Source organism: Taudactylus pleione, unplaced genomic scaffold (genome assembly GCF_031769625.1).
Source record: "Taudactylus pleione unplaced genomic scaffold, aTauple2 ptg000377l, whole genome shotgun sequence".
Classification (NCBI taxonomy): domain Eukaryota; kingdom Metazoa; phylum Chordata; class Amphibia; order Anura; family Myobatrachidae; genus Taudactylus; species Taudactylus pleione.
In genome coordinates this window covers 718927-791015 of record NW_028284778.1, presented here as the reverse complement: position 1 = coordinate 791015, position 72089 = coordinate 718927, and the positions used below count along the sequence as shown (strand labels likewise).

The following is a 72089-nucleotide window of genomic DNA, read 5'->3' as shown; positions in this document are numbered from 1 at the left end:
TGCAATTGTAAAGCGCAACAGAATATGCTGTGCTATATAAGAAACTGTTAATAATAATAATAATGTGTAAGTGCTCTGAGTGTAAAAAGTGGTTTATTAATAACTGGGGGGTCTATTTACTAAGCAGTGTTAGGAGACAGAGGGCCTGATTCAGACCCGGTCGCAAGTGCTGTGATAGAGCCGAAATCTCTCTGGGGCTTGCGGCAATGAGACCGTACCACAAGGGTCTCGTCGCAAGCCCGATGGTCCAGCGCGACCATCTTCCTGGCCGCTTGCTATAGCTGTGGGTGGTCACCCACAGCTATGCGAGCGGCCAGGAAACCGCTCTAAAAAACAAAAAGGCCGTCCCTGATTCAGACCGAGCGCTCTGGCAGAGCGTCCGGCTCTGTATCAGGGCCTGAGTGAAAAGTGATAAGAAAGTGATAAGATGCCAGCCAATCAGCTCCCAACTGTCATTTTTCAAACACAGCCTGTGAGATGACAGTTGGGAGCTGATTGGCTGGCACCTTATCACATTTCACTGTGTGTCCTAAAACTGCTTAGTAAATAGACCCCTTAGATCTTAAAAGTCAGATTGTTTACAAAGGACGGCAGCCCTATGAATGCTATGACTGTGGGGAATGTTTCACAAGTAACTCTGCTCTCTCTACGTCAGAGAATTCACCAAGGGAAAACGATCTACTCGTGCCCCGAGTTCAGGAGGTACTTCAGTTACATTGCCCACCTGACTCTTCACCAGAGAACTCACACCGGAGAAAAGCCTCTTTCTTGCACCCACTGCGGGAAAGGTTTTGCCAGTAACTGTGACCGAGTGCCAGGCACGAGAAAATCCACCGAGGATCCAAACCCTTCTCCCGCTCGCAATGCAGCAAATGTTTCACTTTCAGTTCAGATTTTCCTGCTCGGTGTGGGGGAAGTGGTTTAACTGTAAATCCTATCTCGCTGTACACCTTGGGTCTCACACTGGGGAGCGGCCATTTTCTTGCTCTGGCAGCGGGAAATCTTTTACCCAGAAATCAGCCCTCATAGCGCATTATAGGACTCCTACAAGGGAATGATGATAATATCCTCATAGAGTCAAGTTATCTTTGATCATAGATATCACAGAATATTTGGTAGCAAGAGCTGAATTAATTAAACAGTGAAAAGAGAAGAGAAGTGTGACATTGGAGAAGTTACCCATGGCAACCAATCAGTTTCTACCTATCATTTTGTAGAATGTACTTGATAAATGCTACCTCAAAACTGATTGGTTGCTATAAACTTCTCCACTGGCCCACTCCTCCACTCTTTTCACTGCTTAATACATCTCCCTTGAAGTGTCGAAGGAAAAAGGACTTGGTTGAAAATTGATTACATTTGCATTATCTCCCAGTTAAAATATTTTAATAAGGTGCCCCTCCGCCTAGCTGGAGTCCTAGGGACCGCCCTATAAAGATGTCTTTTCTGGGGTCTTTTGCTGTACAATAACAGTGGATCAAAGAATTGAACTTTACGTGATGGTGGAGACGCTGGGCCTGAGTCGCACGCTTTGTCGAATACGGATGTAGTTGCGCGTTTTTTAATTACTGCGCCTGCGTACAAATTTTTTTTGTACAGAGTCGCAATTGCGATATCAAACGAGTGCATGGAGAAACGTATTGGAAATATGCTGGGCAGTGACTGGGAGGTGGCTATTCGGGATGCAGTTTATAGACCGGCGGACTAAATGCCGCCTGTCTATATCCCGACAAGAGGAGCCCGACAGGGGACTTCAGATAGGCATCTGTCAAAGTCAAATAATTGGTTATGATTGTCGTACAATTGATATCTGACGAGTTAGTCGTCTATAGTCTGATGGCGAATAAAATGGACGCATGCTCTGTGTATTTGTGTCTGTAACAAGTTAATTAAAATGTGCACAGAGACTAGTATGCTCAAGGAAGTGGTCTAAATGTAAAATTAAGGATCATTGTCAGAAACCTGAAAATCATTAACATATATCCATATGTTAATGATTTTCAGGTTTCTGACACCTTTTGTTCAAGACTGTTAGGTTCATAGGAACTAACAGTTACACTCTAATTAAAGGCTTTCATGAGCTAGCAGACTTTAAGGCAAACAGTTGTGGGTCTTCCCCTGTTTAGAAATAAACTTCTATTTACACCTTAGAATTGGTTCAGGCAATGCATAAATGTTAAAATATGTCAGAAATGGATAATATATATATTATATTAATCCATCACAAATACACTGAACTACATAACACACACACATAGACTTACATGCATACACATATGCATATTAAATAAAACATAAGTATACAAGACGCACAGCGCACAGTTGCAATGTTTATCAAAGCAGAAAACACATAGACGCACCACGCATACTAGCGAAACTATACAATATTCTTACACATACAATAACTTATAAAAAGGTTCCTTCACATTAAACGTGATATTAGAGGTTTTATTAGCGAATAATTATGTTGTGAAATGTATGTATATGGTATAGAAGCTAGTAGACATGTCATGTTTGGTACCATTCTGAACCCCTGTTTATTTGCAGATCTTCGGTTCTATCGGCAAGGAGATCGCAGCAGGCGTTTGCAAGATATGAATTATAGGTTAGAATGTATCTTTGTATGTAGTGTTTTTTTATTAGTTCTTCGGAGGGAAACCTACACAAAGAAGCAGTTGAAAAGCTGATCCATAGCTCTGATGACACCATATGAACTAACCAATGAACAGAATGACAAAGCGCAAGAACCAATGGAATCATGCCAGCTCGTCTCTATTGTTGTATATGTGATCTGTGTGGTATATAGGCTATTGCTCTGTGAACTGCAAGGGAGTCATTATTTCTTATGTAGCTGGCAGCGCTAAATAGCGACATTTTGGGTATAGCAATTTAAGAGTATTCATACATCCAAATACCGACGCCTATCTGAATCCCAACGGCGGAACGCCGAAGGACGACAGCCCGAATGAGGAAGTACGGGGCGCCTTTAGCGTTTGCTGCGTGGGGGGGGGGGGGGGGGGGTGTCGTAGGTTTAGGGAGTGTAGCGGGGTTAGAGTTTGGTTTTGAGGGGGAAGGTTAGGGCTAGGCACCCCCGGGGTTAGGTTAGGGATAGGCACCTCCCCCCCCCGGGAGGCTTAGGGTGTGGGACGGGGGGGGGTTAGGGTACTTACCAGCCGGCGCTGGGATCTCCTGCTGTTGGCCTTCTCATGACTGGATTTGAACTAGTTGCTGCCGGTATTACATACTGATTCCGGCTATTCAGGTGCACTGAGATGGTCCATGTTATGGGCGATTAACTGCTCACATTGGAAGCCCTACTCAGATGGTTAATCTGCACCTATCATGGGGTTGCAGGTTTTGATGGTGCGACCGATGATGGCGTCTAAAGATGGACCAATGGGTATTGCAGTGCCCGAAGATGCTCAGAGTGGGCGTCTCAGACCTTGTACATTCATATGCACGGTTATGCACCTGGGGAAGGGCTGATACTAGCATTAAAACAGAGCCTGAGTCAGAGTTGTACGCTAATGCCATTGCAGCTGCAATCCCATATGCAGCTGCTATGCACACCCACCAGCAGCTATGAAAATCCAAGTATCTGCGTACAAAGATGCAGCATCGCTCACAGATAATTTGATGTTAGCAATCCTGAGTGACTCTATGGTTGCGCAAAGTGGCCAGGGGAAATGAGACACCGGAGCCATATTTCTTGCGTACGGGATGGCTGTCACAGGATCATGGCCTGAAACGGTCGGGGCATGCCTGCATTTTTAGCCAGCAGTGTACAACTCAGAATCAACCACGGTAGGTGAGCTGGAGGACCCCCCTGTAAAGGGAACGAGGGAGTCTCAGGAAGAACGACTGCATGTTACTAGGGGGAGGGCACCTTAGTAAAGAGGCTCACCAGGTGGTAGTGCAGCTCCTTTGCTTTATAAGCTTATTTTTGTAATATGTTCCTCTGCAGACAAACTCAGTTGCATATAAAAATGTTGGGACCCCTGTTCAGATTGTATGATTCACAGAATCTCTAATTGAAAAGAATATAACCACTGCAGGGCACATGGGATCAGTGCCTTAATTAGGGTAGTGTGACCTGTGCCATGGCACAGGGCACCACAGGGTGGGGGTACTGTTTGGACCTGTCAATTTTCCTGTTTATTATCATTCTCACTTGTAACGTCCTTTTCTTTTATCCCCAGCATCTCCAGGCCTCCCCTATCTCTTTCCTGGCTCTTCCCCATGAGGCAAAGGCCCTTTTGCAGGTGCACTATCTTATGTCCCTATTTCAAAAATGGGGGGCGCCAATGCTCTCTTTGGCACAGGGCACCAAAAAATCTAGTTACGGCTCTGTATGGGAGAACATGTTTCTCCACATTTAATTTGTTTGCAGTTGGGAAATGGGGGACCAGTTTGTGTGGAATGGGCAGAAGCTTGGGCACCCTTGTAGCTGATTGGGGGGAGTGTAAGTGAGCGAGATATGGGCAGAAGCTTGGGCACCCTTGCAGCTGATTAGGGGGGAGACAGTGAGCGAGGTGTGGGCAGAAGTTTGGGCACCCTTGAAGCTGTTGGGGGGGGGGGGGGAGTGAGCGTGGAATGGGCAGAAGCTTGGGCACCCTTGTAGCAGATTGGGGGGAGTGGCAGTGAGCGAGATATGGTCAGAAGCTTTGGCACCCTTGCAGCTAATTGGGGAGGAGGCAGTAAGCGAGGCATGGGCAGAAGCTTGGGCACCCTTGCAGCTTATAGGGGGGGAGGCAATGAGCGAGATATGGGCAGAAGCTTGGGAACCCTTACAGCTGATTGGGGGGAGAGGCAGTGAGCGAGATATGGGCAGAAGCTTGGGCACCCATGCAGCTCATGGGGGGGCAGTGAGCGAGGTATGGGCAGAAGCTTGGGCACCCTTGTAGCTGATTGGGGGAGTGGCAGTGAGCGAGATATGGGCAGAAGCTTGGGCACCCTTGCAGCTTATAGGGGGGGTAGTGAGCGAGGTATGGGTAGAAGCTTGGGCACCCTTGCAGCTTATAGGGGGGGAGGCAGTGAGCGAGGTATGGACAGAAGCTTGGGCACCCTTGCAGCCGATTGGGGGGAGAGGCAGTGAGCGAGGTATGGGTAGAAGCTCGGGCACCCTTGCAGCTTATAGGGGGTGAGGCAATGAACGAGATATGGGCAGAAGCTTGGGAACCCTTACAGCTGATTGGGGGGAGAGGCAGTGAGCGAGATATGGGCAGAAGCTTGGGCACCCTTGCAGCTCATGGGGGGGCAGTGAGCGAGGTATGGGCAGAAGCTTGGGCACCCTTGTAGCTGATTGGGGGGAGTGGCAGTGAGCGAGATATGGGCAGAAGCTTGGGCACCCTTGCAGCTTATAGGGGGGGGCAGTGAGCGAGGTATGGGTAGAAGCTTGGGCACCCTTGCAGCTTATAGGGGGGGAGGCAGTGAGCGAGGTATGGACAGAAGCTTGGGCACCCTTGCAGCCAATTGGGGGGAGAGGCAGTGAGCGAGGTATGGGTAGAAGCTCGGGCACCCTTGCAGCTTATAGGGAGGGGAGGCAGTGAGCGAGGTATGGGCAGAAGCTTGGGCACCCTTGCAGCTGTTGGGGGGGGGAGGGTGAGTATGGAATGGGCAGAAGCTTGGGCACCCTTGCAGCTTATAGGGGGAGGGAGGCAGTGAGCGAGGTATGGGCAGAAGCTTGGGCACCCTTGCAGCTGTTGGGGGGGGTGAGCATGGAATGGGCAGAAGTTTGGGCACTCTTACAGCTGATTGTGTGATACTTGTCTTTAAAAGCCTCATAACTTTATGGGCCATAAAATGAAGCCAGAATTAGACTATTTCACAGATGAATAAATAATCTAACCCTTCTACCTTCTCCGGATATCTTGTTTACTCGTAATATCCATTGGCTACTATAGGCATCTGGTTGCAGACTTGAAAATATACATAACTGACTGGTACAAAGCATGTGAAGGCTACAAAAATATATATAGCTGCTTCCTCCTCAATTCCACTGTCAGAAACATCATTCAGGGGTCTATGTACTAAGCTTTGGAGGGAGATAAAGTACCAACCAATGAGCTCCTAACTGTAATTTTTCAAACATCCTGTAATGTGATTGGTTGGTACTTTATCTCCATCCACTTTGTCTCCAAGGCTTAGTATATAGAACCCTAAGGAACAAAAGTTACAAGGGAATTGTTGCTAATGGCAGACCCATATTAATCCATGACAATGCAGAACCCACATAACTGCGACAGACGACCTGCACGCAGTGCAGATGTTTTATACAGTGGAGCTATTTATTTGCCACTGCGCATGCACAGTGATGGATTAGCGATGGCGCAGTGGGTGAAAGGTAGCCAGCGTTTGAGAAAGGTAACGGGGGGGAGGCGTTAGAAAAACACAGGCGTGTCCAGACCATTTTCTTGGCGTGCACTAGTGACACTCATTAGCATATTTTTGCAAATCCGCTGCATACGGAATTGCAGATGCGAAGGGATTACCGTCCATCTCTAAATCATAAAACGCAAAGATTTAAAGCAGGTATATTACCTATATTGTGCAATCACATTTTTTTTTCCCCGTTAAAAATAAATGTTTATGTAAACTTCTGCTTTAAAACGACCAAACCATTTTGTAGACATTAAAGCCCTGATTCAGAGCCGGATCAGAGCGGCTTTTTTTTTTTTTTTTTTTTTGGAGCCGGCCGCTCGCTAAACTGTGGGTGACCACCCACAGCTTTTGCGACCGGCCAGGTGATGGTCATGATGGTCGCAACCTTCAGGCTTGCGACGAGACCCTTGTGGTAGGGTCTCGTCCATCGCAAGCCCCAGTGGACTTCCTGCTCTAATAGAGCAGGAAGTCCACCTACTGACATCACTAGTGATGTCAGTAGGGCCTCCCACAAACGGAAGGCATTACCTCGGGAACGCCTCCGTTTGTCCAGCCAACCCCCTGCCCGCCTCCAAAATGGTGCGAGCTGTCAATCACAATCGACAGCCGCCCCGTTTTGGTGCGAGACCCGTAGCGACGGAGCGGCCGTCGCTGGCCGGGTCTCGCGCATGTGCACACCAGAGGCGAGCGGGTCTGAGTCAGCCCCTAAATGCAACCGCTACATCTGCGTGGTAAGGAATTAAACATTTGCTGCCCCCAGTGTTATTAAATACGTTTTCTGACTGTGCCATGTAAGAAAATACTGCAGAACTTCAGACTTAGAAGTACATAGAAAGTTACATCTACTGGGAATAAAACTTATCTGCACAATAACTTCGTATGAATGGAAATGTCAACATGTAGACTGGTTGGAGTATTTAAAAAAGTTTTATCTCTGATCACAGGATGCATCCTTCACTGTTTTGGTAAATCTTATAATTAATTGTGCAAACACGGGTGTAGAGTTTCAAAACCACCCCCCCCCCCCCCACAAAAAAAGTCACCTTTATTAATTATATTGAAATAAAAAGAAATATAAAAGTAATTACAGTAGGTTTTCCTTATTGTTTATACATATTGGCCCTCATTCAGAGCCGTTCGCTATTTGCGGTCGTTCGTTTAAAAACAAGGGGTGGCTATTCAAATGATCCGTACGCACATTGCAGTCTGTTCACACCTCTAAGTCTGAACGAACGAGCAAAACATACGCTCGTTTATTTGTTAAAAACGCCCCCTGGCCGCTCGCACCATACGTCATGTCCGCTATTTATTAGATTAATCGAGTACATCGACCAGCGTATGAACTGCTCGCTATTCTTGTGGTTGGTGTTTGCTACCACAAATTTGCGAGCAGTTCTGGCTCTAAAATAACCCAGTGACGTGGTCATTGACGCTGCTGTTTTAAATATACACACCCATAAAACGCCCGTTTTGACCTTTAAGCACGCCTGCGTTCGGATCTCCACTCCCCATTTTCAAGCACCTTCCCCTGTTACCACCCACATACGCCTCATTCTGTCACTCAAAATAGCAGGCACTCGCTATATAGCGTACAAACGATTTTCGCCCGCACTGACTGGTTCGCGCATGCGTACTAAAAAGCGTACGCATGCGCAGATGTGCAAACATCGCTCGGAACGAGCGTACTGCCGCTAACGAGCGGCTCTGAATGAGGGCCATTGTCCCCAACTTGTGGTAGGTCAACAATAGGGATTGGGTACAGGATGCCGACGACGGCATTCTGACAAGGTTAGGATATCGACACCTGTTGGTAGGCATCCTAACCCTCCTCCTGTTCCTACTCTAACCTGCCCCCGCCACCTAGTGCCTAAAACTAATCTCCCCCTCCCTGCACCCTAAACTTAACCCTTCCCCCTTAGTGCCTAAACCTCTCCCGTGCAGGGGTCTTCAACCTTTTACACAGTGTGGGCCACATTAAAAAATTAAACGAAGCCCGAGGGCCACTAAGCTATACGCCACACAGTAGCACAATCTTGATTCACCCAATTCACATTACACCACATAGTCGTCCCTTATTCATGTATGACACACAGCAGTGCCCCTTTTACACAATGCCCACATTTGTGCCCCTTATACACAATACCCACAGTAGTAGTGTCCCTTACACATAATGCCCACAGTAGTAGTGCCCCTAATGCAATGCCCAGTGTAGTGGTGCCCCTTATGCAATGCCCCTTATGTAGTTCCCTCAGTAGTGGTAGTGCCCCATGTGCAGTGCCCCCAGTAGTGGTAGTGCAGTGCCCCTTATGCAGTGCCCACAGTGGTAACGCCTCTTATGTAGTGCCACCAGTAGTGGTAGTACCCCTTATTCAGTGACCCCAGTAGTGCTGACCTTATGTAGAGCCCACAGTGGTAATGCCCCTTATGTAGTGTCCACAGTAGTGGTAGTGCCCCTTATGTATAGCCCCCTAAGCAATGTCCCCATTAGTGGTGCCCCCTAGTAGTAGTGCCCCTAATAGTAATGCCCCATAGTAATAGTGCACCTAATAGTAATGCCCCCTAGTATTAGTGCCCCTAATAGTAATGCCCCCAATAGTAATAGTGCCCCTAATAGAAATGCCCCCTAGTATTAGTGCCCCTAATAGTAATGCCCCCAATAGTAATACCCTTAGTAATAGTGCCCCTAATAGTAATGTCCCCTAGAAGTAGTGCCCACAATAGAAATGCCCCCTAGTAATAGTGCCTCTAATAGTAATACACCTAGTAATAGTGCCCCTAATAGTAATGCCTTCTACTAGTAGTGCCCCCTAATAGTAATGCCTTCTAGTAGTAGTGCCCCCTAATAGTAATGCACCCTAATAGTAATGCCCCCTAGTAGTAGTGCCCCCTAGTAGTAGTGAAGCCGCTTACAAAAAAAAATACTACTACTTACCTTAAACCTTACTCCCACGTCTGCTGCCTCCGGTCCGCCCGTCAGCTCTTCTGTCATGACGTCTCTCCCGTAGTGCACTGCACACACTGCGGAGGCTGGCGGTGCAGGTAGGGAGCCGGGCGCCCGCTGGTAACAAAATCTCAGCGGGCGCCAGGCAAATGGAGCCTGTTGGCTGGCTGCAGGGAACAGCTCCCCCCGGTCGGTGGGCCACCCGTGGGCCAAGGGTTGAAGACCCCTGGCCTAGTGCCTAAACCTAATGTTAACTTCCCCCTAACACCGCTACTACGTTCGGGATTCCGACGGTCGGGATGCTGGTGCCGGCATTCTGACAGGTGTCGGGATTCCAGTGCCGGCATTCCAAGCGTGGGAGTACCCATGGGCGGGATATTAACCGCATCCCAAAAAAAAGGGTACCACTATTAGAGGCAGATTCAATTAGACGCGGAGATTATCGCAAGGCTCAAGCTCTGTCTGGAGCTGTTCAATCAATGCCACTATCCTGCGTGGTAAGCCCCAGAGAGTGCACTTAAGACAGATTTTTCCTTGCAGCCTCAGGAGCTGTGAAGTAATATCCACGTTCAATGGACCCCCTGGGACTTACCATGCTGGTTAACCCATAGATTCCAGGCACTTGAACAGCTCCGGGCGTTAAACCTGGAACTTGCATTGCCCGGTAAGCCCTGTGGCTAACTGAATCTGCCCTTTAGAGTATGTACGCATGAGCATAGACAAACAATGCTAGGTAAAGAGTAGACAAAATATTGTACTTAATTCACACTAAGGGAGAGCTGTATCAAGAGTTTAGGAGTTACCCATAGCAACCAATCAGCTTCTAGCTATCATTTTATAGAATGTACTTGGTAAATGCTAGCTAGAAACTGATTGGTTGCAACTGGAAAGTTCTCCACTCTTTAGAATCCTCCTCCTCCTCCGCAAAAATTCCCTGGGGTAGATTTACTAAGGGGTCTATTCACTAAGCCTTGGAGAGAGATAAAGTGGAGAGAGGGATAAAGTACCAACCAATCAGCTTCTAACTGTAATTTTTCAAAATGCCTGTAACATGACAGGAGCTGATAGGTTGATACTTTATATCTCTCCACTTTATTGGTCTCCATGGCTTATTGAATAAACCCATAAGGCTTCTAACATAATTTTGGTGTTACCCATAGCAACCAATCAGATTATGTCTATCTTTTTTCAGTATGCAGTAGAGAAATGATAGACATAATCTGATTGGTTGCTATGGATAACACCTCCACCTGTCTGTTTTTAGAAACTTTAGTACATCCGCCCCAAAATATCACACCACAGACTGGGTAGGACAGATATCAGGGGCAGGGGTAGGGCAATTCGCTGAAGCGAGCAGGCGCATACAGAGGCAAATAGATTCAGTGATCTTGTACTCAACATATGGGCGAGCAAACAAAGCCATAGGGCCTGATCCAGAGCCGCACGCTTTACCGATGTTCACGTAGCTGAGCCATTATTTGCAAACGCGCATGCGTGCCCAATTCTGAAAACCCCCACACTGCATGCGTTACACAAGGTGAATGCATAAAGGTGCTGTTGCGATCAAGTCAGACGGTGTCAGAAATGTGCGCATCTCACTCCTTGCGAATTTGGCCGCACGGATGTACACAAGGGGAGGAGTTTGAAGACAATTTGCATAAAGCTGCAGACGAGCAACCGCCAATAGACGCTGCTACGTGCGCTAGGAAGAACAAGAGGGAGGAGGGCCCTGCCTGTAAGAGCTTACATACTAGGAAATTCATATGTTCCTAAGTACAGTAAGAAAACTAATTTTATGGTTAAAACTTCTATTTTTGTTAATAAAAACTAGAAATGTGCAGGCTCGGATTGGTTCAGATTTTCCCGCCAAATTATTATTATTTTTTTTTACACCTGATTTTTCTGCCAAAAATGTCATCTTTTGTGGGCAAACATCATCTTTCATGGACTTTTGTCAATGAAAGATGATGTTTGTCCATGAAAGATGACATTTTGCCTCTTTCTGAGACCCAAAATTTGGTGGGAAAAATCTGAACTTGGAGGGTAAAACCAAACCAATCCAAGCCTGCAGATCTCTAATAAAAACATAACCAGATAATGTTATAATATGGATAACTGAAGTTTAATGATCACAAAGTATTTACATGAGCATACACCTAAAAATACACAAAGTTTACAATCATTCCAAATATATGAGGGATGATTTGGCATAAAGAGGGTAAGTACCCTGTTAATGAAATATACTAGCTTTGATAGATGCTTGTCAAAGTAGGTGCACAACATGTGTGTATTAAGGTGCAGGGATAACCTTCCAAAGTGTGGTGTAGGCATAAATATTGCTGGGTGGGGTTTGAAACAATGTGAAAAATAATAGATTACAATAGCCACGGCTTGGAAAGTATCAACCTTTGGATTGGCTAGTAAGCCGCATCTTAATAGGATAGAAATATAATGTCCTAAACAAGGAACAGACTGGTCTGCTGTATGGTATTACAGCTTCCCCTATATAATTAGAAGGGTGGAAAGTAAGGATGTTGTCATTTGAATGGTTCTGCTGGGATCCAGAAGAAAGGTTGACAATGGAAAGGTCGACACCAGATGATAGACGGGCATAAAAGGTCGTCAGGTTCAAATTGTTGACACATTTTTTTTATGTGTTTTTTTTTCACAACATTTTTAGGGTTAGGCTATTGGAGAGGAAAGTTAGGTTTGGGCACTAGGGCAGTGTTGGCTATCCTTGACACTCCAGCTGTTATGGAACTACATAACCCAGCATGCACTGCTACAGTTTTGCTATTAGGGCATGCTAAAACTGTGGCAGGGCATGCTGGGATATATAGTTCCGCAACAGCTGGAGTGTCAAGGTTAGCCAACACTGCACTAGGGGGAGGGTTAGGATTAGGGTTCAAATACAAAAAAAAAAAAAAATGACCTTTTTTTTTTTTTTCGACCATGTATGTTGACCATTTGAACTTGTCGACCTTTTAACCCTGTTGACCTTTTGCACGGTCGATCTTTTGTGCATGTTGACCAACTGGTGTCGACACATTGACTGTCAATCTTTTATACCACACCCAGTTCTACTGCCCTGCGTGTGCAAGCCAAGTGCAGTGAATGCTGGATGAGACCAAACCTCAGTCTAACAACATAGAAGATAGTACAGACTTTGAGGGAAGTCACACAGACTGTGTCTGGTTGAACCAGAGCAGAGCTCAGTTAGGTGTTGAATCCATAATGAGAGTACCGAAAATGCTAATAAGCTTAGTATGTAAATTCCTTTGGGAAGATTTCTTTGAAGAGACCAGGTGCGGTAATCAGGTTGTTACCCTGATTCTGCACAACGGGGAACCCTAGAGGTAAGTTAATTGCGCGTTTCGCTAAGGCTGGGGCTTGATCACTGGTCAGAGCTGGACAGGGCATGAGGTAAGATGAAGCTGAAAAAAATAGATTGCGATTGGAGAGTGGAAAGGCCATTGAAGGCCTTGGAGAGCAGGAGCGTAAAAGGCCTGAAGTTAGAGTCTGGCTGTAATTACTAGATCCAGGGTTCGATGACTATCTAAGCCCCTATTCCACCAGGTAACGGCTTCTGAACTTGCTGTCGATCTATATAAGGTTGGGCGGGGATCTATGGACACAGGGATTGTGGTGTTGGTAATGTCACTGGGGCATTCGGTACACACACTGTGTACATGCCAGTGTGCATACTGCCATAAAGAAGTGGTAGGCTGAATTCCTATGGTTCCCTCACAAAATGGCTCCCTCTACTGTGTGTATGAGACGGGTGCTGTGGTTGTTTAACCTATGGGATGGTTAGGGGTATGTTTTTAAAGTCTATTTAGCTCAGTGTTTGATGGGCTCAGGCTTCCCCACCCGCCCTCCCGTTTAGATTTAGGTTAATCAATTTTGTTGGCTATTTTTGGATTGGTAAGAATGGCAGCTTACATTTATATTTGTTTGGGGTCCAGCTAGTGGCGTCGAGAAGGAGGGATACTCTTTACCCAGGCCATCGGCTTGTGGAGGGGTCCGGGTGAGTATTTTCACCATTGATGGGATGATCCTCGGTGGTGAGCATTGGCCCCACTATGCGCTTGCACGAGGGCCATCTGTGCATGTACATGGCATAACCATTGATGGCTACTGGTTAATTACTGATGGTGTCATCAATGGTCTAAGAGAACTCAAAAGAGGAGGAAACTCAGTGATCACTTACTAAAAGTATATGCAGGTATTCACGGGCAGGATGGAATTATTAATTGTAATTAATTACCAATAAGTGGTATTTAACTGTTAATTAGGTAATTGGAGCTCCTAGTGGATGGGGCGATATGAAGTAAGTGGAAGGTTTTGTGAGACATAGGAATGTATAATGAACATTTTAGCAGTGTATATGAAATCTGAGGGCAAGTGGGTCACTGTGGGGTAAGTGGGAGAGAGGTATGAGTGGCATGTGGAGTACTTTGGGGTAAGTGGGAGGTCTGAGTGGCATGTGGGGCACTTTGGGGTAAGCGGAAGGTCTGAGTGGCATGTGGGGCACTTTGGGGTAAGCGGGAGGTCTGAGTGGCATGTGGGGCACTTTGGGGTAAGCGGGAGGTCTGAGTGGCATGTGGGGCACTGTGGGGTAAGCGGGAGGTCTGAGTGGCATGTGGGGCACTTTGGGGTAAGTTGGAGGTCTGAGTGGCATGTGGAGCACTGTGGGGTAAGTGGGAGGTCTGAGTGGCATGTGGGGCACTTTGGGGTAAGCGGGAGGTCTGAGTGGCATGTGGGGTAAGTGGGAGGTCTGAGTGGCATGTTGGGTACTGTGGGGTTAATGGGAGGTCTGAGTGCAATGTGGGGCACTATGGGGTAAGTGGGTTACTCAGGGTGGAGTGAGTTTCCACTCTGCCAGGTCAGTAAAGCTGTGTCGGAAGACGCAGACACTGGGCTTGCACGCCTACAACACGGGGCTGATGCATCCCCGTTTTGTAGAATATTCCTAGTTGCCGCCTCCTGCCCGACCCCAAATGTCTGAAGACTCATTCACCTGACGTCTGCAGCCGCACTGCGTCTGACACTGGAGTACCCATTTGGCAAATGCACAGGACAGGTCCTGCGCGAGCTAAACAAACATTGGAGATGTATGTAAGCCATCGGGTTTGCGTACATATCTGAATTAGGCCCTTAATTGTGAAAATTGGGCTCTTATTATTATCAGGATACAGCGATAGAAAATTATTTTCACTGCCTCAATTTAAACTTGTCTGGGGCAGCTTGAGCCCCCAATTCCATTTTTTGTGGAAATAAAATTATAAATAAATAAAAAAGTAAGAAACAAATGTATTAATAATATTCATTTAATAATAAATTATTTTTACCATCCATCATGACATTGCTATAGCCACAGGAGAACGGTGGCACACGTACCAACACAATCCTTCTTAAATAACCTTTCGCTGGAGGTCGCATTCAGTGGCTACCATGAGCTGGGAGACTTCTTAAATTGGGAATTGCCCTATCTACAAACACTAAAAAAACAACATTGTCCTAAATAAATTTTTTTGTTTTATACATTTTCAGTAATTAGAACTTGACAACATACTGGTACAGCCATGCATAAGACTGTTATTACCACTTACAAAGTGTGCAAAGCAAAACCAATTATTATGGACAGAAAGCCAGAGCCTGAGTGTTATGTTATTGACTGTAGTACTAGAGCTAGCAATGCATCATGGGACATGTAGTCTTACAATAGTCTCTTTGGTGTATAACTATAATGTTAAAAAGGCATAACGCTAAAGAGGCTTGACATGCAGAACCCGGAAGTAGGGTGGAACGTATGACCAGGAAGTAGGGTGGAATGCATGCCCCGGAAGTAGGGTGGAACGCAGAACCCGGAGAAGGGTGGAATGCATGACCAGGAAGCAAGTGGGCAGGGAATAACTTGTAGTTAGAATATCATTCCTGAATCCTGAGCAGAGAGTGCTACAATAAATCACTACAGGTAACAAGTGATTATATTATTCATGTCTTCATTGATAGTATCAGCATGCCAGCTATATATAATACACATTATACATATTGTTGTTTTATTCCTCTTAGTGGTATAAAATATACATTATACTGTACTTGTAGTTTTTTTTTTACTCCCCTCAGTCACATATAATACACATTTCATATGTTGAAGTTGTTTTTTTAATAATAACATTTTTTTTTGCAATTATATTTATTGCTTGGTACTGCTTCTGTTTCTATATCTTTAAGAAACCATACAGCGCATTTACTGAACTGAAGTTACGTGAAGATAACACCTGTCTATGACTTAAGGAGTTGTACGTGTATCATCTGACTTGTGGACGATGGACAGAGAGAGGAATCGCACGGTGGACAAGATATTAAGCCTTACCCTTGAAATAATTTTCCTGCTTACTGGAGAGGTGAATAATGCTGACACTTTCATCACTTTATTGCAGTGGTAAAAGGTGTCGGTAGTAAATTAAACTTACAGGTTGATGCAAGACTTAGGGGTAAATTTACTAAAGTGAGAGTTTTTAGAAGTGAGTTTTAGAAGTGATGTTGCACATAGCAGCCAATGAGATTCTAGCTATTATCTTCTAGAAGGTGCTAGTTAAATGTTAAGTAGCATCTGATAGGTTGCTATTGGCAACATCACTTCTAAAAACTATCAGATGCTACTTAACATTTAACTAGCACCTTCTAGAAGATAATAGCTAGAATCTCATTGGCTGCTATGTGCAACATCACTTCTAAAACTCACTTCTAAAAACTCTCACTTTAGTAAATTTACCCCTTTATAGTCATTTCCATGTGGGCATCCGAGGAAGGGGGGATGACTCGATCCGCTCTGAATCACATCATCGTAGCTCAATGTATAGCGCCAGGTGGTGATCATGGTGACACGCCCCGCAGATCGCCCACCTATACCGCGCCACGTCCCATCACTTTTCCCCGCTGCCAGATTGTCGCCAATGATGAGGTGAGGCCATCTGGGAGTGTCACACTATTATATCACTATTATCTCTATTACTAACACAGGGACCTGACTGGGGAGGTGAGGGAGTCTGGGAGTTTCACAGTGACATCACTGCTATCTCTATTGCTAACACAGGGACCTGAGGGGGGAGGTGAGGGAGTCTGGGAGTGTCACAGTAACATCACTATTATCTCTATTACTAACACAGGGACCTGACTGGGGAGGTGGGAGGGTCATAGTGACATTACTCTTATCTCTATTACTAACACAGGGACCTGACTGGGAGGTGAGGGGGTCTGGGAGTGTCACAGTGACATCACTCTTATCTCTATTACTAACACAGGGACCTGACTGGGGAGGTGAGGGAGTCTGGGAGTGTCACAGTGACATCACTAGTATCTCTATTACTAACACAGGTACCTGACTGGGGAGGTGAGGGGGTCTGGGAGTGTCACAGTGACATCACTCTTATCTCTATTACTAACACAGGGACCTGACTGGGGAGGTGAGGGTGGCTGGGAGTGTCACAGTGACATTACTCTTATCTATATTACTAACCAGGGACCTGACATCAGTTATTTATATTAATAAAGAAGAGGATTAACTTGAAGATTGAGTAATAGGAGTTCAACAGTAACATCAATTGTAATGGTGCATACACATGGTCAGATTTTCTAGTCGATGTGAACGATAACGAAAGGAAAAATTGTTATATCGTTCATATCGTTGACATGCATCTACCAACGATGCGCATGACCGCATGTCAGATAACAATATATGAAGTCGTCTGTGTTTGTAGTCCAACTTGGTGATATAGTTGACAAATCGTTCATATCGTTTACATAGAACAATATAAACGATCAACTATATCGTCCAAGTTATCCACTCGTTTAACCACAAGTTGGATTTGAATTCTTCGTCATTTAAATACTGTCAGATATCGTTCATCGTTATTGAAATCGTTCATGATCTTTGGCAAAATCGTTAACATCGTCATCGTTCATGAAAAAATTGTTTAACGATATCGATGATCTAGCATGTCTGACCTTGTGTATGCACCATAAGACATTTGGGAGGTATAAAACTGACTTTTGTTATAAACTAACATATAACAAGTTAGTCATTTATGAAATCTATATTCTGATAGTTAAACACCTTTTTCTGTACATCACCTCAAAAGGTAACAATGTAATATATTAACATAATGACTGTGGTGATGTGTTTCAGCCTAGGATTTTTCTTTTTACAGCTGAGTACACTACAAATAATTATTCTGTCATAGCCTAAAATGAAGTTGATAAACAGTTATTATGATGAATAAATACATTATTTATGGCATCTGAATAACAGTAAATGCTGTTAAAGAGTATATGGGCATGTGTGAGGCAAAGTGGAATTAAAACACAGTAGGCTGTCAAGAAAGGTAGTATACTAGGCACTCAGCGGACATTATGGACTGGCATCAGTTTTCACAGGTGTAGGAGTACAATTATTTTGCCTTATACTGTGTTAGTGACTGTTTTCAGTTTAAGGGCCGTTCTTAATTTTGGGCGAAAAAATAAATAAAAATAGTTGAATGAAAGATAGAAACCAATTTTTCCCAGGAAATTACTGTTCCACGTAAATTGGGGGTACGTTAAAATGGGTGTAAGTATATTTTCGTGTCGTCAAAAATGCAATTTAAAAAAGCCTCCTGCTGCGACTGCTTGCGATGTTTAAAACATTCGATGCATCCATCCCCCGCTACCCCCGAAAAATCAGACCCAATATGTTAAAACAATTTTCAACGATTTTTTTTCCGCCCAAAATGTGCGTGGTCGTTTTTAGCCAAAGTACACAACTTCCAATTTTCTTTTTAGTAATTTATCAGTAGGAGGGTGGGGGTGCGGGTGGCCAAAGGGTTCTGAAAGAAATCCCCCAATTTTTTGCCAAAAATAGGGATTTTGCATATTTTTTCTGTTGGTCTGGGATGGAGAAAAAAACGGTCGTTTTCGCCGCTAATTAAATACAGCCCTTAGTCATAATCTTTCTGATCGCTTCGCAATCAACAGATAGCCGTATGCTTTTTTTTAACTGCTGTTATATCTCTGTTTTACAATAAGGATATTTTTTATTATCCCTCTCTTGGTACACAGGATTACACACTTGTGAAGAAGTCAAGTGATGATGTCCCACATAGCAGACGTCCCTATGAATCACGAGAACTGTGCAGGACCCAGAGCCCCATCATGGTGCCTCCACCTCACTCACTGATGCATGAGAGACACAATGACCAGAAGATCCTGGAACTCACCAACAAGATCATTCAGCTGCTGACTGGAGAGGTGACTGCTGGGAATGGGACATTATACAGTAACACCAGGGGATGTGTCTGGATGATGACTGGAGAGGTGACTGCTGGGAATGGGACATTATACAGTAACACCAGGGGATGTGTCTGGGTGATGACTGGAGAGGTGACTGCTGGGAATGGGACATTATACAGTAACACCAGGGGCTGTGTCTGGGTGATGACTGGAGAGGTGACTGCTGGGAATGGGACATTATACAGTAACACCAGGGGATGTGTCTGGGTGATGACTGGAGAGGTGACTGCTGGGAATGGGACATTATACAGTAACATCAGGGGATGTGTCTGGGTGATGACTGGAGAGGTGACTGCTGGGAATGGGACATTATACAGTAACACCAGGGGATGTGTCTGGGTGATTTCTGGAGAGGTGACTGCTGGGAATGGGACATTATACAGTAACACCAGGGGATGTGTCTGGGTGATGACTGGAGAGGTGAGTGCTGGGAATGGGACATTATACAGTAACACCAGGGGATGTGTCTGGGCGATGACTGTATCATTGTGTGTGCCAGGTTCCTATGAGGTGTGAGGACGTCACTATCTATTTCTCCATGGAGGAGTGGGAGTATATAAAAGAACACAGGGGTCTGTACAAGGACAAGATGATGGAGACTCACCGGCCTTTCTCTCCACAGAGTAAGGATGGTTAATCATTATCATATATAACAAATAGAGAGAGGAGAGATTACTGTTTTAAATGTATGACCAGAATGTATTTGTTTTCAACAGATTTATGTTATGATGCTGCAAATGAATGTTCCTCCCCATTTATTAAGGAGGAATCAGTCTCATGTGATGGAGGAGACCTCACAGACACTGACAATTATACACCCACAGATCATACACAGTATACATCTACTCATACTAAGGAGGAATCAGTCTCATGTGATGGAGGAGACCTCACACACACTGACATGTATACTCCCACATATCATGCACAGTATACATCTACTCATAGTAAGGAGGAATCAGTCTCATGTGATGGAGGAAACCTCACACATACTGACATAAATACACCCACATATCATACACAGTATACATCTACTCATAGTAAGGAGGAATCAGTCTCATGTGATGGAGGAAACCTCACTCATACTGACATAAATACACCCACAGGTTATACACAGTATACATCTACTCATACTAAGGAGGAATCAGTCTCATGTGATGGAGGAGACCTCACACACACTGACATGTATACTCCCACATATCATACACCGTATACATCTACCCATAGTAGGGAGGAATCAGTCTCATGTGATGGAGGAAACCTCACACATACTGACATAAATACACCCACATATCATACACAGTATACATCTACTCATACTAAGGAGGAATCAGTCTCATGTGAAGGAGGAACCCCCACAGATCATACACCGTACACATCTACTCAAAGGAACGAGGAATCAGTTTCATGTGATGGAGGAACCCTCACACACACTGACATTTATTCACCCACAGATCATACACAGTATACATCTACTCATATTAAGAAGGAGCCAATCTCATGTGATGGAGGAAACCTCACACACACTGACATTTATACACCCACATATCATACACAGTATACATCTACTTATATTAAGGAGGAATCAGTCTCATGTGATGGAGGAAACCTCACAGACACTGACATTTATAGACTCTCTGATGGCACAAAGGTCCACTATACGTCTATTTACCAAACAGCACACATCACAGGTCAGACATGTTACTGCTTTGAGTGTCAGAAAAAAATTCCGAAAAATCCGGATCTTCTCCGACATCAGATGGCCCATAAAAGCCCACGGCCATTTGTATGTTCTGAATGCGGGGAATGCTTGTCAACACGTTCACGTCTTGCTGTGCATCGGAGAATCCACAGAGGAATGAAAATATATCCTTGCTCTGAATGTGGGAAATGTTTCGGCTGCAGTGCCCACCTTACCCTACACCAGCGAGTCCACACGGGAGAGAGACCCTTTTCTTGCCCCGTGTGTGGGAAGTGCTTTAACCGCAATGCTCATCTCACGGTGCATCGCCGGATTCACACAGGAGAGAGACCCTATTCTTGCCCTGTGTGTGGGAAATGCTTCAGCTGCAGTGCAAGTCTCATTGTGCATCGACGGATTCACACGGGGGAAAAGCCGTACCCCTGCTCAGAATGTGGGAAGCGTTTTATTACTAACTCTGATCGCGCTAAACATGAGAAGGTCCACACCGGCGCAAAGCCCTTTATATGCTCTGACTGCGGCAAAGGTTTCGCTTGCAGATCCAATCTGGCTAAACACCAGAGAATTCACGCCAGAGTGCAGCCATTTTGTTGCTCGATTTGTGGAGAAAGTTTTGCCCATGACTCGCTGCTGACACTGCATTATATGATGCACATGAAACAATAACTTTATGTGATTAACTTTCATATGTACAAAAAAGGTCTCAATAAACCGAAAAATTGCACACTGTCTGTACTGTGGACGTTATATAATATGGAAGTATAATTTGGAGGGAAGTTACTGCCCCCATTTAACATGTCATGCCCATTTTTATCACCTTCCCCATTCTGGACTGCATACAATACACACAGAGATCAACAGCTTGGTTTTGTACTGACATACACTACAACAGTCAGCTTAGCGCGCATCTGGGTGCACTATAAAGCGAGCTTTAACGTGCAGAGAGCAAAACCTTTAGGGGCTCATGTATCGAGCAGTGAAAAAAGTGGAGAACTGGTCCAGTGGAGAAGTTGACCACAGCAACCAATCGGCTTCTACCTATCATTTTATAGAACGTACTTAGTAAATGCTACCTCAAAGCTGATTTGTTGGTTGCTATGGGCAACTTCCCCACAGGCCCTTGTTCCACTCTTTTTACTGCTGGATACATCAATCCCATAGTTACATAGGCAAGTTGAAAACGAACACTCTGGGGTATATTTACTAAAGTGCGGGTTTTTAGAAGTGGACATGTTGCCCATAGCAACCAATGAGATTCTAGATATTATCTTTTATAAGTGTTAGATAAATGTTAAGTAGAATCTGATTGGTTGCTATGGGCAACATCTCCACTTCTATAAACCAGCACATTAGTAAATATACCCCTCTATCTTGGCCCCGCATGATGATATAACCCTGGTATCCATGCAGCATAGCTTTGATTGTTTTTGCTCATATTCCATAGTAGTGTGAGCCATAATCACACATAGATGCACATTATTTGACATTAACATATAAAATAATGACGTGATAGGTAATAAAATAAACGTATTAGTCTATGACGTAGATTTATATTTAATGCAGATTCTGGTGAGGCGGCATAGGGAATTCCAGTAGGTTGGGCAAAATGGGAGAAGATTTGGAGGTGGACTTTGAGATTGTCAAAGGAAGTATCTCATGACCAGGAAAGGGGAAGACTATGAGGACCTAGTCAGGGGCCTAACCAGACCTAGGGGGACCCCATAGCAAAATTTTCACGGGGCCTCCCTAGGTCCCCCGCCTCCCCAGCACTCCCTCCCTCCCCCTCCGCAAACCCCTCTCCCTCCACGACTTACCTATGGTCGCGTCCTCCTTCAGCTGTGTGCTGCGCAGGGTAGGCACATCTCTCCCGGTTGGCTCCATCCCTCCTCACTGACTGATGCTAGGAGGAGCCGTGGTGAGCCAGTTGGGACATCCATGGATCATAGCCAAGCCTCCTCCCAGTATAAGTCAGTGATGGAGACACGTAGGAGGAGCCGACTGGGAGGGAATTGTGTCTGCCCTGCTCAGCTGGTGTTGAAGGAGAACGCGACCACGGCCGGCCTGGCACCTTAGGTGCAGGGGGAGGGCCAGGCCTCAGAGGTGGCTGGGGTCCCATAGCAGCCACACTCCCTATGGTAGTTACACCAGTAGACCTAATGTAAAGTGCTGAAGCGTATTAGGAACGCTGAGAGAGGGTGATCAGTCTCACTGCAGCCTTTAGGATGGAGGAAGGTCAAGATAAGAGAAGGTTGCAGTAGTCAAAGCGGGAGATGAGAGAACAGATAGTTTTTTTTTTTGTAACATCCGGTGTGATAAAAGGGGCTCATTATGGCCGTGTTTCGAAGGAGTTGATGCCATAACAGTGATACACAGAATGGAAGATGCTAAATCAATCTTTTGGCCCATTGCAGGTATGTGTAAAGGGGCCTATCCATTACACGACTTTGTGAACAATCCGACCAAAACCAGGATGCGCGTGCACACTGGGTCCTTGCCGACCCCGACTACTGAACATGCCCGTCAACCAGACGACGCTCTTTAGGTTCAGCATGTTCAGAGATAGGAGATCGGGCTCTTGCACTGAATGCCGTTCAGTGCGGGCACCGCACCTCGGCGACCTGAAGGTCTGAACGCTAGACGTTCAGTCTTTCAGATCGCCTCGTGGATAGGCCTCTTAAGGGAGGTGTTAAACAATACAAGAAACAAATTCTCCCAGCACAATGCAATGGGCCAGCTAAAGAGACTTGCATCCTACATGATAATAAAAAGCAGAGATCCCAGTTACAGACATTGGTAAACATATGGTAAGCCGCCAGCCACGTCAATGCATCTCAGTGCAAGGGACTATGATGTATGAAGTGAAGCTGGAGGCTTACTTCAGGATGACACCTAGACAGTGGCACGGAGGACTGGTGACAGCGTGATGTTATTGTTGATGGTGTAGTGACAGTGGGGGTGGAAGCAAGGTGGCAATAACAAGTTAAGTTTTATTTTCTGAGTAGATGGAGGACCGCCATGTTTTCAGTGCATTTCTAACTTCACGTACAGTAGGTGAATCTCCATAAAGAAAGTCAATGGTCCATCCAGCTAGGACCATTATACAGTATATTGTCATTCTGTTGATTTGGTTGAAAGCAAAACACATCTTTCTATGTTACAGAGCCCAATGAATTCTCAAAGGCAGGAAAATAAATCCATCCTATTTCTGACGATGAATGTGATGATCAAATACGTTCGAGGAAATACCCACACGGGTTGATTCTGAGTCAGGTGCAAAGCGGACATAAGTATGGACACCAGCGGCAGCCAGACTTACTACCCTTTGCTTATGAGCGCATACGTATGGCTTCATGTGTCGGGTCACACCGGTCACGATTTGCCCCTCTGCAGCTGTCCTCATTAGTGTCACCACTTACACCCCCTCCCCATGCTGTGAGCAAATGATCCATCCAAAACAAGCGTTTCTTCTCCATACACAGACCTCATACTAGCCCAGTCTGACCAGGTGCCCATGACACTCCCATGAGACGGATGGACCGCTGCGCGATGCAGGCGCATTTTTCCTTCTACTCAGAAACAGGCCCATAGGGGTCGAAAATGTGCGTGATATACTGTATGTTCTCCACATTCATTATGTCGACATTAGAATGTATTTATGATCGTAAAGTCGACATGTTCATGACGTCGACATTAACCATGTCGTCACTGATGCATTTTCGAAATGCCAACTCCGTGCTTTTCAGCTATTTCTATCTCTACCCCCAACCCTAACCCTAATGGAAAAATGGAAGTCAACATTTTGCAGGTGCCAGCATTAATGATGTTGCCATTTTAACTGTGTCGACATCATCAGTGTCCACAGGGGCGGATCTATAATGGGTGCAGGGTGTGCGGTGCACACGGGCCCCTGGGTCCAGGGGGGCCTGCACCGCACACCCTACACCCACATTATCTAAAACTTACCTCTCCGATGCCCCAGAATGGGTGTCTCAGCACTGCTCAAAATGCTTTAAAATGGCCGCCTCGGACATTTTTCCAACATTTTGCGCATGCGCAGTGAGGAAATTGCCGGGAAAAGGGTGTCCGTGCCATTTCCCTGGCGATTTGCGCATGTGCAGTAGACTCTAGGCACACTCTAGTGCCCAGAGTCTACTGATGCTGCGGTGGCCGGCCGGCCGCCGGGGAGAGAGGAGCGGGCCCTGGACGGGGAATGCACACGGGCACCCTCCTCTCTTAAGATGCCCCCGAGTGTCCACCTTCTGCTGTCGACATTCTGATCGTGGCCAGGGCCGGTTCTAGACAGTGTGGAGCTCAGGACGAGAGTTCACAGTTGCGCCCAAACCCCCCCTGTAAAAAAAAAACAACTTTTTCTACTTCAGGGTCCATAGGGGGTCCACAGGGTTGACCTTGGGGTATAGCTGGATCTGGATCCACGGGCACCACGCAGTTAAAGCTTTGCTGCTCCCAGGATGCACTTGGGTCCGTCCTCCTCTATACCCCGCCCCCGACCACAGGCACCTCAGTTTTAGTTGGTGCCCGGCCGGAGTCGGGTCACCCTGTCGCAGTGGGGCTGCAGGAGCAGCCCCATAGCTTTATTTTAAAAGAGAATTTTTTTATTTTTTTCTACTTTTTTTACACTTTTAGAGCGGCAGCATCAGACTGTCCTTTAGGACGTCCACGCTGCCGCTCCTTCTCCCCGCTGGCGCCGCAACGCCAGTACAGCTCTGGGGATCGCGGCGGGACCCCAGAGCCTGTACTAGCCGGGCTCTGGGGACTCCCTTGACTGCTGCCGGACATGAAGTCAGAAGCCTCCGGTCTCTGGGGACAGACCGGAGGCGCTAGCAGCGGCGGCGGGCTCCCCCTCTATAGAGGAATACCCCGCGTGTCCGCTAGACCACCAGGGTAACAGGCTGGTAGCGGGACCGGCAACCCGGGGGTTAATTGCTAGCCAGGAGAGGCAGCCTTCCCTGTCTAGCGGCTCCTCCCCTCAGCTCAGCGTGCCTTTCAACTAGCAGTCTGGCGTCGCTGAGCTGCTCTTATCTCTCGGCCACTCCTCCTCTGAGGTCTCCGGCGGCCATCTTCACTGGCAGGCATCGCAGACTCCCAGGCGGTATCAAGTGGACCGGTCCCCCTGTGTACCTCTCCCCTGCTAAAGGACAGTGTACACAGCGCTATAGCCCTCCCAGACACTGAATCTGGGCGGTTGATTGTAGCGGAAGGTGCAGTGAGTACTAACTTTTCTGCATTGTATGTGACTATTGCTAGTGCTGCCTGTCTGTGACTTATTCTCCTTGCTGTCAGCTTATAACTATCCCTTTCCTTCTCCTACGGCCCGGCAGGTGTGTGGGGGAAGGACGTTTTTCTGAGACCCTCACTTATATAAATCACGTATTTGTGGGGTCAGTCACATACTGTTGTGTGCTACACAGTACCATATCTGGGCTGTTGTGTCGCATACTGGTGAGTGCGCGGGTGTTAAAACCGTAATTCCTCTGGTGATACGTATTTCTTGTGTATTTACGGTATCATGTCTGATGAGGAGACTGAGCGCTCTGTGGCTCCTGTGCTATTTTCCTGCAAACTCTGTGCTGCTGGAGTTGATGGGGAGGACTTATCTCAGGATGGTCTGTGCGGGCGGTGCCAGCTGGCACCGGGCCCCTCCAACCCCCCTGTGTCACAGGACCCTCCTTGGGCGATGTTTTCACAGGTGCTGGCATCTATTGCGGACCGGTTATCGGTCCCATCAGCGGTCCCTTCTAGGGCGTTGCCTCAGCCCACCATTTCCCGGGTGTTCCGCAAATATTGCGGTCTCCCCCCGGGGCCCAGACTGTGGGTCCTTACTCGGGACTGCCTGTGTATGTGCAGTCTCCCCCAGTGACGCGTCAGTCTGTAATGCCTTTGCAGAGTTTTGCTCCGACGGCTCCTCCGCCTTGGGTGGATGTTCTCTCCAGCTCCGTACAGAGTGGCGGCTTCATCCTTGGCGTTTCAGTGATGTGCCACCAAGGGCGTCTAAACGTCCGGTTGTGAGTTCACTAGCTGCGCAGTTGTCGGACTCGGAAGTGTCCTCAGATGATGGAGAAAGCCATGAGGACTCTGACTCTGATGCTATGGGGCAGGAGGTGGAAGCTAAGTCCTCCATTAATGTTCCAGCCTTAGTTAGGGTGGTGCGGGCTATCCTACATGTTGAGGATGATGCGCCGGCTCCTAGGTCGAAGTTTCCTAATTTTAAAAAGGCCAAGGTGACTTCAACTGTGTTCCCCCTGTCTGATCAATTAACGGATCATATGGCGGCGGCCTGGCAATTACCCAGTAAGAGGTTCCATCCACAGAAGAGGTTGGCGGCGAACTATCCTTTTCCTGAAGCTCATTGCAGGAAATGGGAGACTCCGCCGGCGGTGGATTTTCACGTCACCCGCTTGATCAAAAGCACGACGCTGCCATTGCCGTCTATCTACTCTTTGAAGGATCCCACGGACAGGAAGGTGGAGACTTGTTTAAAGTCCATTTATTCTCTTTCCGGGGCGGTGGCTCGCCCGTCCATGGCTATCTCCTGGGTGGCTAAAGCCATTGAGGCCTGGGCCAATGCCTTGGAGGATACCTTTCCTGATGAGGCTCCGGATATCCAGAGAGCGTTAGTGGGACAGATGCGGGATGCAGCTTCCTATATCGGGGAAGCGTCTTTGGATGCCAGCCTGCTCACTTCTAGGGTGTCGGCTGCAGCGGTGTATGCTCGGCGCTCCCTGTGGCTGAGGTCCTGGAGGGCTGATGCAGATTCGAAAAAGGGTCTGGAGGCCTTGCCTTTTAATGGTGATTTACTATTTGGTCCGGATTTGGACAAAATAGTGGATACTTTGGCTAAGTCCAAGTCGGCTTTCCTCCCTTCGGCCTCTGCGCCGGCTAAAGTGAGGAGCTCTGCCTTTCGGTCCTTTCGGGTTCAGGGTAAGGCCAAGGGCCAGTCCTTCCCGAGACATTCGGCGACCAAGGCCGCACCCAAGCCCAAGAAGCAGGCATGGAGTGCTCGGCGCCCTTCTTCCAAGCAGGAGGATAAGCCTGCTGCCTGATGGGACGGGCCTCTCTCTGGGGGACCCCAGAGTGGGAGGCCGACTTCTCCAATTCGCCCAGTGTTGGCACAATACCACCACGGATGCCTGGGTTCGAGAAGTAGTCTCTCAGGGGTACGCCCTGTCTTTTCGGTTCAGGCCGCCCCACCAGTTTTTCTGCACGAGTCCTTCTCTGGACAAGACCAAAGCTGGCCAGATTCAGGTAGCTATAGAATCCTTGCTACAAGCAGGGGTCATTGTTCCCGTTCCGCAGTCTCAGCGCGGGACGGGGTACTATTCTACTCTGTTTCTGGTACAGAAACCCAATGGTTCTCATCGCCCTATCCTGAATTTGAAGTCTCTGAACAGATACCTCAGAGTTCCCAAGTTCAGGATGGAAACGTTACGTTCCATCATTCTGGCAATGGAACCCGGGGATTATATGGTCTCCCTCGATATCCAGGACGCCTATCTCCATGTGCCCATAGCACCGGCACATCAGCGGTATCTGAGGTTTGCTATCCTGAACCATCACTACCAATTTCGGGCGTTGCCTTTCGGCCTTTCCACGGCTCCGAGGGTGTTCACCAAGGTGATGGCAGTTATGGCTGCCCACCTTCGGGGTCAGAGTCTACGTCTGTTGCCGTACCTGGACGATCTTCTGCTGCTGGCGAGCTCCCCGGAGGTGCTTCTTCGACATCTCCACCTGACCATTGCTTGTCTTCAAGCACACGGGTGGTTGATAAATTGGAAGAAGTCCTCCCTGATTCCATCACAGCGGATGGTTCATTTGGGAGCCCTGCTGGATTCTCGTCAGCAACGGATTTTCCTGACTCCGGAGAAGGTCTCCTCCCTGCAGCTGCGGATACACAGTTGCCTGAGCAGTTGCCGCCTGTCGGTCCATTCGGCTATGAGAGTTCTGGGGTCCATGGTGTCGACATTCGACATGGTGGAATTTGCCCAGTTCCATTCCCGGCCCCTGCAGGGGCTGATTCTATCGGAATGGAACGGGTTACCTCACCGGATCCGCTCTCAGATGCTGGTGTTGTCCCCGGAGGTTCGGCAGTCTTTGGCTTGGTGGCTTCAGACAGCGCATCTGGTCGAGGGGCGCCCCTTTTGGATCCCGGACTGGGTCCTGCTCACAACGGATGCCAGTCTCCGGGGCTGGGGGGCAGTGACCGGCTCATTATCACTTCAGGGTCGTTGGTCCGCGGAAGAAGCACTTCTCCCCATCAACATCCTGGAACTGCGGGCGGTATACAGGGCCCTGCAGTCGTCCGGCCCCGCTCTTCACGGAAGGGCGGTTCAGGTGCAGTCCGACAACGCCACCACGGTGGCGTACATCAACCACCAAGGGGGAACTCGCAGTCGGGCAGCAATGTCGGAGGTGTCTCGCATTCTTGCTTGGGCGGAGTGTCACATTCCAGTGATCTCGGCAGTCTTCATTCCCGGAGTCCTCAATTGGGAGGCGGACTTCCTCAGCCGTCACGACGTGCATCCCGGGGAATGGTCGCTTCACCCAGAGGTGTTTCAGCTATTCGTGGACAGGTGGGGGCTGCCGAAGCTGGACTTGATGGCCTCCCGTTACAATCACAAGTTGCCCGTTTACGGGTCAAGGACAAGAGACGCAGGCACCTGTCTGGTAGACGCACTGTCGGTGAAATGGACGTTTCACCTGGCGTATCTGTTTCCTCCGATATCCCTGCTTCCTCGGGTTCTGCGGAAATTCAAGCAGGATGGCGGCTCGCTCGTGCTGGTAGCTCCGGCGTGGCCCAGACGTCCTTGGTACTCCGATCTGAGGTGCCTCTCCATCGACTCTCCGTACCTTCTCCCTCAGCGTCGGGACCTGTTGTCTCAAGGGCCCTGCCTTTACCCGGATCTGGGTCGGCTGTCTTTGACGGCGTGTGCTCTTGAGACAGCCGTCTTGAGGTCTAGGGGTTTCTCCAGTTCGGTCATTGGTACCATGCTTAGGGCACGCAAGCCTGCTTCTGCGCGGATTTACCACAGGGTGTGGCGCACTTATTTTCAGTGGTGTGAATCCAGAAACTATGATCCGCAGGTGTTCCGGGTTTCCAGAATCTTGGAGTTTCTTCAATCGGGTTTGGACCTCGGCTTACGCCTGGCCTCTCTGAAGGTTCATGTGTCTGCTTTTTCCGTGTGGTTTCAGCGACGGATTGCTACACTGCCAGGTGTTCTCAGGATCCAGCCTCCCTTCGTGCCTCCGGTGGCTTCTTGGGACTTGGCAGTGGTACTGCGGGTCTTGCAGGGTCCTCCTTTTGAGCCGCTTGAGTCGGTGGAGCTCAAGTGGCTGAAGTTTAAGACCATTTCTCTCCTGGCAATTGCTTCTGCCAGGAGGGTCTCAGAATTGGGGGCGCTTTCCTGTCGCCCTCCTTTTCTGATTTTTCACCAGGACAGGGCGGTGCTCCGCATGCGTCCTGAGTTTTTGCCCAAAGTGGTCTCAAAGTTCCACATTAATCAGGAACTTGTTGTGCCAGCTTTTCAGTCACCTGATCTTTCTGCTGGTGAGGCTTCCTTAGATGTAGTCCGGGCACTTAGAATCTATGTGGACCGGACTGCTTCGGTTAGGAAGTCGGATTCTTTGTTTGTCCTCTTCGGTTTTCACAAGAGGGGTTGGCCTGCCAACAAGCAAACGTTAGCACGTTGGCTTCGTTCTGTTATTTGTGAGGCTTATGCACAGGAGGGTTTACCTGTGCCTGCCTCTGTTAAGGCTCATTCCACTCGTTCTGTGGGTCCCTCTTGGGCTGCTAGACGTGGCGCCTCCGCTGTTCAGCTGTGTAAGGCGGCCACTTGGTCTTCAATTCAGACGTTTTTGAGGTTCTATGCATTTGACACCTTCGCCTCTCAGGATGCATCCTTTGGGCGCCGGGTACTCCTTTCAGCACAGGAGCCCTTAGTTGAACTGCTTTGGGACATCCCCAAAGGTCAACCCTGTGGACCCCCTATGGACCCTGAAGTAGAAAACAAGACATATGGTAAGAACTTACCTTTGTTATCTCTGTTTCTACGAAGTCCATAGGGTCCACAGGGCGCCCGGCCTTGACGCACCTGGCTTCAAATGGGCTGTGTGGCTGGTCACCGGTTTTCCGTCTCCCATTTCTGTGAGTATGGTTTCTTGTGTGTTCCAGTCTTCCTTCTCTCTGTTTAGTCTCCTCCTCCGGCCTTAGCTGCTTACCAACTGAGGTGCCTGTGGTCGGGGGCGGAGTATAGAGGAGGACGGACCCAAGTGCATCCTGGGAGCAGCAAAGCTTTAACTGCGTGGTGCCCGTGGATCCAGATCCAGCTATACCCCAAGGTCAACCCTGTGGACCCTATGGACTTCGTAGAAACAGAGATAACAAAGGTAAGTTCTTACCATATCTCTTGTTTTTTAGATGACGTTCCTGCGGAACACCCCCAATTCATCACACTGTGGGGCGTGCCAAGCACTTATTAAGGTGCTGGGCTTCCCCCAAGCTCTCCCCTCGTAGCGAATAATTGCCATGTGCACTAATGCGCCTTACACAGTAATGGCTTTTATAACACATTATGCCACATGCAGTAATGCCCTGTATAACACATTATGCCACACGCAGTAATGCCCTGTATAACACATTATGCCACACGCAGTAAAGCCCTGAATAACACATTATGCCAAATGCAGTAATGCCCTGTATAACACATTATGCCAAATGCAGTAATGCCCTGTATAACACATTATGCCACATGCAGTAATGCCCTGTATAACACATTATGCCACACGCAGTAATGCCCTGTATAACACATTATGCCACACGCAGTAATGCCCTGTATAACACATTATGCCACATGCAGTAATGCCCTGTATAATACATTATGCCACACGTAGTAAGGCCCTGTATAATACATTGTGCCACACGCAGTAATTCCCTTTATAATACAGTATCCCCAATTCAAATGACGCCACACATTAGTCCCTTATTCATGTTATGACACACAGTGGTGCCCCTTTTACACAATGCCCAAATTAGTGACCCTTATACACAAGGCCCACAGTACTGAGTAGTAGTGCCCCTAATACAATGCCCGGTAGTGGTGCCCCCCATGCAGTGCCCTCATTAGTAGTGCCTGCAGTGGTAATGCCCCCATTGGTAATGCCCACAGTGTTAATGCCCCCATTGGTAAAGTCCACTATAGTAGTGCCCCCATTGGTAATGCCCCCAATAGTAGTGCCCCCTATAGTAGTGCCCACATTAGTAGTGCCCCCAGTAATAATGTCCCCTATAGTAGTGCCCACAGTAGTAGTGCCCCCAGTAATAATGTCCCCTATAGTAGTGCCCAAAGTAGTAATGCCTCCTATAGTAGTGCCCATAGTTGTAATGCCCCCATTAGTAGTGCCTCCAGTAGTAAATGCCTCCATTAGTAGTACCTCCAGCAGTAATGCCCACTATATTAATGCCCCATTAGTAGTGCCCCCAGTAGTAATTCCCCCTATAAAAAGTGCCTCCAGTAGTAATGCCCCCCTATAGTCATGCCCTATAGCCATGCCCCCTACAGTAATCCCCCTACAGCCATGCCCCAGTAGTAATACCCCTTATAGCCATGCCCCCAATAGTAATGCCCCCCTATAGCCATGCCCCCAATAGTAATGCCCCCACTGGTAATGCCCCACTATAGCCATGCCCCCAGTAGTAATGCCCCCCTATAGCCAATCCCCCAGTAGTAATGCCCCCCTATTGCCATGCCCCCAGTAGTAATGCCCCTATAGCCATGCCCCCAGTAGTAATGCCCCCCTATTGCCATGCCCCCAGTAGTAATGCCCCCCTATAGACATGCCCCTAGTAGTAATGCCCCCTTATAGACATGCCCCCAGTAGTAATGCCCCCCTATAGACATGCCCCTAGTAGTAATGCCCCCTTATAGACATGCCCCCAGACATGCCCTATGCCCCCAGACATGCCCTATGCCACCCTGTGGAAAAATAAAAAATACAAACACAATACTTACCTTAGGCCCCGCTCATGCATCTGCTGCCGTCCGGTCCGACCGCGGCTCCACCATGGATGTATGGGAGAGACGTCATGACGTCCCTCCCATAGTGCTCTCTGCGGCACCTGGCGCTCTGGAGTGAGCTTCGGCTGCCCCTGCAGGGAGGGAGCCGGGTGATAAATATCAGCGGGCGCCCGGCAACGCGGAGGGGACCGGCGCTGGTTTTTTTTTTTCTTATGGGGATTTTTTTTTTTTTTTAACTTCTGGGGACTCAGTGGCACCCTCTAGGGGCCGGCACTCCGGGCGACAGCCCTGTTAGCCCGCCCCTAGAACCGCCACTGATCGCGGCCATGCTGACTACATATTGTGGAAAATCACAGTTAAACAACACAAGTGAGCAAACGTCTGATGACACATTGGGACTGATTCTGCAGTGAATGGAATTGCAGAGCCGCAACATTAGAATTCCTTCCTGCTAATATTCTAATGTTGCAGGAGGCGTTTGAAGTGAAGGGACGACTCCTGTCAGCAGTGGCGTCAGAAGGGGGGTGCGGGGGGTGCGGCCCGCATCGGGTGTCACCCTTCAAGGGGGTGACACCAAAAAGAGCAGCATACAGACCCGCGGGCCGCACCTGCTGCTAGCACACCCCCTTCCTCTGCACCACCGAGGTCCTGCACGCTGCCATCGCCGGGGGTCACTTGGTTCTCTCACCGCGGCCGGCGTCCAGAGCCACACACAGGCACAGAGCATCTCTATGTGCCTGTGTGTTGCTCTGGATGCCGGCCGCGGTGACGTCATCACGCGCGCGGCATGAGGAAGAAGGAGGTGCGCGCCCAGAACCCTCCTGGTGGAATCCAGCCTGGACATCCTGAAGATAGGTAAGTAGTATTGCACAGGGGAGGGGGCTCAGCATAAGGGGCATTACTGGGGGTGTTCTGGGGGCACTACTGGGGGTACTGTATAGGGGGCACAGTATAAGGGCATTATAGAGGGCACAGCATATGGGGCACTACTGTCTGGGGGCACTGCATAAGGGGAGCTCCTGGGGGTACTGTATAAGGGCACTACTGGGGTACTGTATAAGGGCACTATAGGGGGCACTGTATAAGGGGTGCTACTGGGGTACTGTATAAGGGCACTATAGGGGGCACTGTATAAGGGGTGCTACTGGGGGTACTGTATAAGGGCACTACTGGGGTACTGTATAAGGGCACTAAAGGGGGCACTGTATAAGGGGTGCTACTGGGGGTACTGTATAAGGGCACTATAGGGGGCACTGTATAAGGGGTGCTACTGGGGGTACTGTATAAGGGCACTATAGGGGCACTGCATAAGGGGAGCTACAGGGGGCACAGCATCAGGGGCTCTAATACAGGAAGCATTGCATAATGGGATTTAATATAGGAGGCATTGCATAATGGGTTCTAATACAGGAAGCATTGCATATTGGGCACAACTACATGGGGCATTGCATAAAGGGGTATTAATAAAGGGGAAACTGCATAATGGGCACTATTACTGGGGGCATTGTGGGGGAAATAAGGGGCACTACTACTGTGGGCATTGTGTATAAGTGTCAATAATGTGGTCATTGTATGAAATGGGCACTACTGTGTGTCAGAAAATAAATAAGGGACAATACTTTATGGTGTAATGTGAATCTCTAGCACTATGTACGGTGTAATGTGGATAAGATTGTGCTACTGTGTGGCGTAATTTGAATTGGGGATAGTATTGTATGACCATGTCCCTTTTTTTCAAGATCACGCCCCTTTTTTGCGCTACACGCCTTAGGCGCACGCTGTCCTTTTATTGATAAATCGCCGGGGGAGGGGGGGGGGGTCGTTCCACCACATCTCTAGGACCACTTTAAGCATTGCTACCCAGAATATCGGGCGTGGCATCGACACGCCTGCCGGGTGCGCCTGGCATTCCGTGAGGAGCACAGTGTGACTGCTGGACTGGTAAGGGGGAACAGTTCGCGAAGCTGCGCACCATGGTCCCGATTTTTTTTTGGTGTGGGGGGGGGGGGGTGTCACCGTGCATTACAGCACCAGGTGACACCAACCCTAGTGACGCCTCTGCCTGTCAGCACCTGCGATCCCAGCACTGTGACTGAGATGGCACCCTGGGATCACCGGTCTCGATGTTCTGCAGTGCCGGCTAGCTGAGTAAGCATCAGCTTAGTGAGGGAGGAAGTCTGTGTCTATGTACACTGACCCTGGCCCTGTCCCTCCTGGAGAACGGGGGCAACTAGCCCCCCGTTTCCGGGAACACGGGCTGTCCTCAACACCGACCATCTTCACCTGCTACATCCAGAAACTAAATTTTTTTCATATCCCACAATGTTTTTTTCTTAGAATTAAAGCATACGTTACCCCCGTGACTTGAGACTCACCCCTTTATTTATACCACCCCTCCCCCCCCACACTACTACACTCCCATCTAATTGTCATTAACGTATTGCCTACCTTTCTATCTTAACTCTAATATTCTGTACCTCTCTACGTCCTAGTTTGGGGAATCGGGACACACATGCGCACGTCACTACAAAGTTGTGCTGTTCGGCACAGAGGGGTAGATACCTCAAATCAGGACTGTTCTGGGACAGTTGGGAGGTGATCTGTAGTATCCGCAACCTGCCAGCACAAAATTAGACTTTATATTACCAAATCTAATCCCACCATCTATCCCACCTACTTAATTCTAATTTTGCGCATTATAGAAAATCTGATACCTCAGAGATCTTACCTGTCACCTTGAAATGTTCCCCATTAAATGAACCCTGTGTCTGCAACAGACCAACCTCCATCCATAACCTCTTCTCAAACAACCTCAACCTTCTGGCAACAACAGAAACATGGCTCCCACAATCAGACACTGCTTCTCTTGACAGTGCTCTCCATTTCAACCGCACTTCCAGGCCTGGAAGAAGACAAGGATGTGAGGTTGGATCCATGAGGAGATGAGAACCCTGCAGTGCCAACACAGGGTAAATATAACCGCAGTCAGGAGATGGGCAGGGCTGCGGTGACCCGACATACTCGAAGTCCAAATTAGTAGTATATAAATAATAACAATAAACATAAACTAGTTTTCCAAACTCCTTGTTGGTCACAATGTTCCTCAGTTTTATTCAATGTAATCTGTATTTGCATTATTATTACTAATGTAACTTAGGAGCATGAACCTATAGTATCTACATTACATTAAACCTGCTGTGTCACAGCCTAGTATTCCATTTTGAATAAATTATTTAGTAGCGTGTTACTTGTAGGGTTGTCAGCATATATTAACATTCTAGACGCCTTACAAGTCTGTTCTGTGGCCAACACTAGTTGGTATTCCCAGGCTGCTGACATCACAAGCAATATTTATGATGCAATCAGTCACATGGTTATCCCAGTGACGTCAGTAAAGGTGCATACACACGTAAAGATTTTCTGTCCAACCATCCAACTAGTTGATTGGTTGGAATGAAAATCTGGTAACGTATGGGAGTAACTGATGATCAGCAATTTGCTCCTAAATGCCAGAAAACAGATGAAAATGGCCGTCAGACAAGTTTGTTAAATGTTTGATCTAAACAATTTGTCCATTTTCCGGCGTTTGGGAGCAAATTGCTGATTGTCATTTGCTTTCATACCTTACCAGATTTTCATTCCAACCAATCAACTAGTTGGCTGGTTGGACAGAAAATCTTTCCGTGTGTATGCAGCTTTACATCTCTGCCTGCATACTGTAATGCTGGCCATACACGGCACGATATACGTGCCGATCCGACGGATCGGCGCGATATAGGTGCTATATCGTGCCGTGTATGGGTACGATATACCTGATATCGTGCTGCGCGCTCCCGCGGGATCGTATATCGCATCCCCAGATCTCCCAGCAGGTTCATCTGATCTGGGATGCGATGTACGATCCCATTCAGATGGAGGAGGGGGGAGCCGGCATATCGTGCCAGCGGGGACCGCACGATTGCCAGCGGTGAAAGCACAATCTGTCTGCCGACGGATCGGCAGTCGCCCTACAAGGTGCATCGCACCGTGTATGGGCACCTTAACTGAGTTAATGGACATTACACAAATGTACATAACATGTTAATAAGCAGACTACACTGTTATTTGTAGATATTAATAAATATTCTCAACTTGTGTCCCCAGGAATCAATTTAATGAAGTATATCCATTATTTTATGCTAGTGCGGGGAGGATTATGTAGAAAATAAAACCTGGATAAATGTGTATAAGTCATGTTTATCGATCGATCGATCTAGCTATCTACCTGCCTACCTTTCTATCATCTTTATGATATAATAATAACCTTACCTTCGATTATGTGATGTCAGATCTCACAGACCTAAATTCAGTGTATACAGCACATGCAGCTAATCACTGACTATCTTGTGGCCAGCACTAGTTGGTATTCCCAGGCCGATGACATCACAAACACTTTCTATGATGCAGTCAGTCACATGATTGTCCCTGTGACAGCAGTTACATCTCAGCCTGTCTGTGTACTGTGTGTGAATGGATGGACTTTACATGACTGTATTTAACATGTAAATAAGCAATTTACACTTTAGTTTGTAGAGCAGGGGATCCCAACCATGGTCCTCAAGGCACACTAACAGTCCAGGTTTTAAGGATAACCATACTTGAGCACAGCTGACTTAATTAGTACCTCAGTTATTTTGACTTAACTATCCATGCTTAACCATGGATATCACTAAAACCAGGACTGTTAGTGTGCCTTGAGGACCGTGGTTGGGAATCACTGACCTAGTAACTGAAGAGTGCTACCCAGGTCTATATCCATCACTGCCACCAAACATCAGGATACTGAGCTGTGTATGCCCTTGGATCTGACTGGAATGGCTGTATCCCTTGTGCATTGCCCATTACCTTTCCGTTAACTCGACATGGGTTGAATAAATAACCTAGGCATATAGGGGTTAAAGATTCATCCTTTTTATTATATATTATAGCACACAACACAAAACATTAACATCAAATTGTTAAATATCAGGGAGCAGTATGCAGGACTGTGCTGGCTGTTAGTTCAGCATCCAGAGGTTTTGTCCAGCATGACTGGCTGGGGTCTGTGACACCCAGAGGTGTCTGCAATGTTGCAGCCTGTTGGATCTGTAAAGTGTGACCAGCAGGGGCTGCTGTGCAGTTGAGGCTCTGTGCAGTGTGCGTATTGTTGTCCATATGGCAAGGTGCAGCCGCAACCAAGATGGGTTCCGATTTGCAACTGATGCCTATGCACCTGCTTTATGACATATTTACTTGAATTTCCCACACGTTTCAAAACGCTTCCCCTACATGTATCCAACACATTTACTATTCGGCTTCCTTGTAATAATACAGAATTCAATTTCTGAATAACATTCACTGATCCGCCTATTCCGTCATAAACTGCTAGAGGTGGGCTTAAGTGACAAAAGCAGGAAAGTTGCATGAGTAGCTATGTATTTCCCAATTGAGCCCTCATATTTTCACGTCACTTATAAATCCCAACTCCGTCACCTCACTTAACTATGACCATATGGTGCTCTAAATTCATATGATGCCAGTACAACTAGACGAGTCGTATAACTGGTTGGTGCTTCATATATATAGAGGCAATCTTGCTTAAATCTCACCGGTTCCGTGAATCGGACCCTATTACATAACCCCTTTTGAGTGACCCACTCACTGACACCGCCAGCTCATCCTAAAGCCATCGGCGCCAGTAATTTTACTGACGGGCACAGACTGCATCCGACGGTATGTCTGGGGCGGGCACACCCTGTACCAGTGTGGTGCACGTCTATGTTGTCATGGAAATTTACACACTCGCCACCATGACCCACGGGTAACTGTTTGCAGTCATTCGTTATGTTGGGAGTCCATGAGCATTGTGCTACTGGCGGAAGGGTGCCTGACATTGGTACACTACGCCGCGCTGTACGGTACGTTACATTGGTGAACGTTCACGCCACCTGCATGGTTTAGCCGTCATGTTGTAAAATTTAGGATTGACATTATTATTTATTACAGGTAATTGGCCACCACTGCTGCATACCCCCACCCCAAGCCTCTTGTTCCCCCCCTGCGGCGCATGCGTGCACAGCACCCAATATGCACGGCGCGGGCAGCAGTGATTAGGTTTTTAGACAAAAGTGTTGACCTAAATTTAAGCAGGGACCAAGTTTATAAAATTAAGATTAATAAATGACCATTAAAGCAACACAGTGCTGTGCAATAAGGGGGCCCTGTAACAGACCCTCCAACATGACCCGTTCTACCAGGGGTATAACTTATTTGCCCTTCTTTGTAAGGACTTAGAAGGGGTCATATTGGATGGTAGGATCTAACTACATGATATGCTGTACAATGAACTGATAACGCATCACCTACAAGCTCCACCCTCATTCGCACTGCCCCTGCCAATCACTGCCGAGCGATTCTGAGGCGTGGAACGCATGAGCAGGAAGTGCCGTGGGACGCAAACCACTGGCTCAGGTGAAACGCAAGGCAACCCGGAAGTGCCGTTTCTGAAACCCGGAATTTGTATTCTTCAACCTACTAGGGATCGCCTTGTTGGTGTTACATGTGGCTCATAGAGGAGAGAGGTTGGTTCTCATTCATTCCAGGTGAGCATGGACGGTATCCTCACCGCTATGATATCTATCTCAGCCATGCCCTTCAGATGTATTATTTACTCAAATGAGGGGAGAATGAACTTAATACTCTGTGCTATATACTCTGTGCTGCTGGGTGTGTATATATATCTATATCTATATATATATATCTATATATCATAATTCAAATTCACATTATAATTGTTGTTTATTGTCACTACAACATTAAAAAATGCATAAGTGAAATTATAGTGCAATACACTCACAACTTGCACAAAAGTTTTAAGATTCAGCACGGATCGCAACAGCGCATGCAGACGGCCGATTGTTGCGTTCTGCGTATGCATCGCAGTGCGCGAAGGCAGCTCTGCGATTGCATTGCGATTACGGAGACCCATCGCAGAGTGATAGGAAGTGAGTGTATGGGGGTGGTGATGGTGAGTGGTCGGAGAAACGCAGGCTTACCAGTCCGTTTGAACGCCATTTCATGGGCGTGCATGAATTAGCCACTGTGACGGAATACGCGGCCTGAGTACTTACTGCGTGCTGAAAAGTTTGCAATTTCTGACCTTGTGTAATTGTGCATCAGGCTCCGATGTTCCTGATGACCTGCAAGGTGTTACGGATGTGAGAAAGGATTAGTGAGTGTCTTTATGTTGGACTCCGGCGGAATTGCGATTTCAAACATAAGCATATTTTCGCAGCAGACCTGACGCGCATAATCGCAGCTGCGATCACAATAGCGATCCGTGTACAATCAGGCCTATTATATGCATTGCTGCTGTGTATATTCCTGTCAGTGACATATAATACACATTGCAGCTGGATATAGTCCTGTCAGTCACATATAATACACATTGCAGCTGGATATAGTCCTGTCAGTCACATATAATACACATTGCAGCTGGATATAGTCCTGTCACATATAATACACATTATACACATTGCAACTGGGTATTGTCCTGTCACATATAATACACATTATACACATTGCAGCTGGGTATATTGCTGTCACTCACATATAATACATATAATACACATTGCAGCTGGGTATAGTCCTGTCACTCACATATCATACACATTATACACATTGCAGCTGGGTATTGTCCTGTCACACATATAATACACATTATACTACATTGCAGCTGGGTATATTGCTGTCACTCACATATAATACACATTATACACATTGCAGCTGGGTATTGTCCTGTCACATATAATACACATTATACACATTGCAGCTGGGTATAGTCCTGTCACTCACATATCATACACATTATACACATTGCAGCTGGGTATTGTCCTGTCACACATATAATACACATTATACTACATTGCAGCTGGGTATATTCCTGTCACTCACATATAATACACATTATACACATTGCAGCTGGGTATAGTCCTGTCACTCACATATAATACATATTACAGCTGGGTATATTCCTGTCACTCACACATAATACAGATTATACACATTGCAACTGAGTATATTCCTGTCACTCACATATAATACACATTGCAACTGAGTATATTCCTGTCACTCACATATAATACACATTACAGCTGGGTATAGTCCTGTCACTCACATATAATACACATTGCAGCTGGGTATAGTCCTGTCAGTCACATATAATACAGATTATACACATTGCAGCTGGGTATAGTCCTGTCACTCACATATAATACACATTACAGCTGGGTATATTCCTGTCACTCACATATAATACAGATTATACACATTGCAACTGAGTATATTCCTGTCACTCACATATAATACACATTGCAGCTGGGTATTGTCCTGTCACTCACATATAATACACATTACAGCTGGGTATATTCCTGTCACTCACATATAATACACATTATACACATTGGAGCTGGGTATATTCCTGTCACTCACATATAATACACATTATACACATTACAGCTGGGTATAGTCCTGTCACTCACACATAATACACATTATACACATTGGAGCTGGATATAGTCCTGTCATTCACATAAAATATACTAGTGTTCACTCTAGGTCCAGTGCCGGACCAAGAGAAAGGGCATCTCTGCGCGCGCCCTAGAAGGGGGCGTGTCTTTATGACTTACGGACATGCCGGGCAGCCCCCAAGGGCAAGGCGCCCCGCTGAAACAGCCTAGCAGGAACGCTACATATATTGGAGGTGGTTATATCCCTGTCACTCACATATTATACACATTGCAGCTGGATATATCCCTGTAGTCACATATAATACTAATTTTAGCTGGATATATCCCTGTCCCTCACATATTATACACATTATAGCTGGATATATTCCTGTAGTCACATATAATACACATGATACACATTGCAGCTGTGTATTTTCCTGTCACTCACATATCATACACACTGCAGCTGGTTATATTCCTGTCAGACACACATAATACTCATTGGTGTTGTTTTATATACCTATCACATGTATAATATTATATACAGTACCATATGCAAGTAAGTTCTGGTTTTGTTCTTGACTGTCACACCTAGTATGCACTCTGGTTTTCTACTTGTACATATTACACATACAGGGGGGAACTCAATTAGCTACGGGATATACACCGCCACTTATTGATCACATCAGGTAATAGCTATTCATTTCATTCGTCTTTTCCCTGGGCAGTAAACTCTGTGTTAACGCCCGGTAACCAGTTGATTCCGTGTAAGGATTGTGAGGAAGATTTCTGCCTCTGCCAACTGGCGCATGAGGCTCCCGCAGCTAATTGAATAAGACAGCACGGTTAATTAGCTGTGGGGTAAACACTGCGGCTGTTGAACCCCCCATAGTGGCAGACTGAATTAGCCTTGGGCTTTAATGCATGGCTTTAACTCCTGGGTTAAGTGCCTGGAGGTATTAGATTACTGCCTGCGAATAACCCTGTGGGTGCACTTAACATGGAGTTCTCCTCGCGGTCCCCCGGAGCCATGAGGAAAAATCAGTGTTGATTGCCCCCCCCTCGGGGCTAGTCGTGTGCTTACCGTGGGCTATAATTCAATAGCGAGGGGCTCTTAACCCAGGAGCTAAAGCCATGTGGTAAAGCTACTTGTATCTGCCCCATAGACACTCATTCGCGCCAACTTTTTTCTTTTTGTTTAGTTTCTTTGTCTGGGAGCCTGAGCTAGTCCTCTGCTTAACAGACCTCACGTGGAAGTGAAACGCCTGCTCTCTCTCTATGAGGTGACATTCCTCTATGTATCATCGCTTGTACTGAGGAGATGGAGAATGATCAGGTGCAAATGACGGAGAGCATAATAAATATCACCCTGGAGGTTGTCTTTCTGCTGACCGGGGAGGTGAGGAAATCTTTTAATCCTGTATCCTTTATTCCTCAGTAAAAGTTCCGTCTAGGATTGAATAAGCATTATCAGATGCGCCTGTATATGTACGTACGTGTGTGTACATGAATTTGCATATATAGGGAATGGGGTTGGGTTTGGGATGCCGGCGGTCAGGATTCTGGAGCCGGGATTCCGGTACCGGTATTCCGAGCACCGCTATCCAGACCGCCGTGATGTCAGTGGGGCCGGCCCCAAACGGAGGCATTCACATGGGAACGCCTCCATCTGGGCAACCACCCCCCCGGCCCTCCCACCAAAGGGGGCGTGCTGTCACTCAACATCGACAGCACGCCCCCTTTGGAGCGAGACTCGGAGCGACAGTTTGCCCGTCGCTATCCGGGTCTCGCGCATGCGCACGACGGAGCCGGCTCCGTCGTGCGCATGTGCCCTGGGCCACCATCGACCCGCTTGATACCCACAGATATAGAAGTGTCGATTATCGAATAATCAGGGCAGTCTTGTGAAGCCGTTTGTCACATCCGCTCTGCGCAAGCCGAGTCGCACGGGACCTGGCAGATTACTTGCTCCAGGCATCTCGCTCCGCATGGAATATTAAGGCTAGGTGTATGAGGACGCATCTGGAACTCTATTGGATCTTGGCGTATAAATGTAACCCTTTTCTTTACTTGTTTATTCTGAAGGCCACGGCAAAATGAGGGCAGCGCACATGGTGACCAGTCCTGTGCCTGGTAAGACAGTCCTAGGTCACCTCTGCAGGACATACTGACGTTCTTGTTATTGGGTGTGTTACTGCTCCACACTAGGACAACATTACTCCTATTTGTTGTCTGTAGTCCATGCCTAGTAACCTTACCATCCTTACCATGGGTGGTTTCAAGAACTTCCTGTTGTGTGGGCACTGGGCAAAGAAATGTAATAGGAAGTAGACAGCCGTTCTATGAAAGATATTAGTGATACGCTGGAGCCAATGCTTCTTTTTCAGCTCGGGCAGTATTGTTTTGTATAGTATTATTTGTTAGTGTCGCTCTCAATATGTAGGATTACACAGTGGTGAAGAAGACTGGCGAGCGGGCAGCAATGATCGGGGACTTCTGTGTACCAAGAGAATTGGCCGAGTGCCAGAGCCTTGCCACGGTGCCTCCACCTCCCTCCCTGATACATGAGAGGCACAATGACAGGAAGATCCTGGAACTTACCAACAAGATCGTTCACCTGCTGACTGGAGAGGTGACTGCTGGGAATGGGACATTATACAGTAACACCAGGGGATGTGTCTGGGTGATGACTGGAGAGGTGACTGCTGGGAATGGGACAATATACAGTAACACCAGAGGATGTGTCTGGGCGATGACTGGAGAGGTGACTGCTGGGAGTGGGACATTATACAGTAACACCAGGGGATGTGTCTGGGCGATGACTGGAGAGGTGACTGCTTGGAATGGGACATTATACAGTAACACCAGGGGATGTGTATGGGTGATGACTGGAGAGGTGACTGCTGGGAATGGGACATTATACAGTAACACCAGGGGATGTGTCTGGGTGATGACTGGAGAGGTGACTGCTGGGAATGGGACAATATACAGTAACACCAGGGGATGTGTCTGGGTGACGACTGGAGAGGTGACTGCTGGGAATGGGGAATTATACAGTAACACCAGGGGGTGTGTCTGGGTGATGACTGGAGAGGTGACTGCTGGGAATGGGACATTATACAGTAACACCAGGGGATGTGTCTGGGTGATGACTGGAGAGGTGACTGCTGGGAATGGGACATTATACAGTAACACCAGGGGATGTGTCTGGGTGATGACTGGAGAGGTGACTGCTGGGAATGGGACATTATACAGTAACACCAGGGCATGTGTCTGGGCGCTGATTGGAGAGGTAACTGCTGGGAATGGGGCATTATACAGTAACTCCAGGGGATGTGTCTGGGTGATGACTGGAGAGGTGACTGCTGGGAATGGGACATTATACAGTAACACCAGGGGATGTGTCTGGGTAATGACTGGAGAGGTGACTGCTGGGAATGGGACATTATACAGTAACACCAGGGGATGTGTCAGGGCGCTGACTGGAGAGGTGACTGCTGGGAATGGGACATTATACAGTAACACCAGGGGATGTGTCTGGGTGATGACTGGAGAGGTGACTGCTGGGAATGGGACAATATACAGTAACACCAGGGGATGTGTCTGGGTGATGACTGGAGAGGTGACTGCTGGGAATGGGACATTATACAGTAACACCAGGGGCTGTGTCTGGGTGATGACTGGAGAGGTGACTGCTGGGAATGGGACATTACACAGTAACACCAGGGGATGTGTCTGGGTGATGACTGGAGAGGTGACTGCTGGGAATGGGACATTACACAGTAACACCAGGGGATGTGTCTGGGTGATGACTGGAGAGGTGACTGCTGGGAATGGGACATTATACAGTAACACCAGGGGATGTGTCTGGGTGATGGCTGGAGAGGTGACTACTGGGGATGGGACATTATACAGTAACACCAGGGGATGTGTCTGGGTGATGACTGGAGAGGTGACTGCTGGGAATGGGGAATTATACAGTAACACCAGGGGGTGTGTCTGGGTGATGACTGGAGAGGTGACTGCTGGGAATGGGACATTATACAGTAACACCAGGGGATGTGTCTGGGTAATGACTGGAGAGGTGACTGCTGGGAATGGGACATTATACAGTAACACCAGGGGATGTGTCAGGGCGCTGAATGGAGAGGTGACTACTGGGGATGGGACATTATACAGTAACACCAGGGGCTGTGTCTGGGTGATGACTGGAGAGGTGACTGCTGGGAATGGGACATTATACAGTAACACCAGGGGATGTGTCTGGGTGATGACTGGAGAGGTGACTGCTGGGAATGGGACAATATACAGTAACACCAGGGGATGTGTCTGGGTGATGACTGGAGAGGTGACTGCTGGGAATGGGGAATTATACAGTAACACCAGGGGGTGTGTCTGGGTGATGACTGGAGAGGTGACTGCTGGGAATGGGACATTATACAGTAACACCAGGGGATGTGTCAGGGCGCTGACTGGAGAGGTGACTGCTGGGAATGGGACATTACACAGTAACACCAGGGGATGTGTCTGGGTGATGACTGGAGAGGTGACTGCTGGGAATGGGACATTATACAGTAACACCAGGGGATGTGTCAGGGCGCTGACTGGAGAGGTGACTGCTGGGAATGGGACATTATACAGTAACACCAGGGGATGTTTCTGGGTGATGACTGGAGAGGTGACTGCTGGGAATGGGACATTATACAGTAACACCAGGGGATGTGTCAGGGCGCTGACTGGAGAGGTGACTGCTGGGAATGGGACATTACACAGTAACACCAGGGGATGTGTCTGGGTGATGACTGGAGAGGTGACTGCTGGGAATGGGACAATATACAGTAACACCAGGGGATGTGTCTGGGTGATGACTGGAGAGGTAACTGCTGGGAATGGGACAATATACAGTAACACCAGGGGATGTGTCTGGGTGATGACTGGAGAGGTGACTGCTGGGAATGGGACATTACACAGTAACACCAGGGGATGTGTCTGGGTGATGACTGGAGAGGTGACTGCTGGGAATGGGACAATTACAGTAACACCAGGGGATGTGTCTGGGTGATGACTGGAGAGGTGACTGCTGGGAATGGGACATTATACAGTAACACCAGGGGATGTGTCTGGGTGATGGCTGGAGAGGTGACTACTGGGGATGGGACATTATACAGTAACACCAGGGGATGTGTCTGGGTGATGACTGGAGAGGTGACTGCTGGGAATGGGGAATTATACAGTAACACCAGGGGGTGTGTCTGGGTGATGACTGGAGAGGTGACTGCTGGGAATGGGACATTATACAGTAACACCAGGGGATGTCTGGGTAATGACTGGAGAGGTGACTGCTGGGAATGGGACATTATACAGTAACACCAGGGGATGTGTCAGGGCGCTGAATGGAGAGGTGACTACTGGGGATGGGACATTATACAGTAACACCAGGGGCTGTGTCTGGGTGATGACTGGAGAGGTGACTGCTGGGAATGGGACAATATACAGTAACACCAGGGGATGTGTCTGGGTGATGACTGGAGAGGTGACTGCTGGGAATGGGGAATTATACAGTAACACCAGGGGGTGTGTCTGGGTGATGACTGGAGAGCTGACTGCTGGGAATGGGACATTATACAGTAACACCAGGGGATGTTTCTGGGTGATGACTGGAGAGGTGACTGCTGGGAATGGGACATTATACAGTAACACCAGGGGATGTGTCAGGGCGCTGACTGGAGAGGTGACTGCTGGGAATGGGGAATTATACAGTAACACCAGGGGGTGTGTCTGGGTGATGACTGGAGAGCTGACTGCTGGGAATGGGACATTATACAGTAACACCAGGGGATGTTTCTGGGTGATGACTGGAGAGGTGACTGCTGGGAATGGGACATTATACAGTAACACCAGGGGATGTGTCAGGGCGCTGACTGGAGAGGTGACTGCTGGGAATGGGACATTACACAGTAACACCAGGGGATGTGTCTGGGTGATGACTGGAGAGGTGACTGCTGGGAATGGGACAATATACAGTAACAACAGGGGATGTGTCTGGGTGATGACTGGAGAGGTAACTGCTGGGAATGGGACAATATACAGTAACACCAGGGGATGTGTCTGGGTGATGACTGGAGAGGTGACTGCTGGGAATGGGACAATATACAGTAACACCAGGGGATGTGTCTGGGTGATGACTGGAGAGGTGACTGCTGGGAATGGGGAATTATACAGTAACACCAGGGGGTGTGTCTGGGTGATGACTGGAGAGCTGACTGCTGGGAATGGGACATTATACAGTAACACCAGGGGATGTTTCTGGGTGATGACTGGAGAGGTGACTGCTGGGAATGGGACATTATACAGTAACACCAGGGGATGTGTCAGGGCGCTGACTGGAGAGGTGACTGCTGGGAATGGGGAATTATACAGTAACACCAGGGGGTGTGTCTGGGTGATGACTGGAGAGCTGACTGCTGGGAATGGGACATTATACAGTAACACCAGGGGATGTTTCTGGGTGATGACTGGAGAGGTGACTGCTGGGAATGGGACATTATACAGTAACACCAGGGGATGTGTCAGGGCGCTGACTGGAGATGTGACTGCTGGGAATGGGACATTACACAGTAACACCAGGGGATGTGTCTGGGTGATGACTGGAGAGGTGACTGCTGGGAATGGGACAATATACAGTAACACCAGGGGATGTGTCTGGGTGATGACTGGAGAGGTAACTGCTGGGAATGGGACAATATACAGTAACACCAGGGGATGTGTCTGGGTGACGACTGGAGAGGTGACTGCTGGGAATGGGACATTACACAGTAACACCAGGGGATGTGTCTGGGTGATGACTGGAGAGGTGACTGCTGGGAATGGGACAATATACAGTAACACCAGGGGATGTGTCTGGGTGATGACTGGAGAGGTGACTTCTGGGAATGGGACAATATACAGTAACACCAGGGGATGTGTCTGGGTGATGACTGGAGAGGTGACTGCTGGGAATGGGACAATATACAGTAACACCAGGGGATGTGTCTGGGTGATGACTGGAGAGGTGACTGCTGGGAATGGGACAATATACAGTAACACCAGGGGATGTGTCTGGGTGATGACTGGAGAGGTGACTGCTGGGAATGGGGAATTATACAGTAACACCAGGGGGTGTGTCTGGGTGATGACCGTATCATTGTGTGTCAGGTTCCTATAAGGTGTCAGGATGTCACTGTCTATTTCTCTATGGAGGAGGAGGAGTAGTATATAGAGGAACACAGGGGTTTGTACAGTTGTGTCTGTGTGCTGATGACACTGTCTATTTCTCCATTCAGGTGTGGAAGTATTTGGGAAACGCCAATCCAGACAATGAGACTGATATGGAGAATCACCAACAAATCACATTACCGGGTAAGAGAAGGATTAATCTCTCCTTAATACTTGTGAACAATGGGTACTTTCTACTCATACTGGATCTTTGCAAGTATTGGTGGAGTAAAGGTGACTGGTAAACAGTACGCTCCCCCCCCCCCCCCCCCAAAGCCAATCAAATTGTGTATTTTCTTTTTTCAATTATGGCAAAAAATCCCCAGGATGCCCCCGTCCCCTGTGTGGCAGTAACCCCTGTTGCATCAAGCGAAGCTCAGGGGATCGTGTGTCAGCGGGGACTGATCATCGGCTGCAGCTGGCCTCTGAAGTTCCTTTTGTTGCGCTTTTGGTAGGTGCTTATGAGCCCCAAGAGTGCCATTTGCACTGAGATCGATGGTCACAGACCACTCTATCACTGCCGGGGGTGTTGGATAAGCAGGAGGAAATTTGTTCTGTACATGTACAGAATGGATTAACTCTTTAACAGGGGAGGGACTGACGTGGGCAGGATGGAATGCGACCGTGGCAGCAAAACGCCCAGCTGGCTGCCGACCAAAGTATGAGGCACCTGAAGGACGTTAGAATAGTCAAAATTCCAACGCCGGCATCCCGTCAGGATTAGGATACCGACACCTGTCAGTAGGTATCCTATCCCTCCCCCTATCTCTAAACTCACTTGCAGAGTTTGGCTTCTACAGGGGAGGAACATTTTCTGCTCGGCAATATGCAAAGCTGCCTGGGACTGCACATTTGCAGATGTCTGGGGCACCCTCTTGAGGGTGAGGCCCCAGCATAGTGTAAGGAAGCAGGCATAGCATCGGTTTGTAGGGGAGTACCTTTTTGGAGAAAATCTGGATTCTTTAATGTCCATTATCCGGAGGAAGTCTGTATGGTTTCCACAGGACAGGCCCATCAGAACCAGCATATTGTGGGTTCCTTGTCCCGGGGTAGTCCTTACATGGAAACATGGCTATCAATATCTACAATAGTGATTAAAGATTGACGACCCTGACCATAGGGAGTACTCCTGTCTGCAGATGTCGGCAATATCGGGTGCCCACTGTGATCATCTGACAGCTCAAGGGCTGCCACAAAAACACAGTCGTGCTGCCATCAGAATTGTAGGTAGTGTTCAAAGCATGTATGCAGAATGTCATGTCCAAATGTATTCAGACCTCAGTCGCCATGGTGGCACCGGAAGCAATGACGACGGCTGGCCATTAATGGTTTCTGTTGGACATAGATGCTCTGGATGATCTATCAGCAGCCTCGATAGTGGGCTTAGACCATATTAGTGCAGATAGTCTTACACGGTTTTCAGTAATTGGTGTGAGACACATGGTAACGGACATGTCTTTTAAAAGTGGCGGACAGTGACTGGGAGGTGGATTAATGGATGCGCGTAGATGGTCGGTCTTATGGGAGTGTCGCTGTTATGTATTTGGGCGCACAATTGCTCACTTTTTAGAGGCCGTGCTAGGATGATAAATCTGCATCTGCCATGCAAGTTCCGAAGGTGCGACCGTTGGTGGCACTTAAAGACGCACCAGGCGGTATACGGGCCACCGCCAATTGATACAGGCACCAACTGGTTTCTCTCTCAGTCATACTTTGATGTTTCTTCAAGACTGTTTAGGATGATAAAGGTCTTACAGTGAACAGATAAAGGGGAAGATCTGCTAACGGGCTGTTTGTCAAAGCGGTAATAGGAAGCAATGCGAAGGCAGGCTTGTTGAGCAGGGATTCCAGTTGATGATTTAAAACTTATCGGTCAAATCCTCCGATGATCGGTGGCTTCAACAAACTGTCTTGTTAGTAAATATAACCCTACAAGTACAGCTTTCAGCATTGGGGACGTTACTACTGGAGAAATTGGCAATGGATTTATTGTCGTTCACGCAGACAGCGAAGACAATAAGAGCAGTATTTTGCCGTCCGCTGGCTCCATGGCACGTCCACGTCGTCTAAGGGGTCCTTTTGCACTTTTCATCTGAGGCTTTGCAGGAAATTATCCCTGAGGCTTCTTATCTTGCAAGTGCTCTTATTAATAGCGATTAGGTCCACAATTTTTATTTTCCACATAAGCGAAGAAAAAGAGGCGCCAGCACTCATAGGCCCGTATTCAATTAGCCGCGAAAAAGTCGGAATCTGCGAAAAAGTATCGCCGATTGCAAAATTTCGCCAGGCGGAAACTTATCTCCGTATTCAATGTAATAGGCGAAAGAGATTCGCCTATGAATAGTTGGAGAAAATATCTTTAATATGGCTATTCAGGGCATGTACATTGATCCCCAATGTTAGTGCATCTTTTAGGGGGTGTCAGGTTGATTTCCCCAATTCTGACAACTTTTGGGTTGCGTTTTCGTGTCTTTTGGAATTGAATAGGGCTTATCGCGGGGACTCGCGCAATAAGTTTACGTGGCTAAAATCCGCGTTGTAGGCAAAGTACGACAGGCGAAAAAGTATTGCGGGTGTAAAACTAATTGAATACGGGCCATAGTGTACTAATTGGTGATATAAAACTATAATAAATATGAGAGTGAAGTACCGGTGTACACTGTAATAATATATTGATGCTTATCTGTGTCAGAACATCAATCGTATAATTCTCAAAGCAGTTGTGGTGTATGTGTGTGTGTCTGTGTGGGTGTATAAGCAGTTGTGTGAATGTGTGTGTGTCTGTGTGGGTGTATAAGCAGTTGTGGTGTATGTGTGTGTGTCTGTGTGGGTGTATAAGCAGTTGTGTGAATGTGTGTGTGTCTGTGTGGGTGTATAAGCAGTTGTGGTGTATGTGTGTGTGTCTGTGTGGGTGTATAAGCAGTTGTGGTGTATGTGTGTGTGTCTGTGTGGGTGTATAAGCAGTTGTGGTGTATGTGTGTGTGTCTGTGTGGGTGTATAAGCAGTTGTGTGAATGTGTGTGTGTCTGTGTGGGTGTATAAGCAGTTGTGGTGTATGTGTGTGTGTCTGTGTGGGTGTATAAGCAGTTGTGGTGTATGTGTGTGTGTCTGTGTGGGTGTATAAGCAGTTGTGGTGTATGTGTGTGTGTCTGTGTGGGTGTATAAGCAGTTGTGGTGTATGTGTGTGTGTCTGTGTGGGTGTATAAGCAGTTGTGGTGTATGTGTGTGTGTCTGTGTGGGTGTATAAGCAGTTGTGTGAATGTGTGTTTTTTCAAAATAAGTGAGAGAACAGCGCCATCTAGTGTAACAATAAGTCTTTTTAAAGAATTTTCTAAGTTGGTTGTGATTTTGCTGAGCTCCTCTTATTAAGGTGCGTACACACTGGGCGATCAGGAAAGACCATACGATTATGACATCGTAATTATACCGTCGTTCCTGATCATCTGTAGGGTCTGCACTGAACGATCAGTCGTTCAGTGCAGGCACAGTCCATCCTTCCTGAACATGCCAATCTGTCATTATTGGCAATTGTCCTACATGTTCAGGTGATGGACAATGTCGGAAACGACCAGCAGTAGCGCGCATCGTTGGTCGTTTCTGACATAAAAGTGCACGATTACTGAGCAATCGCACGAATACGATGTCGTAATCGTGCAATCGCAAAGTAATATCGCCCAGTGTGTATGCACTTTTAGTAAATCTTGGTGATATCTCTTTGTAGTGTATACCAGTCAGTAATATATACAAAATAAACTCGACCTGAACTGGTGTAATTTGAGATAAACTCTACATATTGTTCTTAGATGTAAGTTCTTGATATTACCTATTAAATTTAGTTTTTTAAATATACTTTATTGGTAATTTTTTTTCCCCTTTTTATTTTAAAATTTTTTTCTTCCCAAACCAATCTGAGTGTCGATGTGGGCATCAGGACAGAGTCAATTTTGTCCTTTCTACGAGCACATGCACTTTATGTATTTTATGATTACGGAGTAAATGTTAAATCTTCTAAGGGTTTTTGGCTAAGAACAGTGCATGTTATAAGTTGTGGTTTTTAAGCACAATGCACTTTATGGAGTGTTATTTGTGTGACACTTACTTGCAGTGCCTTATCTGATCTCTAGTTAACATTGTAGAGATGTGAAGCTATTGAATGCCTTCACATTTATTTTGTATATATTACTGAGTGGTATACACACACACACACACACACACACACACATATATATATATATATATATATATATATATTTATTTATTTTTTTTCTATGTACCATTGATTACGTTACGAGATACCAAGATTCTTTAGGGGAGATCGGAAAATCACAACCAGTTTATAATTTCTTTAAATATACTTATTATGTTACACTAGATGGCGCTGTTTTCTCACTTTGGACATTACTTAAGGTCTGATTGAACAACGGTCTTATGGAGATTTTTAGTGGGAAGCCGACGGACGGAATCCCGACCGTCGGCTTCCCGACTGTCTAATCCCGGCAAGGGGTTAAATACCAATTTTTGTAACATTTTAGGTAGTTTAATACCCTTATTCCCTTTTGAGTGCCTCTTGGTACTGCTGATATTAATATTTAAGCATTTTATACGACCGTTCTTAGCTTGTGTACCACAGAGATGTCATGTCTGTGCTCCTGGCTTTTTTGTATGATCTACAGTAGTGGTGAGATGATCGCACCCTGACCATATGGAGTACTTCTCTTGTCTGCAAATGTCAGAAAGGTTGGGGTGCCCTCTGTGGTCATCTTACAGCTCAATGGCTGTGGCATTTATTGTCTCACTTTACCATATAATGCACATTCCTACGTAAATTCATTATCTTTACATAAACACCCATGTCCATGTGCAGAACTGCTTTCCTTCTGCTCGTTCAGCCACCCATGGCATTGATGTAGCTGTCTCCGACTGCTGACATCACTGACCATTTTGCCCCCCAGCAGGCCGTGCAATCAGCGATGCTACATTAGTCTGCTAGACGTGTCCCCAGGATGGTGCTAGACAACCCAAAGGTGATTTATTTATTTTTTTTCCCCCCCTAAAATTAATATAGGTTTTAAAATAGACATTATTGACCTAATTAAATGTTTTTTGAAGAAAAAAATCCCCAAAAACTATTTCTGATGAATTTAAAAAAAAAATCTTCAGTTTAGAGGTTAACATCCAATTTTATTACATAATTTATTTATTATTTTTCTTTATTTCTAACCAGGATCATCGGAACTTATGCAGCCCGAGGACGCAGCTAGCACTATTAAGAATGAATCGGCCTTGTATGAAGAAGGAAGACTCACCGATGCTGAAATGGCCGTACTCGCATACACCCACGCACAGCAACACACGGACAGACCTGATGAGAAGGAACCTGGGTCTTCTGAAGAGGATCCACTCGCAGACCCGGATACAGAAAGCTCGCCATCGCAAACTGTACCTCACATCAAGGAGGAATCCGTGGTATGTGATGGGGGAAATCTCACGGACCCTGACACTTCCACACCCACTGATCATATGCAAACACCTACATCTACTAATCTAAAGGGGGAATCCATCTTACAGGAGGAAAGACATCTTGGTGACGCTGACATTTATACAGGCACGGGCATTACACAATACGCGTCTCATTTTAAAGAGGAGTCTGCCTCATCTGAGGGAAGAGACCTCCCAGATGCTAACACAGGCACACCCACAGACCACGCACCGTGTCCACCCACCCACATTAAGGAGGAATCGGCATCCGGCAAAGGGGATGTCACCGAAACCGATATCTTTGCACCCACTGGTTATTCCGCTCCACCTATTGATGACTGCAACAGAGAGGAGGACAGTGACTCGCAATTAAATGAAGGGAATTCCACCGTGATGGAGACGGCATACGATGAGCGATTGTATAATGAACCGTTTTCCCTGTCTCCCCGGTCAACACCCGCCACCGACAGTCGATACCAGTGCTCAGAGTGTGATAAGTGTTTTACTAGAAACTCTGATTTGCTAAAACATCTTAAAGCTCACAGCAGGTCGCAGTCCATTATATGTTCCGACTGCGGCAAATGTTTCACTAAAAACTCCATGTACATCAGACACCAGAGGATCCACACCGGAGAGAAACCGTTCTCGTGTTCCGAATGCGGCAAATGTTTTTCGGTTAGCGCACACCTCTCCACCCATAGGAGAATCCACACGGGAGAGAAGCCCTTTGTGTGCTCGGATTGTGGGAAGTCTTTCGCCCAGAAGGCTTCACTTATTAAACACCGGAGGACTCACACGGGGGAGAAGCCCTTCGTGTGTTCCGATTGCGGCAAGTGCTTTACCAGCAGCACGAACCTTACCCTACACCAGAGAATTCACACTGGGGAGAAGCCGTATCCTTGCTCTGTGTGCGGGAAGCGGTTTAGAAGTAGCCCTAATCTTATTTCGCATCAGAGGATCCACACTGGGGAAAAGCCGTACTCTTGCGCTCAGTGCGGAAAATTCTTCACCAACAGCTCAGTGCTAGTTAGGCATCAGAGAACTCACACGGGTGAGAAGCCATTTTTATGTTCCGAGTGCGGAAAGAGCTTCACTCGTAACTCCCAGCTTATAAAGCATCAGATGATTCACGCCGGCAAGAGACCCTATTCTTGCTTAAAATAATGGAAGACGTAAAAAAACTAAAAACAAAAACCCAAACCTGTTAAAAAATGTACATGTTGACGCATTTCAATAGACTTTTTGCAATCGAACTCTTGAGGAATGGCTTGCTGACTTCTAAAATGCATGCACATACGTTATGAGAGACTGAAATAAAGTTACATCATTAAACTGGCAAACCTTAATAGGTAACCATAATAAAGAAAATCTCATAAAAATGGGAGTCATGTTTTCTATACACTGTTTTCGAATGGAGTCCTCTCATGGGGCTTTTTTTTTGCTTTTGCTTATTCAGTCATACAGTGCATCACTTTTTCCACATTTTGTTATGTTACAGCCTTATTCCAAAATTTAATAAATAAATTTTTGTCCTTAAAATTCTACACACAATACCCCATAATGACAACGTGTAAAAAGTTTTTTTTTGCAAATTTAATAAAAAACAAAAAATTAAGAAATTACATGTACATAAGTATTCACAGCCTTTGCCATGAAGCTCAAAATTGAACTCAGGTGCATCCTGTTTCCACTGATCATCTTTGAGATGTTCCTACAACTTAATTGGAGTCCACCTGTGGTAAATTCAGTTGATTGGACATGATTTTGAAAGGCATACACCTGTCTATATAAGGTCCCACACTTGACCGTGCATGTCAGAGCACAAACCAAGCATGAAGTCCAAGGAATTGTCTATAGACCTCTGAGACAGGATTGTCTCGAGGCACAAAAATGGGGAAGGGTACAGAAAAATATCTGCTGCTTTGAAGGTCCCAATGAGCACAGTGGCCTCCATCATCCGTAAATGGAAGAAGTTCGGAACCACCAGGACTCTTCCTAGAGTTGGCCGGCATTAAACTGAGCGATCGTGGGAGAAGGGTCCTAGTCAGGGAGGTGACCAAGAACCCGATGGTCACTCTGTCAGAGCTACAGCATTCCTCTGTGGAGAGAAGAGAACCTTCCAGAAGGACAACCATCTCTGCAGCAATCCACGAATCAAACCTGTATGGTAGATTGGCCAGATGGAAGCCACGCTTAGTAAAAAGCACATGGCAGTCCGCCTGGAGTTTGCCAAAATGCACTTGAAGGACTCTGACCATGAGAATCAAAATTCTCTGGTCTGACGAGACAAAGATTGAACTCTTTGGCGTCAATGCCAGGTGTTATGTTTTGAGGAAACCAGGCACCGCTCATCACCAGGCCAATACCATCCCTACAATGAAGCGTGGTGGCAGCATCATGCTGTGGGGATGTTTTTCAGCGGCAGGAACTGGGAGACTAGTCAGGATAGAGGGAAAGATGAATGCAGCAATGTACAGAGACATCCTGCTCCAGGATGAAAACCTGCTCCAGAGCGCTCTTGACCTCAGACTGGGGCGGCGGTTCATCTTTCATCAGGACAACGACCCTAAGCACACAGCCAAGATATCAAAGGAGTGGCTTCAGGACAACTCTGAATGTTCTTAAGTGGCCCAGCCAGAGCCCAAACTTGAATCCGATTGAACATCTCTGGAGAGATCTGAAAATGGCTGTGCACCGACGCTTTCCATCCAACCTGATGGAGCTTGAGAGGTGCTGCAAAGAGGAATGGGCGAAACTGCCCAAAGATAGGTGTGCCAAGCTTGTGGCATCATATTCAAAAAGACTTGAGGCTGTAATTGCTGCCAAAGGTCCATCAACAAAGTATTGAGCAAAGGCTGTGAATACTTATGTACATGTGATTTCTTAGTTTTGTTTTTTTTATTAAATTTTCAAAAATCACAAAAAACCTTATTACACGTTGTCATTATGGGATATTGTGTGTAGAATTTTGAGGACAAATATGAATTTAATCCATTTTGGAATAAGGCTGTAACATAACAAAATGTGGAAAAAGTGAAGCGCTGTGAATACTTTCCGAAGGCACTGTAGCTTGCGACGGTCAGCTTTACAAAAATAGAGGTAAGGTTTACGTGGTAATCATTTTACGGTGTTGAATCTGTTTAGTCACTGGAATCCACTCTGATGGTCAAATCATGCTCTAGTGTTTAGGCTTTTGCTCTTGCCATTGATGATCTGGAGAAATCTTGATGATGTATCTTTGTTCTCTAGAGCTGGGATGACCAGATCATTACAAACAGAAGTCTTCGTGGTCAAAGGGAGAAACCAAATGAGTTGATATATTTTTTTTTTTTTTCTATAGCTGTGGCCAGATCATGGTTTTAAAGTGGAAGTGCTACTATATGCAGCATAATGAAAGGTGCTTGGAATAATACTTTGAGACAGGCATTCCAGGCCAACACTGCCAAAGCTTTTGACTGCCACACGCACACGCCCTTTCTTTGCTGCTTGTGGTATCCCACCGCATGGTAATAACTATTAGCCAGAGTGGCATTAATGGTTTGGAAAGTGGTCAATTTCCTGTGTTTATAGAAGTCGACATTTAAGTACGGTTTGCATTAGAACATGGAGGAGCAGATATTTTGAATGGTCCTCACCAATACTGAAGTTTCCAAATGGCTAACTTGGCCTTTTGACATTACTGCCATGGAAAGTGGTCCATGTCTGTATCCCCAGCAGTTTCTGTCTGCAGAGTTTTGTTTTATTTTGTACATACATTTTATTTCAGCTTCACAGAAATCGCTAAGATCCAATTTCGTAGGAGAAATGGACATGGCAAGCATTGAATAAATAAGGCATGGTACTCGGGGCCTGATTCAGAGCTGGACACTCTTTCAGAACACTCGCTCTGAATCAGGGCGGCATTTTTTTATTTTTTTTTTGAACCAGCCTCCTGGCCGCTCGCTAAGCTGTGGGTGACCACCGACAGCTTTTGCGAGCGGCCAGGTGATGGCCGCGATGAGGACCTTGTGGTAGGGTCTCATCCATCACAAGCCACAGTGAGCTTCCGTCTCTAATAGAGCCGGAGGCTCTTTACTTCGGGAACGCCTCCGTTTGGCCAGCCACCCCCCCTGCCTGCCTCCAAAACAGGGCAAGCTGTAAATCACAATCGACAGCCTCCCCGTTTTGGTGTGAGATCCGTAGCAACGGAGCGCCCGTCGCTGGCCAGGTCTCGTGCATGCGCACGCTGGAGCCGGTGGGCGCATGCACAGCTGGGGACCATCGACCCGCTTGCGAGCACTGTGCGCAGGTCTGAATCAGGCCCTCACTTTGAAAGGCAAATTAAAGAGTTTTCAAGAGCAAGGTGGCTAGGGAGAAGGAAGGGACCCAACAATGGAGGACAGAGAGGAAAGAGGTTGGGGAAGCAAAGGGTCCAAGGGGGGCAGTTCAGATACTTAATCGTTTAGAAAAGGGATATATGGAAATTATGGAGAGAGGCCTAACGGTCCAAGACTGTCCTAAAGGAATTAGAGGAGTTCCTTGTCATAAATTTAATCTGGCATGTGTACCACAACCTGGATTTTGACGGCCTGTGAAGTGGGGGGGCTTGGGGCAATTTCCACGAGGCAGCAATCGGGCAGGGGATGGCAGAGACCATTTCTTATGTATTTTGGTGGCTGGACGCATTAGGGGTGTTTAGACTAAGGAGAAAATGGACCATCCATGGTGTGGAGGGTGCCATTAAAACCACATACTTCTTGCCAAGGTGACGTGTTTGGGACAACTCAACCAAATATGGAGGAATGAGCCATAAGCAAGCACTGCAATAAGCATGGGAGCATCAGGGGATAACTTGGGATTGCATATGTACCATTGATAACACAGTTTACATCTATTTCCTTTTATTTTGGTACAAATAGAGCCATGTTTTCTCCCAGATATCTTCCCAATTCTCTGGCAAGAACCTCGCCCAAGTCTTGGTCCCAAGCAATTTCATGTTGGTATTTTTAGATGGAGGACCGATGGAGTTGAGGGCATCATAGATTGTGGTAATAAGGTCTTCTGGATTTCTGCAAAGGAGGGAAATGATTGGGTGCAAGACAGATAATGCAGGGGTGTTCATATATTTTGTACATACTGTAAATATATATTGGTGATATTGGGACTCAGGTCATTGTAGGTCTTTTTTTCTGGGGTGTGTGGTCGGATACAAACAACTCCCTGCAGCCAGATGTGCATTACGCATGTGGAACTAGTACGTACAAGTGACCTGATAGGTAACGTGTTCTGTTGTCACTTTGATCCCGGATATTAGTGTGCACCTAAGTGAGGATTAGGGAGGAGAGATCTCGGACGCCTTAAGAAAACTCAAGGTGGAGGTCATCAAACACAGACTAGTATGTCACTATGTGCGCATATAAGAGGGTGTTGCATAATATAGCCCATATAGGGTGAAAATGTTATACACACATAAATGACACCTATAATGCGCAAGATGTGATATAATAATACATTTGGTAATTCTGGTAGAGGAAATAACCAGCGGTTTTATTAAAGATAATGTCTTCCTTTGGAAGGGGGGAGGGGGGGTTGCTGAATCTTTAACCTTCCATCATCACTGAGTATACTTAATCCGGCCAATTGGGTCTTGGGCATAGCGATGGGGTGCATTGGGTATAGTGTATACTAATGTTCATCATACTCAGGGTTGGACTGGCCTTCTGACACTAAAGACGAATGCCAGATGGGCTGACCCGACAGCCTGGCCGAGCAACTCCACCTCCTGGCACTCTGCTCGGTTGTCATGAAAATTGCCTACAACCCTTCTTCATGCACTGGTGCACGAAGGGATGCCAGGGCCAAATTACAGCCCCAGTCAGTCCCTTTTGCTACTCTTTTGGTTATCTTTTGTATTATCTGTATACCCTAGATTTATAGAGGAAGCATGAGTTGCATTAACAGTGGGGTAAGACAGTAGTACAGCGAACATTAATAAAATATGATGGTGAGGATACAACCTGGAACATTGTCTGCAGCCAGTTATCTCCCATTGGTTAATGGAAACCAATCATCAGCCTCCACTATAATCCTACATAGGGCACATGTTTGTGTCCAAGATTCATATATGGGGTCACGTCCTGTATTGGCTCAATTTGGAATAAGGTTAACAAACTTCTGAGCAGCCTTTTTGAAGTTCCGGTAGCAAAGAACACTTGGGTCTATTTACAATGCTGCCCTCCCAAAACCTCAATACAATCTTCAGGAAACTGGTAGCACTCATTTACAGAATGATTATCATTTAAACCAGCCATTTTGCTGGCTGCTTGGAATGATTATTGTTCAGTGAACAACTGCATAGATGCAGGTAAAACAACACAGATCCAGTGCAAATGGAAAGAAACTTTTTAATGTAGCGTATTTAACAGATGTGACTCAACCTTACATCCGAATCTGCAGAGTCGACCACACTAGCTGCCGCAGTTTTACACCACAATCCTGCAGACCGTTCCCTATTGGGTCCAGTCTGGTCAGAGACCGGTTTGCAATAATAACGGAGCGGAGATCATTACAGCAGGAGGAGGTCAGACCACAGCCCTGTAAACCGATGACAGATGAGGAATTTGAATTAGCCAATTTCTTATCATTTGCAAATTCACCCTCTGTAAGTTATACCTGAATACATCGGTGTAAAGTACATAAAACTATTGCTGTGCCATAGGCAAAAACAGGAAGGGAGGGTGGTTCCAGTAGCCTGGAAACCCCTCCACCATCACCACCTCTGACCAGGCTAGTGACTCGAGTCTAACCACAATAATATACAATTTTACTGCAACTGCACAGACAACATTCAGTATAAGGGACAGAATGGAGCTGCTGGATTAATCAGTGCATTGGACCAGAGAGCAGCTGTAATCAAGAACAGACAGGCTTCTTAACAAGAGGTGGGAGAATGTGTGCTTTGATAGGTCAGTTCTGTCTCCTAATGGTTATACAGTACTATGAATGTGCAGGGCTGGAATAACAATGGGGCGGGTGGAGCTACAGCTCCATGCCCTCCCATCAAAATAGGCCCACGGGATCTGCTGTTAGGATTTTTTTTTCTTACTGTTAAAGCCTGCCTGCTGCCATCTGACCGAGGGGCCCCCGCTCCCCCATTCTCCACGGACACCCGCGGTTCAAACACCTAGCATATATTTGGTAGCCGCAGCGCAGTGGAAGATTTCACTAGTACTAGCCTTCCCTGCGCTGCATAGTCTTAAGTGTAGGGATGGACATCGATGATCGATGTTTGCCGACAATGTATTTCTTGCTATGTTAATGTTTTCGCCATTCGATGGCAGCATTCGGAAGTGTGATGCCATCGTATGGTAATCATTCAATGGTGTTTCGATGGTGGCTTCTTTGCTTTAAATACTAAAAGCTCTACCTCCCATGGCTGCTGTGTGCTGTGTCTCTGCATGTGATGATCTCCATGGCTCATGCTGCTGGGATTGTTGGAGGCTGTCTCCCACTGCCTCAGACCTGGCCCTCCCTCAGTCCCTCCCCTCTCTGCTAGCTGCGCGTACGCATGCGCGAGACCCGAATAACGGCCAAGCCGTCGTTATGGGTCTCGCACCAAAGGGTGCGTGCTGTCGATGGTGATTGACAGCACGCCCCCTTTGGTGGGCGTGGCTGCCCAGACGGAGGTGTTCCCATGGGAACGCCTACCGTCTGGGGCCGGCCCCACTGACATCACTAGTGATGTCAGTGGGAGTGCTTTTGGCTCTGATAGAGCCAAAAGCACTCCAGGGCTTGCGGCAGACGAGACCCTACCGCAAGGGTCTCGTCGCAAGCCATCGCGACCATTTTGGCCGCTCGCTATAGCTATGCGAGCGGCCCTGATTGAGAGCGAGTGCTCTGTCAGAGCGTCCGGCTCTGAATCAGGGCCTGAGTGAACTAGTTCATTTTGAACTGATCATTCGTGAACTACCCATCACTATCCTGCAGCAGCAGTCACTGACAGACACACACAGAGTGACAGCTAACAACGTTTACACCTGCAGAGATGGAGAGTGAGTTATCTTCTGGTGCTGTAAAGGTGCCCATCCACTTGCTGATAATACTGATAATTCTGACATCGTAATCATGCAATTGCTCAGTTATCGGATGCAAATCGGGTATTTAAATGTCTAAAACGACCAGCAAGGCGCGCGCCTGCCTGCCTGGCTCAGCTGGTTTTTTTTGTTGCTTCCTGTCCGAGCCCCTCCCCCATCCCCGCCCCTTTACTATTCATATGAATAGTTTTTACCATTGAATTCTTTTGATGCAATGGTTAGTTAAGATTGCATCAAAAGATTCAATGGTGGAAGCACTACCATCAAATGATGGTGGTATTCCGATGTCCATCCCTACCCTTTCCTGTCACTGATAGGCTTCTGGCTAGTAGGGGACGCGCACAGCAGGGCTCCAGAACGTGCCAGAGTGAGACTCAAGCCATGCCCCTGCTCTCGGATCTCTAGATCAAAAAACGAAAAAAACGAAAACAAAAAATCTAGTGCTTGAAGTGCCGGAATGTCATACCGATGCATACAGGCATACTTCGAGCACTGTATACAGTGTGTGTGTGTGTGTGTGTGTGTGTGTATATATATATATATGTGTGTATATATACATACTGTATATGTGTGTGTATAATGTGTATATATATATATATATATGTGTGTGTGTGTGTGTATATATGTATATATATATATATATGCAGTGCAATTTGTAAGCAGGTACTCTGCTCCTGTACCTCTCATTAACTGTCCGGGCCCAAAATGTTTTTTCCATAAGATAAGTTTTATTTTAAAGGCCCTTTTGAGTGCCTTCTTTTATAAATATTATATATATGTATTTATAATGTATATATAATATATATAGAAAAACTTTCTATAGCTCCACCCCCAGTTCCTGAACCTATTTTTCCAGTTAAACAGCCCTGTATATGTTTATATCGATAGACATATAATATGCTGTATCAGCGGTACTCTCCTTCAATACTCTAATGTCATGGTGACGTCCTATAGTTCCTACTGTACACAGTGACAGGACCCTGCCTCATGTTTCTTTTATTTGTACAAGTGCCGTCTGTTTAAGGATTTCCAAATATAAAAATGAAATTGGGTGCCAGGATGCAGTAGTAAATATATATTTGCAATATGCTGTAATAGACACTTAGGGCCTTATTCAATTAGCGACAAAAACGGACGCTTCTTTCACCATTGGTGAAAATGGGCTTTTCCGCCATAAAAACGGCAACAGGCGAAAAAAAACTGGAGAAAAGTTTTCTCCATCCCAGACCAGGCGAAAAAAAGAAGCAAAATCCCACATTTTTAGCCCAAAATAGGGGATTTCTTTCAGAACCCCCCTCATCATAAATGACCGTAAAAAAGAAATGTAAGTTGCGTACTTTGGCGAAAAACAAGCGCGCAAATTTTGGGTGGAAAAAAAAATAGTTGAAAAGGGTTTTAACGTATTGGGTCTGATTTTTCGATGGGCGGTATGGATGCATCAAGTGTTTTATACATCGCACACGGTCGCAGCAGGCGTTTTTTTAACAGTTTTTAAAACTGTGTTTTTACGACACGAAAATATACTTGTACCCATTTTAACGTACCCCCAATTTACGTGGAACAGTCATTTTCTGGAAAAAAAATAGCTTTGTATCTTTTTTCAACGTTTTTTTTTTTTTTCCAAAAATTTGCCCCTTAGATTTTTTTTCTGGTCATTTATCATTAGGGTGGGTGGGGGGGGGGTTTTGGTGGGGTGGTAACCTGGCAAAAAAAAAGAGCCGGTCTGTTTGCATTTTTTTCTGTCTAAATGAATTTACAAATACACAAATGAAGATCTAATCTGTCCTTCGGCTGGAATCATGACCCATTAGCCGTAGTATATAATATAATTGTACTAAAAAGTAGGGGTGTGCACCGGCCACTTTTCGTGTTTTGTGTTTTGGTTTTGGATCTGGATCTTTCTTCGTGTTTTGGATCTGGATTGGTTTTGCCAAAACCACCCTTCCGTGTTTTGGGTTCTGGGTTTTGTGTTTTGGATCTGTATTTTTTTTTTAAAAAAGCATAAAGACAGCTAAAATCACAGAATTTGTGGGTTTTTCTGCTCCTATGCTATTATTAACCTCAATAACCTTAATTTCCACTAATTTCCAGTCTATTCTGAACACCTCACACCTCACAATAGTGTTTTTATGTCCAAAAGGTTGCACCGAGGTAGCTGGATGACTATGCTAAGAGATACGAGTGGGCGGCACAAACACGTGGTCCATCTAGGAGTGGCACTGCAGTGGCAGACAGGATGGCAGTTTGAAAAACTAGGCCTCAAACTAGACATAATGCAAAGAAAAAAAAGAGGTGCAAGATGGAATTGTCCTTGGGCCCTCCCACCCACCCTTATGTTGTATAAACAGGACATGCACACTTTAACAAACCAAACATTTCAGCGCCAGGGTCTGCCACACGACTGTGGCTGAAATGATTGGTTCGTTTGGGCCCCCACAAAACAAGCTGGCAATTAATCTGTCCCTGCACAAACTGGCTCTACGGAGGCAAGATGTCGTCCTCATCCTCCTCATCCACCGATTCCTCACCCTCTTCAGTGTTGTGTACATCCTCATCCTCACAGAGTATTAATTCGTCCCCGCTGGAATCCACAACCACAGGTCCCTCTGTACGTTCTGGAGGCTGGTCTCCCTGGAAGAGTTGATAATTCATTTTATGAACATCATCTTCTCCACATTTTGTGGAAGCAACCTCCTACGCCTTTCGCTGACAAGGTTCCCGGCTGCACTAAACACTCTTTCGGAGTACACACTGGAGGGGGGGCAACTCAGGTAAAATAGAGCCAGTTTGTACAGGGACCTCCAAATTGCTTCTTTTTCCTGCCAGTACAGGTACGGACTGTCTGACATGCCTACTTGGATGCTGTCACCGATGTAATCCTTTAACAGACAGACGCACGCTTGTCGCTGCTGCTTTGAGGATGCAAGTGCGGCTAAAGCCCACACAATTCACAAAGACAGACAAAAAAAGAAGAATATTTTTATTGTTTGTGGAGCGCACTTTGAGGGTTACACCACCCTTTAACAGACAGACGCACGCTTGTCGCTGCTGCTTTGAGGATGCAAGTGTGGCTACATCGCACACAAGTCACAAACACATTAAAAAAATAGTTTTTTATTTTTTGGAGCACTTTGAGAGTTACACCACCCTTTAACAGACAGACGCACGCTTGTCGCTGCTGCTTTGAGGATGCAAGTGCGGCTACAGCCCACACAATTCACTAAGACAGAAAAAAGAAGAAGAATATTTTTATTGTTTGTGTAGCACACTTTGAGGGTGTCACCACCCTTTAACAGACAGACGCACACTTGTCGCTGCTGCTTTAAGGATGCAGGTGCGGCTACAGCCCACACATTTCACAAAGACAGAAAAAAAAAGAAGAATATTTTTATTGTTTGTGGAGCGCACTTTGAGGGTTACACCACCCTTTAACAGACAGACGCACGATTGTCGCTGCTGCTTTGAGGATGCAGGTGGAATCTAGATGGGATTTGGAACCGGGGACACACTACCTCCATCAATTGTCTAAATCCCACTGCACTAATGGCGGATACCGGACGCACGTCTAACACCAACATAGCAGTCAAGGCTTCAGTTATACATTTTGCTTCAGGATGACTGCTGTCGTACTTCATCCTCATCGCTAGGGACTGTTGGAGGGTCAATTGTTTAGTAAAAGTAGTGATGTTCCTACTTCCTCTCTGGGATGATGAACAACTCCCAGCAGCAGCAACAGCACTAGGAGGAAGTGGTTCTTGATCTTTCCCTATTTTATTTTTATCAGAGAAAGTTTGGTCCTCCATTTATGTTATATTGATATATACGTGCGGCTAAAGCGCACACAAACACAGAAAATATTTTTTTATTTTTGCTGGAGAGTAGTGCACTTTGTGGGTTACACCACCCTTTAAGAAATGAGCCAGCCGGCTCTTTACTTATGGGACACAGGCGCACGCTTGGCGCTGCTCCTTTGTTGATGCACGTGCAGCCACAGTGCACACAAGTCACAAACACAGAAAATATATATTTTTTTTTGGTTTGGAGTGTACTTTGGGGGCTACAGCACCCTTTAACGGTCAAGCCAGCCGGCCCTTTACTTATGACACAGGCGCACGCTTGGCACTACTTTGTTGATGCACGTGCGGCTACTGCGCACACAATTCACAAACACAGAAAATAATTTTTTTTTTGGTTTGGACTGGAGTGTACTTTGGGGGTTACAGCACCCTTTAACGGTCAAGCCAGCCGTCCCTTTACTTATGACACAGGCGCACGCTTGGCACTACTTTGTTGATGCACGTGCGGCTACTGCGCACACAATTAACAAACACAGAAAATAATTTTTTTTTTGGTTTGGACTGGAGTGTACTTTCGGGGGTTACAGCACCCTTTAACGGTCAAGCCAGCCGGCCCTTTACTTATGACACAGGCACACGCTTGGCACTACTTTGTTGATGCACGTGCGGCTACTGCGCACACAATTCACAAACACAGAAAATAATTTTTTTTTTGGTTTGGACTGGAGTGTACTTTCGGGGGTTACAGCACCCTTTAACGGTCAAGCCAGCCGGCCCTTTACTTATGATGACACAGGCGCACGCTTGGCACTACTTTGTTGATGCACGTGCGGCTACTGCGCACACAATTCACAAACACAGAAAATATTTTTTTTTTTGGTTTGGACTAGAGTGTACTTTCGGGGGTTACAGCACCCTTTAACGGTCAAGCCAGCCGGCCCTTTACTTATGACACAGGCGCACGCTTGGCACTACTTTGTTGATGCACGTGCGGCTACTGCGCACACAATTCACAAACACAGAAAATAATTTTTTTTTGGTTTGGACTGGAGTGAACTTTCGGGGGTTACAGCACCCTTTAACGGTCAAGCCAGCCGGCCCTTTACTTATGATGACACAGGCGCACGCTTGGCACTACTTTGTTGATGCACGTGCGGCTACTGCGCACACAATTCACAAACACAGAAAATAATTTTTTTTTTGGTTTGGACTGGAGTGTACTTTCGGGGGTTACAGCACCCTTTAACGGTCAAGCCAGCCGGCCCTTTACTTATGACACAGGCTCACGCTTGGCACTACTTTGTTGATGCACGTGCGGCTACTGCGCACACAATTCACAAACACAGAAAATTATTTTTTTTTTGGTTTGGACTGGAGTGTACTTTGGGGGTTACAGCACCCTTTAACGGTCAAGCCAGCCGGCCCTTTACTTATGACACAGGCGCACGCTTGGCACTACTTTGTTGATGCACGTGCGGCTACTGCGCACACAATTTACAAACACAGAAAATATATTATTTTTTTAGCACTTGGGGGGAGCACCCCTGATGGACAGAGCACCCCCTGGACAACACTACAGCACCCCTTTAGGACTGGGACACTGCACAGGACTTTGGAGTGGACACAGCCCCTATGGAGAACTGACTGCACAACACAGTCCAGCCAGCCCCTATGGACTTTGAAGTAGTGGACACAGCCCCTATTAACAACAGCAGCACAGCACAACACAGCCAGCCCCTATGGACTTTGAAGTAGTGGACAACAGCAGCACTACACTACACTACACAGCCCTAACTCCCACCCTCCCTCTTCACTGTCCACAGCCGAGTGAGAAAATGGCGCCGACGCGGGTACCTTATATAGGATCCAAAACCCGCGAGACTCGGAAGGCGGGATGATGACGTTTTGCCTCGATTTCAGATCCGAGTCAGGCGGGAAAAGTCGAGCCTGACTCGGATCGGACTCGGATCGGGGGGGCTCGGGGGGGTTTGGATTTCAGAAATCCGAACCCGCTCACCCCTACTAAAAAGGGGGTTCATATGGATAGGAATTATGAGAGCTGCCCCATACTATTAATGGTAGTGTCCAGTGCTCCTTTTACACTATTGTGCAAGCGCTGCAGCAGCTGCGGGATTCCTGAGTGGGCAGGCGGCACCTGGAACTCTCCGCACACGGGCGGCAGTTGGCAGCTGCATGCGCTGCAGTATAGGGAACCACCATCCTGAGCGTCTCCTTCCAGAGGTCACCCGCAGGAGAAGGCTGTGTCGGAGGTGTGAGGGCAGGATTTGGGGTGGAGCCAGTGAGAGTGACAGGCTGTGGGCGGAGATATCTGGCAACTGAGGGGGTGGGGCTGGAAGTTACACTGGGCCCTATCAATGCTGATGAGCGGTCAGACAGAAGAGGACGACCTCAGGTACAGTGCCCAAACTTGGTAACTTCTCATTGTATAGTATAAACCATTAGCTACAGTAACAGTTGTGTAACTAAGAAACTCATTGGAGAAGCCTAACATTACACTGACGTGCAATAGCAGTTTATTCTAAGGTGAATCAGACTCACATCACTTATACTTACACTCGTCAGTCACACATTACCCTGTGTATATTACTAGAGGAAGCAGAGAAATAGCGCACATTTTGGTAAAAGCAAGGTTACTTCCACTGCAGTATTACATTCATTTATTGCTACTGAGGCAAATTGTTGTATCGGGCAACTTATTTCTTGGAAAGTGTTGTGAGGATGACGCAACAGTTAATTTTGCACTAAAGGTATTTTGTAACTTAAGAGTAATTTGTTGACATTGAATTTTGTAATTATATGGATATGTGCATTGTACTATATGTATGAATCTTTTACTTGATGTAAACCTAGTGACCAGTAGGGGAATTTCTTCTTGAAAGGCTGGGGTAATTCAGAAAGGGGTACAGCATATATGTGATACACACTTTTGAAACATTTTTTTTATATATATATATCATCGTGTATGCAGCACAGTTCAGAGTTCAAACACCAACTGTCACTCCAACTGCTGCCAAACATCACTGGCAGTTGGTGTGGCTCCCCTACTTCAACAGTGAGGGAAGGGATTGTGTTACTACAGAGGTGAGAGAGTAAAATGTCACTACAGGGGGAAGGAAGGGAATGAGTTACAACATGGGTGACGGAGGAATATGTGTTACTAAAGGGGTGAGCAGGGGTAGTGTGTTACTACGGAGGTGAGGGAGTGGATTGTGTTAGTACATAGGTGAGGGAGGGTAATGTCTTACTATGGCAATGATGCATTATTATTAGAGATGTGTGGGTTCAGATTTACTTGGTTCTTTTCGCCACATTACTTCAAGTTCGGATTAGTTTGGATTTATCTTATTGGCTATCCAAGATACATGACAGCCGGATAGCCAATATGATGCAGTTTTTAAAATCTGAGTAAAACCGAACCGCACATCTAGGATTAATGTGTTACTGGAGAGGTCTGTTTCCATCTTGGAAATGGAAACAGCAAATAGCTACCTAAGCAAAACCGGGTACATCTGCTAGTGTCTTTCTGCTAAGTCCAGAACGAGGCAAAACATTATGTTCTGTGCCAAGATGTCTGTGAAGGATGACATTTTGCCTCGTTCTGAAATCTGATTTTGGGGGAAAGATCCGATCCATAACCGAACCGCTCATCTCTAATATTTATCTGTGATATCCTGAGTATCTCTTGTAATCGGACAGAATAAGAATTACAATTGTATTGCAGCTGTTACTATGTGTATCATAATTATCCTTCTGTATTTTCATCATTTTAATATGTGACCTCTTACAGGGAAACTAATTGTCTCAAACCCTTATTCAGGTCCCAGAACAAAGAGCTTGCACTCACATTCCTGGCTGATTTGCCATTTCAGAGGGCGTTTAATATTATGTGAACTTTTGCATTACAATTTATAGTCTTAAAAAATGACTGTAAGACAGAATTTCTGTCTGCTATAAATATTGCAAAATATAGTTAGTAGTTAGTTACTTGTATTATGCATAACATGTATGACATTTCCAAGAATCTGTTGTTTCTCAGATTGTCTATCTATTCCACTTCCACTGGGGAATGCAGCCGGAAATTCCTACACATTTCATGTAACAGTCATAACAATTTACTTGAAGGCCGACCATTCCCAAAACTTGAGGATACATATTAAAATAGCTTTAGATAGCCTTCTGCTCAGCTGTGATAATTAAAATGATATACTTTACCTCTTTTTTTTGTAGCACAAGTAAAACATAACACCTCTTACTACATTACTAAACTATGATGACCAGGGCCCTATCTGTGTGGAGTTTGTATATGCTCCCTGTGTTTATATAGGGGTTTCCTGTGGCTGTTCTGGCTCACACAAGTGGTGCAAATTATATTCACGCTCTGATGAGGTTCCTGTGTACTGGAGTTGGGACTCAATACCCTAGTGTATATACTTTCTGAGTAAGGGAACGTAGAGTGCAAGCTCCAATGGGGCAGGAACTAATGACATTGATAAATAATCTCTTTGTAAAGTAATACATTACTTTATACGCTGTACTTATAAATAAAACAATAATCATGCGAAAAAGCACACGGGGACCTGCTGAGAACCCCTAAGAGACAGCCGAAGCTCCGCAAATTTAATAGCAGAGGGAGACCTGCTGAGAACCCCAGAGAGGCAGCCGAAGTGCTGCAAATTTAGCAGCAGAGGGGGACCTGCTGAGAATCCTTAAGAAGCGACCAAAGTGGCACAAATTTAACAGCAGAGGGGGAACTGCTGAGAACCCCTAAGAGGCGGCCGAAGCACCACAAGTTTAGCAGCAGAGGGGGACCTGCTGAGAATCCATAAGAAGCGACCAAAGCGGCACAAATTTAACAGCAGAGGGGGAACTGCTGAGAACCCCTAAGAGGCGGCCGAAGCACCACAAATTTATCAGCAGAGTAGGACCTGCTGAGAACCCCTAAGACGAGACCGAAGCGCCACAAATTTAACAGCAGAAGGGGACATGCTGAGAACCCCTAAGAGGCGGCCGAAGCACTGCACCTTTAACAGCAGAGGGGGACATGCTGAGAACCCCTAAGTGGAGGCCAAAGCGCCGCAAATTTAACAGCAGAGGGGGACATGCTGAGAACGCTTAAGTGGAGGCTGAAGCACCTCAAATTTAAAAGCAGGGGGGGACATGCTAAGAATTCCTAAGAGGTGGCCGAAGCACCACAAATTTATCAGCAGAGGGGGACCTCCTGAGAACGCCTAAGTGGAAGCCGAAGTGCTGCACATTTAACAGCAGAGGGGGACATGCTGAGAACCCCTAAGAGGCGGCCGAAGCACCACAAATTTAACAGCAGAAGGGGACATGCTGAGAACACCTAAGTGGAGGCCGAAGTGCCACAAATTTACCAGCAGAGGGGTACCTGCTGAGAACCCCTAAGAGGCGGCCGCGGCATTGCAAATTTAACAGCAGAGGGGGACATGCTGAGAACCCCTAAGAGGTTGCCGAGGTGCCGCAAATTCATCAGCAGAGGGGGCCTGCTGAGAACCCCTAAGAGGCGTCCGAAGCGCCGCAAATTTATTAGCAGAGGGGGACCTGCTGAGAACCCCTAAGAGGAGGCCGAAGTGCCGCAAATTTAACAGCAGAGGGGGACATGATGAGAACCCATAGGAGGCAGTCGAAGCGCCGCAAATTTAACAGCAGAGGGGGACCTGCTGAGAACTTCTAAGAGGCGACCGAAGTGCCACAAATTAATCAGCAGAGGGGGACCTGCTGAGATCCCCTAAGAGGAGGCCGAAGCACCGCAAATTTAACAGCAGAGTGGGACATGCTAAGAACCCGTAAGAGGCGGACGAAGTGCCGCAAATTGATCAGCAGAGGGGGATCTCCTGAGAAACCCTAAGTGGAAGCCAAAGCACTGCACATTTAACAGCAGAGGGGGACCTGCTAAAAAACCTTTTAGAGGCGGCAGAAGCACCGCAAATTTAGCAGCAGAGAGCGACATCCTAAGAACCACTAAGAGGCGGCTGATGTGCCGCAAATTTATCAGCAGAGGGGGACCTGCTGAGAACCCCTAAGTGGAGGCTGAAGTGCCGCAAATTTAACAGCAGAAGGGGACATGCTGAGAACCCCTAAGAGGCGGTCGAAGTGCCACAAATTTAACAGCAGAGGGGGACTTGCTAAAAAACCTTTAAGAGGCGGCAGAAGCACCGCAAATTTAGCAGCAGAGGGCGACATCCTGAGAACCGCTAAGAGGCGGCCGATGTGCCGCATATTTATCAGCAGAGGGGGACATGCTGAGAACCCCTAAGAGGCAGCTGAAGTGCCGCAATTTTATCAGCAGATGGGGACCTGCTGAGAACCCCTAAATGGAGGCTGAAGCGCAGCAAATTTATCAGCAGAGGGGGACCTGCTGAGAACCCCTAAGTGGAGGCCGAAGTGCCGCAAATTTAACAGCAGAAGGGGACATGCTGAGAACCCCTAAGAGGCGGTCGAAGTGCCACAAATTTAACAGCAGAGGGGGACTTGCTAAAATACCCTTAAGAGGCGGCAGAAGCACCACAAATTTAGCAGCAGAGGGGGACTTGCTAAAA

General features: G+C 46.8%; 2 protein-coding genes across 2 annotated transcripts; both read left to right on the top strand.

Moving 5' to 3' along the window:
- The first annotated feature begins 15176 nt into the window (after positions 1–15176).
- On the top strand, positions 15177–21083 carry LOC148507976 (uncharacterized). The gene is made up of 5 exons (XM_088445095.1): positions 15177–15299; positions 15560–15732; positions 18425–18613; positions 19155–19278; positions 19372–21083. The coding sequence occupies exons 2-5, from the start codon at positions 15655–15657 to the stop codon at positions 21018–21020; spliced, it is 2040 nt and encodes a 679-aa protein (XP_088301221.1). The 5' UTR covers positions 15177–15299; positions 15560–15654; the 3' UTR covers positions 21021–21083.
- A 17821-nt stretch (positions 21084–38904) lies between these two features.
- Positions 38905–55009, top strand: LOC148507975 (uncharacterized). Its single transcript, XM_088445113.1, has 5 exons — positions 38905–39003; positions 42111–42307; positions 43352–43540; positions 48231–48306; positions 53386–55009. The coding sequence occupies exons 2-5, from the start codon at positions 42230–42232 to the stop codon at positions 54801–54803; spliced, it is 1761 nt and encodes a 586-aa protein (XP_088301239.1). The 5' UTR covers positions 38905–39003; positions 42111–42229; the 3' UTR covers positions 54804–55009.
- Positions 55010–72089: the final 17080 nt, after the last annotated feature.

Excerpts from the sequence above, each read along its gene's own strand:
- LOC148507976 (XM_088445095.1), top strand. The coding sequence starts at position 15,655 with ATGGACAGAGAGAGGAATCGCACGGTGGACAAGATATTAAGCCTTACC. Across the intron at positions 18,614-19,154 it reads TTCAGCTGCTGACTGGAGAG|GTTCCTATGAGGTGTGAGGA; the intron begins GTGACTGCTGGG and ends TGTGTGTGCCAG. Across the intron at positions 19,279-19,371 it reads CCGGCCTTTCTCTCCACAGA|ATTTATGTTATGATGCTGCA; the intron begins GTAAGGATGGTT and ends TGTTTTCAACAG.
- LOC148507975 (XM_088445113.1), top strand. The coding sequence starts at position 42,230 with ATGGAGAATGATCAGGTGCAAATGACGGAGAGCATAATAAATATCACC. Across the intron at positions 43,541-48,230 it reads TTCACCTGCTGACTGGAGAG|GTGTGGAAGTATTTGGGAAA; the intron begins GTGACTGCTGGG and ends TTCTCCATTCAG. Across the intron at positions 48,307-53,385 it reads CCAACAAATCACATTACCGG|GATCATCGGAACTTATGCAG; the intron begins GTAAGAGAAGGA and ends ATTTCTAACCAG.